Raw genomic sequence first — 70,511 nt, forward strand, 5'->3', positions numbered from 1 at the left:
CAGGGCTGGAAGCCCAGTTCTTGGTGCGCTACCAGCTCCATGACCTCATGTGACCTGCTGACCGGCATGATGGTGATCGCAGTGGCATTGTGAGGACAGTAGTTGATGCTCATGCACTGCTTGCTCTGAGCTAAGTGCTTTTCCCACGTTACCGTATTTACACCTCACACCAATCCCATCGTGAAGGGACTGTTAGCAATCACATTTTGCTAACGAGGGAAGTAATTTGAAGGAACCTGGGAACCTCCCCACTCACTGCGTGGGAGATAATAAGTGCTAGTTCCCCTTTCTGCCTTCTCACAGGTCAAAGCACAGTGCAGGTCGCGGACCACTCCGCATTTTCCAGTGTTGTCCTGGGAGATTCTCAGAGGGGGTGTCTTTCCCCAATAAAAGTGTTTCCCCAGTTTTTCTAAAGGCTCAAAGATTGCTTATTCTATGATGTATTACAGTGTGTGTGTGTGTGTGTGTGTGTGTGTGTGTGTGTGTGTGTAATCCCTCCCACTTTCTTGAAACCATTTTGTCCCGTGCTGGTTGTGGCCATGCATAAGAAACAGCAGGTGGTGCCAGATGACAGATGGTGTGAGAGCCCGTCCTGGTGGGCGGGGGCGCGAGCGAGCAGGCAGGCGGGTAGCAGCCAGGAGCTCATCCCGCTCGCTCTCTCTCGCTCGCAGAAGCTCCCTATCCAGACGCACGCAAGGCGCTGTCCTTTCAGCACCACGAGCCGGGCTGAGGAGGGAGGACTTGGCCACTGTCCTCCTCCTCTTCAAATTGGCTTGACTCTGCTCTGACCACCAAGAGTGCAGCACAGTAAGTAGGCATTTGCTTTTTTGCTGTAACCACTGCTCAGTATCCTTCAACCCTCCACCACCCCTTTCACCCCGCAACAACCCCATTTTTTCTAACAAGGTTCCCTCAGCGGATTGACAAGGGAGGTTCAATTCTGCTGGGCTTGGGGGGGGGCAACATTCGTCTTTCAAGGGAGCTGGAGAGCAATAAATGTCATTTGTTTATTTAGTTGGCAATCTTGCAATACGGGGCTTGCTAACTTTCCATAGATGCAAAAAAAAAAGAAAGAAAAAAAAATGGCCCTCGCTATTGAGGAAATGGAGGCATTCATTCCATGGTTGAATAACAAGATTGGGTTCAAGCCAGTTCGTTTTTTTGTTTTAGGAAATTGTATCTCCTACACAAGCCACATGTTATGTAAAAGGGTACTCTACCCACAGAGACAGGGAATGTATTTGGTGTGCTTTAGGGAGACTGCTGAAGAAAAACCGATGTGACAAAATAGCAGCCCAGGGTGGTACGGTGAAATTTATCATACTGCAGGGTGACCCAGAATAATAGACTTTAATTATGCACTAAGAATAAGCCTTTCCCTAAGATTCTCTGCCTACATTAGCTCTAGTGTCTTGGATAGATATTTTTTTAAGGCTTGTATGTATTTGTGTGTGTGTGTGTGTGTGTGTGTGTGTGTAAGTCTGGGATTTTCTTTGAATTTTCAAATTTGAAGGCTGTTGAGCTCTGTGAGCCGATGGCATATTTTGATGATGAAAGAAGTTTTACTGGATCATGGGAATCTTGCAGGAAGTCTATTGGAAGATCGCGCCTGATCTCGACACTGAAAGCCCCCACACTGTTCTCTTTCTCTGCCCCAGCTCCCACTATCACCAGCATCCCACTGCTTGCCTAGGTCCGGGAAGAAAGGCATCTCAGGATGGTGAAGCTGAACAGTAACCCTGGCGACAAGGCAACCAAGCCGCCTTCAGTGGAGGATGGCTTCCAGACCGTCCCTCTCATCACCCCCTTGGAGGTTAATCACTTACAGCTGCCTGCTCCGGAAAAGGTAACGCAGGTCTCTTGTCCCCATCAGTCCCTGCCCTCCCCCATCTCAGGATCTCAGGAAATAAATCAGCAAGACGTTCCACTCCCAAACCCTTTCATTCCCACAACATCAGCCAAATATGTTCCCTTTCTTGTAGAATGTAGTTAGTTATTCCTTCCACAGACATGACATCACTTGTGTTGTTTCAGAGATCTATGGTAAGTGTTTATTCATATTATATATGAATTTTTGTTTGGGTTCACACATCTTCCTTATTTAAGTTTTATCACAGGAGAAGAATACTAATAAGCCTCTAAACGGTGATAGGAGAAAATCGACTTGATTATTGCAGGGAGGTGTTTCAAAAATTGACTGGTACAGGTTTGAGGACAGGGAGTTGGATGCAGTCCAGCAAGCATTTAGTTAGCACCTGCTAGGGCCCCCGTCCCTGTGCTGTGCTGGAAGTGGGTTAGAAAAAAATGAATTACAGTATCCCTACCCGGCAGACCACTCAATACGTGCATTGCTGTAAACACTCTCCCTGAGTGTTGTAAAGGCTGGCGGAGCCCAGGGGTGGAAACAATTAATTCTGTTGGGGAGGGGCACTGAGAAAACAGGTGAAGTAAGCTGCAGGGGACATTTCAATTTGGCTTTTAAAGGTGAGCACGAGCCTCCCAGGTAGATCATAGGAGGGAAAGGCACTCAAGGCAAAGGGCACGCGTGAGCAGAGCCTGGGAAACCTATGGCACATCTCCCGCCACGGGTGTAGTCCGAGAGGCACGGAGGTGGGCATTTACACAGAGGTGTGTGTGTGAGGGAGGGGGTGCTGTCCCATGGCACAGGTGGGAGATAGATACACTACCGTTTGAGAGCCATCCCAGAGCCCCTGGGGTTCTATAGCAGGAGCTTTGGCACACTGTAAGAGATAGATTTGGAGGCAAATTGTGGAGTTCCCTGGATGAAGAGCGAACAATGGATCATTCTGTCGGTTTGATTCTCTCATTGGCATCTCCGGGAGGGCATTGTGTGTCTTAACCAATTGGCTCTATCCAGTGAACAGAAGAGGAGCCAGAGCTGGATAAAGGGGCTGGCTGATTGGCTGCAGGTTGAGTCATCTGTTTTGAAAGTACAGAGGTTGTCAATATGAGAATGTGCACGGGGGTGGCAGAAACAAAGAAGCCTTGAGCCAACCGAGGAAACCGAGAAGGTCTTGAGAAATACAGTTCGAACCGGCACTTAACACTCAAGTAATGCGGAGGGGAGATATTACCTGGGCAGCTGGTGCAGGGAGAACAGAGGTTCTCAGTGTCTGACCGCATGTTAGGATCACCTGGGGAGCTTTGGCAAACCCTGAAATCTAGGCCGCACCCCAGAACATTTGAATGAGAATCTCTGGAGGTGAGGCCTGGGCATCAGAGTTAATTAAATCTCTCCAGGTGGCTCCTGGGTGCAGCCCAGAGTTGAGAACCACTGTGCTAGATGCGCATTACCCGTGGGAGTCAGGACTGTGCACGCACATTTACTGGTGCAAGGTGCAGGAGCAGAGACGTTTGGTGAGTTGTCAAGCTCACGGGAGTGAGTGGCCATGCTGGAATTTGAGCCCGGATGTAATGAAAGCTGGAGCGAAGGGGAGCTATTCTCTCGAGGGTTTGGGAGGCTGCAGGGAAAATCCTTACTCTTCAGCCAACATCTACAGCTTTAGAGATAGATCTGTGTGTCCCTGAGAGGTGTGCAAGGAAAAGGGACTGTGATGAGGTCACCTCTCCCCCAACCCCCCCAAACCCCCCACACCTGCAAATCAGCCAGAGATACTATGGCCTCTGTCCCCCTTTCTCCCCCCACCCCTTACTTCATCCTCCTGCCTCGAAGGGCTTCCTTCTCGCCTTGAGAGAGGGCATGAAAACCCAGTCCAGTGAACCAAAAAGCTGTCCCAAAGCCTGAAGGACACATTGTGGACATGCATGGAGAGGGAAACCAATGCACCCCAAAAGATACCAATCCCCAAAGGAACACACCCCTACAGGGGCGCATCACAGACTCTTTCTGATGTTCATGGCAAAGTCTTCCTACCACATGGACCTCGGTTTTCTCCTGTGTAAAGTGGGGATGATCATACCTACCTCACATGGTCAGGACACAATTAGAAGTGGCCTCATATGTAAAGTGTCTGGCACAAAACTAACTATAAGGGAATAGTCATGACCATCCATTTTCAAGGGCTTCCTAAATGTTAGATGCTGTTCTAAGCCACATGTAGACACACACACACACACACACACACACACACACACACACACACAATTTCTTTCACCTTTTTAATAGTTAGAAGAACCCTATAAGGAAGTTGCTACTTTAATCCAGATTTTAAAGATGAGACGCAGGTGCTTGAGTGGTCAAGTAACTTTCTAAAGCACATAGTTGGTGAGCACCCTGGCAAGGTCTGGAGAACCTAGCACGCAGGCAGTGCCCCAGAAGCTCCCACCTTGCCAGGGACAGGGAGCCAGCTGGCCGGAGCGTCCACACACTGGGCTTGAGCTGGGGCTCAGCCGCTCACTCCCAGCGCCACTGCCGTGCGTTGCTCTCCTCCCTGAGACCTCTGCCTGCTCTTCTCCGAGTGGGAACTCGAGTGAGCGGTTGTCAGTGCTGGTACTTAGATGTTACCCTCTGTAGTAGAGCAAACAAGCTTCCCCCTTGACATTAGAACGGATGTGTTCAAAGTGAATTCCACTCCAGAAGCCGAATGCATCCTTCAAGTGCTTAGTTATCATCACACGCTCCACTCGCCCTTGTGCTAGCCTAGCTTGGCCAACGGCATGACGCGGATTTCTGCAACTGCCTCGGCCTCCTCCTTGTGTGTAAGGTGGGAAGGACAACCTGGGGACTCGCCCATCCAGGGCACAGGGAAGGCAAGGTGAGTCCTGACACAGTTATCGGCTCTCTGATTGGGTTCCGGTCAGATGGTGAGTGTCTGAAGCTAAAATGGTCATCAGAAAGACGTCTATGGGACCCCAAGGTCCAGTCACAGTTTTTCTTTCTGGAAATGTAAGATACAGAGTGAGCGTGGTTGGTAATGCTGGCAGCCGCTTTAGATTTGTTCACCGAGTACTCTTTGGTGGGGAACATGAATTTCAGCGGAAAACCTTGTGGCAGCGAACGGGAGAGGACAGTGTGCCCGAGTCCGTGCTCTGAGCTGGGAGCGGCTGTGCAGGGCATTGCTTGCCGCTGTTTCCGCCAGTCTTCCCAACAGCTCTACGGGGTGGGTGCTGGTGAACCCATTTCACTGACGGGTAAACTGAGGCTCTGATCAATGGAACGACTCGCCCAAGCTTCAGAGACACATAGGAGGAGCTGGGGCTGGGACCTGGCACACCTGACACCCCAGTTCTCCCTCTGCACCATGCTCCCTTCAATAATGAGAAGGCTCTGCCCCTGGAGAGCACTTCCTCAGACTCCAGACCCTCTTCTCCGGCCACACTCCTCTTCCTCCAGCCTCCTGGGCCTGCAGGTGATGTGTGGGGACAAGTCCCCAGGGAGAACACAGCCCCCAGTGCGCCCCACCCCGTGCGAGGGGATTGGTGCCCGCCTCAGAGCAGGAGGTCACTGGCCTCTCAGGGGTCTCCCCCTCTTCTCTCTGTCACGCCAGCCAGCCCTCCACACTGCGTCTGAGCGACTGCCCCCAGAGTTGCGACCAGGTCCTTCTCCCACGGAAACCCTTTGCCGCCACCACCACAGGGCACAGTCTTCAAATCCTAACCCTGGCTGTCCAGGGCCTTCATCATCTGCCCCACTGGTTTCTGGTCCTGCTGTTAAGTATCCCACAATGCACAGGATGGCTCCCCTAAAGCAGAATTATTCTGCCCACGATGCCAGCAGAGCCCAGGTTGAGAAACCCTGCCCTAGAGTTTCCCACCCTCTCCAGGGTGCTTCATGCTGCCTCCTCCTCGTACCTGTCATCCCATCAGCCCTGAACGCCTTCTCACCCCTTCACCTGTCCTATAAGCCAATGCTCACCTAAACCAGCTTGGATAACAGCTCTCCTGGACACACTCCCTGAGTGTCCATCATCATAGCTGTGCTTCTACTCATCATGGTCAGGCACTCACCTCTCACTCATCCATTCATAGCTGTGCTTCTACTCATCATGGTCAGGCACTCACCTCTCACTCATCCATTCATAGCTGTGCTTCTACTCATCATGGTCAGGCACTCACCTCTCATCCATTCATAGCTGTGCTTCTACTCATCATGGTCAGGCACTCACCTCTCATCCATTCATAGCTGTGCTTCTACTCATCATGGTCAGGCACTCACCTCTCATCCATTCATAGCTGTGCTTCTACTCATCATGGTCAGGCACTCACCTCTCATTCATTCATAGCTGTGGTTCTACTCATCATGGTCAGGCACTCACCTCTCACTCATCCATTCATAGCTGTGCTTCTACTCATCATGGTCAGGCACTCACCTCTCACTCATCCATTCATAGCTGTGGTTCTACTCATCACACCGACAGGCACTCATTTGCTTACTCATTCATCCAGCACATCTAGTGGGGCACCTCCTTTGTGCCAGGCATGTGCCGGGCTATATGTATATAGCCATGAAAAGTCATGGCTTCAGGAAGCTTCCTGTCCAATGCAGGAAAGGGACTTCAAACAAGCCATCACACACCTAGATGCACGTTGTAGGAAGTGCTATAAAAGAGAGAGGAAAGCACTGTCATGTAAGAGAGGATAAGACTTCAGGGGGCCTAATTACCATGGGAGGGTGGTCCGGGAAGGAGCCCTGGCAGAGACCTGGAGGACGGGCTGGGGAGGGATGGGGGGCAGAGGCCCCAGCATGCGGACAGGCATTGAGGAAGCTGGAGGGACAGCCGAGGCCGCTGGCCGGGCATGCTGGGTGTGGGGAGAGAACTGGGAGCTGAGGTGAGGTGGGCCCAGCCCCTGTGGGGCCGGGTGGAGTGTTTTGAAGGGATTCAAAGCAGGAGAGTAGCAGGGCCAGACTTCTACTTGAAGAAGGTTTCTGTGGCTGCCGTGGGCCACCCTGGGGACAGGGGACTCAGGCTTGGTCTCCTGGTCTCCTCTCCTCTGCCCTTCCCACCCATCCTCCTTGAAGCACTGACTCATTTTCCCCAAACATAGGTGATGGGTTTCCTGCAGCTCCCCCACCCGGAACGGTGGGAGAAGAGAGTGGAAGGAGGGGGTCGGCCAGGGGCCACCGCCATGTTCCTGCGGGGAAGACGGTGGTGGGCGCCGGCGCAGTGGGGGCGGGGTGGGGGGCGGGTTTGTGTAGACTCGGTCCCGGGTTGGCTCTGGGGTTTGCCCACTGGGTCTGAGGGCCCCGGCTCTCCTTGGTCTGTATCCTGGCCTGCAGCGGGCAGCGGGGAATTCTGGCTGAGCGAGCCGCTGCCCCTTGCCTAGAGTGAAGCGGGGCATAATTCCTCCGTGTGACAGGTGAGGGGACAGACTAGCGTCTGCGCAGTTGGCTGGCTTCCTCCAGGCCATGGAGCAAGCTCCTGAGATGCTGGAACATCAAATTTCAGGATGTGCTTTTGGAGCCTCATAGCCTTTGGCTTATCTGAGTGACCCCAATAACCCAGGTGTTCCCACAGACCCTCTTTGAGGTCACTACCATTCCCCCATTGTGCAGATACAGAAACAGACTCAGGGATGAACGCTGTCCTAGGACACACCCCAGGAAAACATTGCTGCCAAGGTCTGCACGCAGGTGTGCTGGGAGCGAACGGATGGCGGGTTGGCAGAGAGCAAACCCCAGACAGGCACAGCCCTGCCTTGGCCAAGTCCCAGGCAAATCGTGCATTTGGCAAGCCAACTGGCAGGCTCTAGGCAAATGTTCCTTTCCTTCCTACTGATTACTAAGTCTTTACACATCCTGGCCCACCTCCTGTGGGAGGAGAGGAACGCAGACATTTGCAGATCGATTACTGATGCTTGGCACACTTCATATTTTGCATGGTATACCCTGTGCGCTTTGTAGTCCTAGAGATCTGGGTTCAAATCCCAGCTAAGCTATTTACTTGCTGTGTGGCTTTAGGCAAGTTGCTTAGCATCTCCGAGCTTTGGCTTTTACCAACTCTAATGTGATCAGACCTATCTAATGCGATTACTACAGAGGAAAAGTGTGAAAATTGTCTCAAGGCACCCGGAGAGCGCTCAGTGATATAGTTTCCTTCCCTCGACTGGACATCAAGAGTATATCTCCTAGAGTTGACATTTTGGGAAGCCGGCTGTAGAAGCAAACCGTGCTGAGAAGGATGGGGTTTCCGGGTGGGGCTCGAGGGGAGTGCACCTGGGAGGTTAAGCAAGGGAGAAGCTGCTCTTGTACTGAGTCCCGTGTCCTTGGCCTCTCCTGTGCCTTCACCAGAGGGGCTCTTTTTCTCCCCGAGACACAGGTTCAGAGAAGCATCCGCCCTTCCCCAGGGAGCAGCAGAAATGCCTACCTCTGCAGGTGCCATGCTCACAGAGCCCCCCTTGTTCTGCTTTTTCAAAGACTCTTAAAAGATGGATTGTAAGTCACCCTGAATTGTAGCAAGGCTCTGACTAGGCAACTTCAACAAACAGATATAAGGCCCATTAAACATTCTTTATAACTTAAACACGTCGTTTTAAACCAAGTACAGCTTTCTCCCTATCAGACCGCAAAAGAGTGAGAAGGCCTGGTGGTGCTAACACTAGCAGTGAGCAGATCTTTGTATACTCTTGGTGGTTATGTAATTGGGTACGGTGTTTTTCCAAGGGCGTTTTGACATTGTTTATAAAATTTAAAGTATATATGCCATTTTACTGGTATGCTTCCAACTGGTAGAAAGTTCTGCTATGGGCATCGTTTTGCAAGTACATATAATTGGGAACAACTGGACCGTTCCACGAGAAGGAATGGCTTAAATAAACTCTGGTGCTCAGATGAGGAATACTAAGGATTGTTTCGAGAACGAGGGAGATTGGCTTGTGCTAACACAGCAGACATTTTTTGGTTAAAACAGCTTCAGAGTGTGGTGTGGAGTGATCCCATTGGTGGAAACACGTGTGTACGTATGTTTTATGACTAATTTATAACAACCATTTTGGAAAGTCACACAAGAAGATCAGTAAATGTTTGACGTGTAGGGATGGGGGTGGGTGGGGCCATTAAAAATATTTTGTTCTGTATATGTAATACTTTCTTACCATAAGCATGTATCACATTTTTTTTTCCCCAAAGAAAATTGCCGCGATTTTACAGACGGTAAATTAGTCTAGGAGAGCTTAAGTGAGCTTGCTCGCGTTCACACATGCAGAGACCGCGTGGAGCGAGGCCGTGTCTCTGCATGGAGGGGGGGTCGTGTTGAGCAGTGCTGTTTGAATTCGAACCTTAACTCCACCACCTGCTTGCTGTGTGACCCTAGGCAAGTTTATTAGCCTCTCTGACCCTCCGATTTCTCATGGTTAAAATGGGAACAGTATCTTCCTGTGAGGATTGTTGAAAGGGTGAAATGAGAAAATACATGTCAGATGGTTATCACGGTGTCTGGCACGGAGTAAACGCTTCATGCAAGGTGGTTGTTATTCCTGCTGCTGCTGTTGTTGTTATTATCGTCATCAGCCCAGTCTGCTGATCTTTGCTCCTGGAGAGTGCAGGGGCTGGTCCGGGCTTCAAGGAGCGTGAGAAGTGAAGTGGGCTGAGCCTGTGGACAGTCGATGGCGGGCCCGGTGGCGGAGTTGTGGACACGATTCCAGCCCCGGAGCAAGCCTCTGCTCAGAGCAGGAGCCTGAAGCCCCTAAGGAGGGCCCGTGGAGACACACTCAGTTTGTGCCACACACTGCACACTGCCTCCGAGTTGGAGAGTCACAGACTTACTGGGCTAACTGGGCTGCTTGAGGTCATGCTGGACAGCCTTCCATTCTGCCTCTAGAAAGCAAAGGCCCAGCAAGGGAAACAGACTTGATCCCACAGAGAGTGCCCTGGACTGGGAACCAGCAGGTCCATGCTACACGCCTGCTTCTGACATAGTTTTGCTGTGTGACCTTGTAGCAAATCCCTTTCCCTCTCTGGGCTCCCACTTTCCCATCTGTGAATTGATGGGCTTGGACAACACCTCCACTAGTGTCCTTTGAGCACTGGCATCGTACTCTGTGTCCTGCACCCAACATTGAGCTTCAAGGGCCCAGGGAAAGGCTCAAACCCAAAGCCATGAAGTGTGGGGTGAGAAGTGAGAGTGGCCGACGGCAGAAGGGTCCCAACGTCAGCGTGTCTCCTTAGAGATAAGATTAATTCCTGTGTTCATTCACTTGGCAGCATTTACGGCACCCCCATTGTGTACCGGGTGCCACAGGATCAGAGGGAGGGGGTAATGATACGTGAATGATGGCCTTACTAGGAGGTGGCTTTTGGATCTGAGCCAGACGCCCAAGTCCAAGCCTTGGTTCTGCCTCTTAGTGGTCGTGTGAGGTTGCAGATTCATTTCTGCCCCTCTGTTGATGGGGATAAACACTCCTCCCCCAGAGTGACCGAGAGGATTGGCTGCCATACAGGGGTCAAGCACTGGGTACAGTGCCAGGCACAGAGCGGGCACCCCCTTCTTAAAACCCTGATAGGAAAGGAGCAGGATCATCTTGAGTTGAAATGTTAGCTTAACCACTTACCAGTCATTCGATCACAGGCAAGTGAGGAGGGTAGATTTCCTCGTCTGAGAAATAGGAATGATGATGAATGTAAAGGAGAGACACAAGGATCGGAGGGCATGCTGCAAGGTGAGTCAGGAGACTGCACCGGGCCCCCCCAGCCTGGTGCCCAGCACGCAGTCGGTGCCCTGCCGCGAGCCATTCATTCTCGGCCCTGCTCTGAACTCCGCTCCGCGTGTGCGGCAAGAAGGAACCCAGGGTTGCAGCTTCCACCTATTTTTGGCCTGTGCAAGTCCAGCTCATAAAAATACACCCTTACTCCCTGTGAGCACTTCTGCGCCTTTATTTATTGTTCCTGCCAATCCCGGGCCTCGCCGTGTGGGGACCTCTTCATTATTGATAATCCCGGGAAGTAGTATTTTAAATTTTTATGATCTGTGCTTTGCGCCATCGGAACGTGCACGCATTATCTGGCCTTGCCTGCGGACGAGGGGTCCTTTTGGGGATGAATAATTTATCCCGTTTTCACAAATGCCGTCATTGCACGATTATGTTAAATGATCTTCTGCGTATCAGCCGCCGACAGGACAATGGGAACTGTTTATATAAATATGGAAAGAAAACGGATTTATTTTTTTGCCCAAATCCACAATGATATTTGAAGAATCTGGAGGTTCATTTCTCCGAATACCCCTAAAAGCCCCCTTAGAATAATAAAGAGAGTGGAATGAATTTTTTCTGTCCTCTGTCCCCTTCTGCGCCCGTTTCTGTTATTATTCAAGGAGCTCGGGGCTCTGCTTTGCTCCATTTTTTATTTTTTCAACCGCTTAGAATAGAGCCTTTCTTTGCAAATTTATTTCCTCTCTTCCCTTTCTTTGCTTATGCAAGCTGATTCCTCCAAGGTCCAATTAATAACGATTGGCTAACATTTCTTATGCTTTCTCCTTCATAGCAGTAAGAAAGGGAACTGTTACTGTAGCTCCTTTACTAGAAGGGATATGTTTCTGGCCCCCTTCCATGAGAACGAACACCAAGCCCCAGGACAGGCCTGCTGGCTGGTGGATTCCAGTAGGGCTGGATCCTCCCACTTTGCCATCTCCCCAGGGATGCCCCCTGCAGCAGAGGCTCCTCTTCTGTCTGTGGTGCATATCTGGAAAGCCCCTCTCTGCTTTACAACCCTTCCTCAGCTCCCCACGGCCCTCAAGTTCATCCCCAAGATGCTTGGCCTGCGGTTCAGAGCCTCTGCCCGCCCCTCACGTCCCCTGCCCTGTTCTTAGGCCACTCACTCAAAACCACCTCTTTGCAGCCTCTGGGTGTCTCCTGGGTGTTGGATGGTTTGCACTGCCTGCTTGGTCTTGAGAGGCTCTTTTTCCTCACTTTGGGGAGGCAAGGATGGAAACAAGGAAGCTGGCCAGAGCGAACGTTCCTGCGGAGTGCGTGGTGCCCCGGGCTGGGGCGGGGCAGAGCTGGAACTGGACAAGTGGTCGAGCCAAGAGAAATTTCGAGGAAGCAGGAGCTGGTGATGGGATGGATTGGGGAATGAAGGGAAGGGAAAGGGACGGTCATGGGAGATTTCTGGCTATAATTGGACATAAATGAGGGTGTGGATGGTGCTGGTTTCCTGAGCTGGGGTTTTACATGGGGAAGAAAATGTCGAGGTGCAGGTGGGTCAGTGAAGCCAGGAGCTTTGCCATGGAAATGGTCGATTTAGGTGCGCCGACCCAAGAGCAGCCCTCCAGCAAGGGTGCTCTGAGGCCAGGTGGGGTCTGCACTGGAGACGTAAAGCTGCGAGTTATGGGACACTGATGGACTTGGAGGTGATGGGAATGCAAGCACTCAGGGGGAGAGGGGCTTCTCGGGGAGGGAAGAGTGCCTGTGACCCCGCCCTGGGGAATTCCAACACTGAAAGTCCAAGCAGAAGGCGGGCCGGTCAGTGAGTCGGCAGAGAACCAAGGGAGAGACTGCCGTGGAGCGAGCCCAGGGAGGAGGACGTTTCAGGGAGCGGCACACGAACAAGCCGTCCAGGACGGCTGAGAGGTCGGAGGCTATGAGGCCAAAGGACCATCGCTTGTTCCAGGCCAGTGGACAAAGGCCTGCTATTAGTAGGGAGATGGGGTTCTATCAAGATAACACTTCCATAGGGGCGGAGGTAAAACGTGAAGTCGCAAACTGGGCGGCTTTGGAGAAGATGTGGCTCGGAGGCAGAGAGGAGCAGACCACTGAGGGAGGACTGACACAAGGTCAGGTACCCCACCTGTCCCCTGGCCTACCTGTGTTTGAACTTGGTAGTTTGAGGAATGAGGCTCTGAAGGCAAAAGATCTGTTTTCATTAGAAAGTCACTCAGGGCGTGAGTGACATCTCACTGGGGTGGAGGTCCAAGCAGGATATGGATTTGGAGGGCTCTGACCCCAACTGTGCCTAACCCTGCACCTCCCACGCCATGACAGCAAATGTCAAATGGAATACTTTAAAAAGAAATACTACATAGACTATAAATATCACAGATTATTTATATATTATACACATATAAATTATATAAACAATTATATAAATTATATATGTATACATATTGAACTGGATATAAGTGAAATCATACAGTATACAAGGAAAACTTTTTGAGTGGGATTTCTTTTGTTGGGTGCAATGTCTGAGGCTCACCCATGTGTGTGTAGTATTGCTAGGCGGCGGTTCATGTTATGAATAATCCACAGTTTATCTATTCTTCAGTTCATGGACAGCTCGGTTGTTCTCATTTTGGGGCGATTAGGAGGAAAGTGGCTGTGAAGATTTTTGTGTGTACCTTTTGGTGGACCCATTATATTTTGAGGTGATTTTTATTTGCTGGTGCCAAGAAAAACCTATTGATTTTGTTATGCTTATTTAGTATGTGGCTGTCGTACAATAGCTTTTTGGTTCATTTTTCTTGGAGCACATTGTATCAGATAGAAAGCTTTTCACCTCCAGTAACAGAAAACTCAACCCAGATTGGGTCAAAGCCCAAACAGTCCATATTTGCCCCCGGGACTGCAGTTTGGCGTCAGACAGGTGTGATTCAGAGGATAGGTGTCCTTGGGGCCCGTCTCAGTTCCTCTAAGTTCCTCTTGGCTCTGCCTTTCTTTGTGGGCTGCCTTTGTCCTCATCCTGGCTCCTCGGGGTGCCAACGATTGCTTCAGCAGTTCAGTTCCAGACTCAAGCCCTCACCACAACATTCAGAGGAAAAGCACGCCCATTTGGGGGAGCACCCATGAAAGAGCAAGGAGGCTTTTATTGCCAAGTCCCGAGTCAACACTGCCTCATATCTCATTGGTTCTAACTGGGTAACATGCCCACCTCTGAGCCAATCAAATTTGGGGTCAATAGGATGGTATGCTCTGATTGGTTTAACCTAATTCGGGACCATCCCCATCATCAAGGGAAGGATCAATCCCAACCAACCACAAAGCTACCAGCCTATGAGGCAGGTCTGAGCTCCCAAAAAGAATATGGGAGGAGCTTTTGATTGAAAGCAGAAATGGATGCTACCACAAAATGTTTATTATGACAATTGAAATGATATTGCCAGTAATGATTATTCATTGTCTAGTGCCAACAGCGATACATTTTTAGTTCTGTTTCCCGTCTCAACATGTCAGCTACAGCATAGGGTCTTTTAAATTTCAGTGGAATGACGAACATGGTTTTGAGCTTTTTGAAAAGCTCTGGGAAAGACGTTTATAAAATGAGAGAGGGGGGGGGGGGAGGATTAGGAAGCGGATGCTTTGTAATGTTTGACGTGTGATGTGTAGATGCTGCAGACCAGTGCGCTGGCTGAGGATCTAGGGAGGAAGGTGTCAAGCCACGCGACCATTGGGATGTGCTTGGCAATGTGGGAAGCTGTGTTAATATTCCATCACTGTGGAACAAATGACCAGGAATTAAATGGCCTGAAGCAATACGAGTGTGTTATCTTAGAGTTTTTGTAGGTCAGAGGTCCAGGCACAGCCGCTGGGTTCTGGGGTCGGGGTCTCACAGGTCTGAAACCAGGGTGTCTGCTGGGCTTGGCATCCCCTCCCAACCCATTCAGGTTGTTGGCAGAATTCAGTTACGTGTGGGTGTGGGATTAAAGCCCCCATTTTTCTGAGTGACCCGTTGTTGGCTGAGGTCACTTCCAGCTTCCAGAGGCCACCCTCAGGTACTTGGTGCATGGCCAAATCCCAACATGTCAGCTTCCTTCCTCAAGACCAGCAGGAGACCCTCTTCTCCGGGCTGCCGGGGTGGGGTTGTATACGGCAGGCAGAACGGAATTATAGGAGTGACTATCCCACCCGGGGCCCCGCCCACACTTTCAGGGAGATATTCTACAGACATGCACACCGGGTGGGGGCGGGAACCCGAAGGGCCATCTAGCGGGCTGCCTACCATAAAAGGCCCAGGCACCACGGCTCCCAAGGCTTGTGGCTCACCGGGCACACTGACTTCTTAAATGAGGGTGGTGATTATCGTCCATATTTTGCAGGTGAGGCCCCGAGGCTCAGACAGTTTCCGTGTTCCCCATCACACGGGGACCCTCAGCAGTAGTCACGGGTTATCTGCCAGGGTGCCCTCTCCTGCCACTCTGTCCACGCAGTGGGATGGGGCTCCATAAATGTCCTGGCAGACTGACAACGTGTCTGGACATGAACCACCTTTGCAAAATGTTCAGGCTTTAGAAATAACGTAGATTCAATAGGCCTTTATGTTTTTCTTTGCGAAAGTCCCTAAATCAAATTGGAATTAAGCGCATGTGCAAAGGTTTAGCTACAGGGTGTTCATCAGGATTGTTTGTATGACCCAAACTGTGGAAGCAATCTAACTGTTCAACAGCAGAGATTAATTAGATCGATTGTAGCATATGCATACGCTGAATATTATGCTATGTCAAAAGGCAAAATGCGAGCACATATTGGTCTATGTGGAAAAATCTTAGTATAATGTTGTGTGATGAAAGCAGGTTATAATTCATAAAGTATAAATCCATCATGAAAAGGATATATATGTTTGCATAAATAGCTAGTATATATATAATATCTGCATATCTATACATTTAAAAACACCTGGAAAGGTGTGGCCCAGATTGTCACCTGGGGTTGTCTCTGTTGGAATGGGGAAGTGTTATGGGTAACTTGAATTTTCTGTTTTCTTGTATGTGCTTGAGAGGGTGGTTCTTTATTTTCTGATCTTTACACAATGAATAATTCCAGTTGATAAAATAAACAGGAAGAAAAGTGTTTCAAGTCTCCACGCATGCTAAACACTGGTTAAACATTTCAGGTGATCGTGAAGACAAGAACGGAGTATCAGCCTGAACAGAAGAACAAAGGGAAGTTCCGGGTGCCGAAAATCGCCGAATTTACGGTCAGTGTCTTGATGGTGTAACAGAAAGATGAAGGTAAGGCTGGCCTCAGCCGGCTCAGACACCCCGTAGGAGCAGAACAGGTCCCGCTGGAGAGCTGGAGAACAACACAGGCTATTTCTGGATGATTTCTTGGGGCCACACTGTCTGGGTCACTGAATCTAATCAAATAGCAGAGGCTCTGCCTCTTGAGGACATCTTATGCTCTCTTCTGCTATGGAATGTTTGAACAATTTGATCATCGCTAAACGTATCTCATTTCTCCTTTTATCCTTCTGTCCCCATCCCTCTGCCTTTTCATCCTACTCTCCAGGACACATGATGAAAATGTATAAGGAAACTCATATTTTAGTCAGTAGATGGTTGCAACAAAATACAATAATGGTATTTTGACCACGGCCCGTGGTGGCGCAGTGGATCGAGCGCCGCCCTGGGACGCTGAGGTCGCTGAGGTTTGAAACGCTGGGCTTGCCCCATCAAGGCACATCCAAAGCAACCAATGGGCAGCTAGAGTGAAGCAACTGCTTCTTGTCCCACCACCTCTCTGTAAAATCAATAAATAATATCTTTTATAAAAAGCCCAAACAAACCCAAAAAAGACAAAGGGAAAGAAAGAAAAGCTGACTTCTCAGTGGAAAAACCAAATGGTTGCCTTTCTATTTCTTGGTGGAGGGGTCACTAGGAAAACTGATAAATACATGTCACTGGGACAAGTTGTGTGAAGGAACCATGAAGCATGCTCTCTGAGCGTGGAAGCTCAGGGAAATACCCTGGGGAAGTCACTTAGGACTTTAGGTGGCCGAGGAGACCACGGCTTGTGCAAAGGCCCTGCAGCTGGAGAGAGTCTGGCCCCAGCACTGAATAAGAATGGGGGCAGTGAGGCTGGGCTCCAGGAAGGGCTGGAGGAGCAGGTAGAGAGCGACAGGAGAAGTGGACAGAGGACAGACAATTCCAGGCCTAGGACCCTGTATGGAGGAGTTTGGGTTTTGTGCTAGAAGCATCTGAAAGACTTTTAAAAGGGGAGAGACATGATTGAATTTGTTTTTGGGTTTTTTTTTGGTTTTTCATTTTTCCGCAGCTGGAAATGGGGAGGCAGTCAGACAGACTCCCGCATGCGCCCGACCGGGATCCACCCAGCACGCCCACCAGGGGGCGATGTTCTGCCCCTCTGGGGCGTTGCTCTGTTGCATCCAGAGCCATTCTAGCGCCTGGGGCAGAGGTCACAGAGCCATCCCTAGCGCCTGGGCCATCTTTGCTCCAATGGAGCCTCGGCTGCGGGAGGGGAAGAGGGAGACAGAGAGGAAGGAGAGGGAGAGGGGTGGAGAAGCAGATGGGCGCCTTTCCTGTGTGCCCCGGCCAGGAATCGAACCCGGGACTCCTGCATGCCAGGCCGACGCTCTACCGCTGAGCCAACCGGCCAGGGCCTGAATTTGGGTTTTGACTGAAGGCACTGGCTTCTAAATGGCTGATGGACTGTGGTGGGCAAAAGGGAATGCGGAGACTGTTAGGCTACTGCAGTCATCCAAGTAAAAATCAGCAGTGGCTCAGACAAGGATGCTGAGCAGATAGAGAGACGTGGGCGCACCCAAAAGATATTCAGGAGGCAGAGCCGATGGAGGCAGCAGAACAGTGGGTCCCGTGAACGGACATTGGAGCAGTCTGGCTGGGTTTGAGCCGTTTCCACCTTATACCAGCCACGTGGCGACACATAGGGCATCTGTTTGTCAAACAGAGATATTGTCGTAGGAGGATTGCTGTGAGGATGACGAAGAGAAAACAGGCAAAGCACTTGACTCCGGGCGTGATAAGTGCACAGCTATTGGTGACTGTTTAGTGTCAACTGTGACTGGGGGCTTTGCAAGTGAAAACAGCGCCTGGTTGGTTATCTGGGAAACGGCGTGTGGGTGTGGATAAATATACTGGTCTGTTTCTGTTCCTGTCTTTCTCCGTGTGCTAAATCTGTGTCCCAGCAGCTGGGTGGGAGCCCGGGAGGGAACGTGGCGTCTCCCCCGAGTGGGGGACTTCCCTGGATGCTGACCACTCTGAGAGCAGGGATAGCTCTTCTTCTGGCCGTCCCTTCAGCGTCTGGCACGCAGCATGGGCCCAGCAAATGTGGACTTGGCCTGAAGTGCCCGCAGGTACACGCGAGAACCAGCAGGTAGTGGTGTGTGTGGTGGTGGTGGTGGTGGTGGTGGTGTGTGTGTGGGGTATGCTGGTGTTCTGTACATGCACACCAGGCCAGGAGGTAAAGCTGACCTGTCTGTCCCTGTGGCAGCAGAGGTCTTCAGAAATATGCTCAGATTCATGCTTAACCATGTTTACTGTAGTGTTATTTATAAAACCAAACAATTCTAGATTATCAACCACTCTCTTGTGATTCCGTAACTAGGACTACATCCATAGGACGGACTATTTTAACAGTTTTCTAAGAATCGTTGTTGTTTTTTTTTCCAGAGATTATGAGTTTATGAGATATTTTCTTCTTCTTTTTACTTTCCTGTGCTTTCTCAATTTTATATAAACATGTGCTGTTTCAATAATAAAAAAAGTTAGTTAGTTTTAAAAGCTGTGCTTGTTACCAAGTAGAGTATTACAAGTTTTTGATGAAATCATTCCTAAAAAATTAAAGCAGTCATTTAGTATGATGGTTATGAAGACATGAAATAATTTGGACAAATACTTCACACAGAAGTTTGAGTGAAAAAAGCAGAGGTTACAAATGTATGTATGTCTTCTAAGATCGGAACTACGGAAAATCACAAGTATAGAGAGGAAAAAAGATGTGGAAAGACATGGATCAAATTGTCCCTGCGCTGTGTCACCAGAGGTGGAGTTGGGCCCTGGTTTTGTTTTCCCTTTTGGCAACTTTTGGTGAGGTGGCTATTGTATCATATTTAGTGCCCATGCGCCTCTGAGAAATGGATATAATCCCCCATTTCTTAAAGGGGAGCTGTGGCTCAGAGCGGTGACGGTGACATCACCTGAGGGCCGGGACTGCCCAGGCCTTGGTTCACCACGGGGCCTGGAGTTGGTAACTACTGGTTAGGATGGAAGTGAGTCAACTAAGAGAAAAGGAGCCGTCTGGTCGCGGGGTCGGGGGTCCAGGGCCTGCAGAAGCCCCCACTCGGCTTGACTCAATTAGTCTTGGGGATCGGGAAGGAAGAGCACCGGGTATGGGGGCGGCCCTTTGTCGCCCTTTGTCAGGTGTGGGAGGAGGGCCCTGCCCTTTGCTTATGTGAAGCTGTCAGCATTCATTGTGGGTTGTTTGCTTTCCTAAGGAGAGCTCCCTCTGGACCCCGCAGAGGAGGCACCTGCTGGGGGAGGGGAGAGAGAGGTGAGGGGTTACAGAGGAGGCTGTGGTGGCAATGAGAGTGGTCTGAGGTCTGAGCGGCCAGCTGTGGCAGAGCTTGGGGTCCAGGATAGTGGTTATGGAATGGGACTCATAGGATTTGTTCCTGGCTGGAGAAGGAGGTAGCTGGGGGGGGGGGGGGGCTCCTCAGTGTTTAGCTTGGCTGACGGGGCCAGAGGGATGCCCCCCACTGACGTGGGAGGCTGGGGGAGGTGCACTGAGTGTGAGGTGCCCGGGGAGCACGGGGGTGGGTGGTGGGGGAGTGCGGGGGTGGATGGTGGTCCGACCACCCTTGGAGGTACCTGGTCTGGACTCGGGGTGGGGACTGAGGCTAGAGATCCAGGGCTGGAGGTCAGATATTCCGTCAGTGTCAGAGAGCGTGGTGCTGGCAAACAGGCTGGCTGCCCCTCCAGCGTACTGCTCAGGGCAGAGGTAACCATGGGGACGGCGAAGATGCAGCCGGCCCTCATTTCAATACCTTCACAGAGGTGGAACGCCTTATGACTTCGCATTTCAAAACTGACCCAGAGAGAGCAGCTCCTAGCAATCATGCTGGGAGAGAGAATGAGAGGAGAGAACAGGGCAGGGAGAGATGAACTGAGGAAGACTGCCTGAAAGAAGGATCTGGAAATTTTGTCTTTTCTAAAACCAAGAGGGCTCTTGTAGTCATTGCAAAGGGTCACAGACATGAAAGACTGTTCATCAGGCCTATCTGAGAAGAGAAGGGCATGCAGACGGAAGCCCCTTTATTATTCCTTGGAGTTGGGTTCTTCTAAAGCTGATTTTGCTATGGAGGGTGCTGTGGGAGGGGCTGGTGCTATGGAAGGGGATGATACTATATAGGAGGGGCTGGTGCTGCGGGAGGGGCTAATGCTATGGGCGGGGCCGATGCTGAGGGCGGGGCTGATGCTGTGGGCGGGGCCGATGCTGTGGGAGGGGCTGGTGCTATGGAAGGGGATGATACTATAGGAGGGGCCGATGCTGTGGGCGGGGCCTATGCTGTGGGCGGGGCTGATGCTATGGCGATTGCTGGTGTTATAGAGAACGCCTTGGAACTTGGAAGGGGCTGGTGGCATGGAGGGTGCTGATGCATCTGGCCATGCTCTCAGACCTGTTGTCCCCAGGCTGGTGTGACTAGGAGCTGAGTGTTGCATTTGGAGACCACTTGTGTTAAGATGATGAGGGGTATTCTGGAGAACTCCTGGGCTTTGGGACTAGACACACCTGGGCAACTCAGATTATGTCCTCTTGCTTCATAATCTTGGAAAGGTTCCTTCACTTCTCTGAGCTCCCGATTCCTCATCAATAAACCAGGACACAGTCTTGACATAAGTAGTCTGAGTCTTTGGTGCATGTTAGTCTGGTCATTTTATTTCCTTCCTGTTCAGATCCCTTTTTTTCTCCTGGGTTCTTAGCTTTCTGCCTAATTAGCCAGATTTTGTCTGTTGGTTGAGGCAGACCTGGGCCTCCCTTCCCTGGCTTTTCCCTGGGACTGTGGCTCGGAAAACCTGGAGGACTTGTTCGAAGGGTAGCCAGTTCAATGTCCGAATTCATGGGCGGCCTCTGGCTCTCAATAGTGAACACTAGAACCATTTCTTTGCCTACTGGGTACTAGGCACTATTTTTCGGTAGTCTATTTCTCAACATATCAGCTACTATAACACGAGTAATCCTAGTATCTGTTCAAAATGTTTTTACATCCACTTTTCAGCCTAACAACCACCTTGTGGACTTGGTAATCTTGTTACTATCCCCATTTTACAGATGAGGAAACTGAGGCTTACAGAAAGGCAGTGACTCCCAGAGGCACTGAACCGGGACTTGTCCAAATAAGACAAGAATCGATGACTCTGTGCCTTCATTCCCCACTTTCTCCGCCACACCTCAGGGCCACCCTGCCACGTCCTTGCCAAGCTGTGGCCTGCTACCTTCCTTCGCCCTTCCCGTGTTTGCTTCCGTTTCTTCCTTGTCTTCATTGACGTTCGCTCCAGGCTGGGCTGAGTGCCTGTTGCTGGGAGGAACAAAGATGCACGAGACAAAATCCTTGCCGTCCAGAAGCTCACAAGTGTGTGGATTAGACGAGGATGTCCTGGCCCCCTTCTCGGCGGTACTGTCCCCTCCCTCTAGGGCCGCTTTCTCTGGGCTGTCTCCCCTGGTCCTCTCAGCTGGGGTTGGTGTCCCCTCTGAGCTCTGCAGGTCACATGGGGCCTGATGGCTACTCCCACATTTGCAGCCACCCACCCCAGCCCCCAGCCTCTGATCCGTGGAGGGCAGGGTCACATTTGGCCCATCGCTTGTCCCCAGTCCCCAGCCCAGGGCTGGCTTAGAGCGGGGTGCTGGGGTGTGTCTACAGTGAAGGTCTTTTGGGATAGCCCCCCATGGCCGACGCAGAAATCCACGCTGGTAAACAAACACAGAGCTCTGGCTGCCTCGTTTCAGTACCTTTATTTAAAATCAGGGCCCTAGCTTTGCTCCTTGCCCGTGACACACTCTCATCAATGTCTCCTTCCTGGCGCCGCTGTCCCGTGGAGGTGAGACCCCCATTTTTAGCTTTGCCGTCTGCATCTATCAATTTTACATCAAAGCCCCAGGGGCTGCCTTCCATGGGTTAGGATTCTAATAATTTGCTGATAGCAGCAAATGGAGATGAGCAATTTTACTTTATTATCTGCTGTCTTGGTTTTTATGGCTCTCCTATTTTTAAAAAATTTATTTTGAAGAGCATTTTAGGTGAGTTATTAAAAACACTGCCTGCTGGGGTAGGAGCAGAGTCATTATCCGGCAGGGAAGGCGTGTGCACGTGAGCACGCGGCGGAGAAGGACTGCCATGGTATTTGACGTTCATTATCGCTCGGGTTTTAGTGAAAATCAGAATGAAGATGCTGGCCTGTGCTCGTGGCTGGGTGCTTTCTTTATCCCGGCCTGGTGGAACCGTACTATCAGAGTGACCTTCAAAAATATACATGGCTATTGATCATTGAAAAGCAAGTGTGACTTCACTTAAAAAAAAAAAAAAATATATATATATATATATATATTTTGAACAAAACCAGGTATGGTGCTATGTCAGTAGGAACATGCTTAGAGTTTGGATGAGGGACTGGGTGATTCAGTGACCACTTGACAGCCAAGTGACGAGCTGCTGTCATTGCCAGCTTCCCATTCTTGTGGTTTCAAACACAGGTAAATAAATGCTGTAATAAAGAGAGCCACTTGTTAATCAGTTTAGTGTAGAAGGAGACATGGAGAGTTTAGTGCAGGGGTCCCCAAACTTTTTACACAGGGGGCCAGTTCACTGTCCCTCAGACCGTTGGAGGGCCAGACTATAAAAAAAAACTATGAACAAATCCCTATGCACACTGCACATATCTTATTTTAAAGCAAAAAAACAAAATGAGAACAAATACAATATTTAAAATAAAGAACAAGTAAATTTAAATCAACAAACTGAACAGTATTTCAATGGGAACTATGGTCCTCTCACCGACCACCAATGAAAGAGGTGCCCCTTCCGGAAGTGCGGTGGGGGCCGGATAAATGGCCTCAGGGGGCCGCATGCGGCCCGCGGTAGTAGAGAGGAAGGAGAGTGGGAGGGGTGGAGAAGCAGATGGGCGCTTCTCCTGTGTGCCCTGGCAGGGAATCAAACCCGGGACTCCCGCACGCCAGGCCGATGCTCTACCACTGAGCCAACCGGCCAGGGCCAATAGTTTCATTTCTTGTGAGCTGGTCATCCAGATGGAATGCTCCCAGCTGGGTTGGGTCTCCAGTGGGCAGCCGTGCCTGGCCCAGTGTCAGTGGGTCCTCCAGCTCCACTGACATGGCCCCGGCCCCGGCCCCGGCTCCGGTCCCTTAGTTCTTCCACGCTCACCCTTTCCACGGCGCCAGCTTTTGACTCTCCATCTTCATCCCATCCCTTTCCATCCATTACGAACGAAAACAGGTCGGACCATTAGAGCTCTGTGATGGCTCCCTACTTCCTACGAGCAGTGTGAGGGCCTCGGCCTGGCGCCCAGGCTTTCCCAAAGGTGGCCCTTCCTGCTGGCTCCGGCGCCTCTGCTACCTGGCTGGACAGCTGAAGGTAGCAGTGATTAGGCTTCATAAAAATTTTTTTATTGGCCCACACTAGGCCAATCAAAGGAAGCGGTTCATGGTAAGTGAAACAATATTTTATTTATTTTATTTTATTTATTTTTTTGTATTTTCTGAAGCTGGAAACGGGGAGAGACAATCAGACAGACTCCCGCATGCGCCCGACCGGAATCCACCCGGCACGCCCACCAGGGGGCGATGCTCTGCCCACCAGGGGGCGATGCTCTGCCCCTCCGGGGTGTCGCTTTGTTGCGACCAGAGCCACTCTAGCGCCTGGGGCAGAGGCCAAGGAGCCATCCCCAGCGCCCGGGCCATCTTTGCTCCAATGGAGCCTTGGCTGCGGGAGGGGAAGAGAGAGACAGAGAGGAAGGAGAGGGGGAGGGGTGGAGAAGCAGATGGGCGCTTCTCCTGTGTGCCCTGGCCGGGAATCGAACCCGGGACTTCTGCATGCCAGGCCAATGCTCTACCACTGAGCCAACCGGCCAGGGCTGAAACAATATTTTAAAAGATATTATTTATAATTAATTAGTAAGGATAACTTCCATTTTACTGAGCTCCTGTTATGTGCCAGGTAGGTGGCTAATCGCACTCCATTTTATCTTTACTGTAACTCAGGAAGAAGGCCTGGTCTTTGATGTACAGAGGAGAGGCTGAGGGTCAGAGAGGTTAGCAAAGGTTACTCAAAGTCACAGAGTCAATCACAGGGAACGAGTCAGCTTTTCCTGACCCAGAGGGGCGTGTGTCTCTGTGTGTCTAGGAGTTTGTGTTTGTGTGTGTTCTTTTGTCTGCACCATCTTCCAAATCAGAAAACCCTGCTCATTTGGGAAATTGGCTAAATGAGACTGAATGGAAGAATAGCTGCTAGAATACTAACCTTTTCCTGCCTCTCCTGCTGTTTGCCAAACATTGGACTGATTTTTCTTTGGCTTTCTTCTTTCTTCTCTTTGCATACACTTTTGGCCGAGTCCTGTCACAAAGATTTCCCAAGGGGGAAATGCCATTTTCCTCATGGCTTGTCAGGTGGTCGGCCGCAGGGCCCCATCACACGGCGGGAGGTCTAATCTCCTGACTTCCTCACTCTCTGGGCCTCCATGGCTACAATGCATAATTATATAAAATGTGATTTAAAAAAAAATTCATGATGCTTCAGCTCCTGGAACTGTCAGAGGAAGACAGTTCCTAACAAAGTGGCGGTATGTGCAGCTTGTGGTGTCACCACCGGTGTTCTATAATTATACGAAAACTAGTTGTCATAGCAACTTCCATATAGACCGAGCCTCCTCCTGGAGGTGCTGACAAGCTCCTCAGCTCCGTGAGCAAGTGGAGCGGGTTGGAGAGAATGTGGTTCTCGGAGGGGATTCAGCGCTCACTTGGGTGGTAACCATGAGCTCGTCCTGAGGCTCCAGGACCTGAGCTCAGGTGCATCGTGCACGCTGGTAGACTGGGGCTCGGAGCTGGCTCCAGCATGTACTGCTGTGTGACCTTGGACAGGTCCCCTCCCCTCCAGGAGCATGTGTCCTCGTTTGTGCAATGGGGTGCCCGCGCCCCCCCTTCAGAAGGCTGTTGTGATGATGATGGGTGTGGTGTGCCTTGCAGAGGGCCTGGTACACAGGAGCCCCGTCTGTATCAGATGACTTCCCTTCACCCTCTTCATTGTGAACAAATGGAAAATGGAAAATGCAGAATTAGGAGGGCTGTTATCAAAATCTTTATTATTATCATTAATTTGGACAGTGCCGGTGGCTAGACAGCCAGGTGTGTAAATAGAAATTCTAGCATGAGTCATGCCTATCAGAGCGAGAGAGAGGATGAGAATACATGAATATTTGGCTAGATGAAATGGACTTGAATTAAAATTCTTCCAGTTTTTTTTTCCTTTTATTGCATTTCTCTAAGGCTAAGAAAAAGATCTCTAAAAAAAGAAAAAATACCCCTTGGCCTCTGCCCCAGGTGCTAGAGTGGCTCTGGTTGTGGCAGAGCGACACCCGGAGGGGTAGAGCATCGCCCCCTGGTGGGCGGAGCGTCGCCCCTGGTGGGCGTGCCAGGTGGATCCCAGTCGGGCGCATGCGGGAGTCTGTCTGACTGTCTCTCCCAGTTTCCAGCTTCAGAAAAATACAAAAAAAGAAAAAAATCTCTAAACAGAGTAAGAAAACCTGGTCTCTTGTCTCAGTCACTGGGCCTCAGTTTCCCCACCTGTAAAATAAGGAAGTTGGGTGGGCTGGTCCACCAAGGGCTCTTCTGTTGTTGATGTTTTTTTGACAGTAGTTCTCAACCCCGGGATGATTTTGCTTCCCCAGGGGATATTTGGTACTAATGTCTGGCGACATTTATGGTTGTCAGAACCGATGTGTGTGTGTAGCAGGTGGTGGGGAGGGGGACATGTACAATACAAACTACTGGCATTTAATGGGTGGAGGCCAGAAATGGTATTAAGCATCCTAAGGGACAGGCTGGTCCCCATAACAAAGCAAGATCCTGCCCCAAATGTCAATAGTGTTGAGGCTGAGAAACCTTGGTCTGGGATTAACCATCATGTTTATTGGTCTAAGAACAGAAATCATGCCACCGTCAACCCACCAAGACACGTCAGATTTGTTGGGTGTTCCGTTTATTTTCCTAGCGATCTCCTGGATATTTGATGCCCTAGAAAAATTAGAAGGGTAAAGACAAAAGACTTCTCAGGGGCTGAAAGGGCTTAATAAAAAATGAGATAGTGGTGGGAGGTGGGAATAATACGTTCCTTTGAATTTTCTTTTCTCTTAGTACTGCGTAACTCTAAAAGACCAAATGCGGTTGTTTTAGGGGCAAAGGAAAACATACAGAATGCAATTCTAGGTCCCTAAATGGCTTTGTGATGTTGCCATAGAGGATAGAGATGAGTCTTGTGTGTATTTCAACTGTACCCTGTCTTTCAGCTTCAGCCTAAGATGTTGACATTCCAGGTCACAGCCAATGTGCGTCTCTTCTCAAAGTCATGTGTGACCACTTCTCCTGCTTAAAACCATCTGGGGGCTTCCCTTGGCCTTCAGGGTGAGGGGGTGGGCATGGACTGAACTCCTTGCTCCTTGGTCCGTTGAACCTGGGCCTCTGATCCTGTCTCTTGCTCATCTCTTTTTTTTTTTTTTTTGTATTTTTCCGAAGTCAGAAACGGGGAGGCAGTCAGACAGACTCCCGCATGTGCCCAACCGGGATCCACCCAGCATGCCCACCAGGGGGTGATGCTGTGCCCACCAGGGGGTGATGCTCTGCCCCTCCGGGGCGTCGCTCTGTTGCAACCAGAGCCACTCTAGCACCTGAGGCAGAGGCCACAGAGCCATTCTCAGCGCCCAGGCCAACTTTGCTCCAATGGAGCCTTGGCTGCGGGAGGGGAAGAGAGAGACAGAGAGGAAGGAGAGGGGGAGGGGTGGAGAAGCAAATGGGCGCTTCTCCTGTGTGCCCTGGCCGGGAATCAAACCCGGGACTCCTGCATGCCAGGCCGATGCTCTACCACTGAGCCAATCGGCCAGGGCCTTTGCTCATCTCTTCAACCTCCTCTCCTGCCCAGCTTTGCATGCGTCCTGACAACCTGAATTACTCTCGGAATCCTGGGCACACTGCCCTGTCTTGCCTGCACTCCTTGGCTGAGCGGCTCCCTCTGCCCTGAATGCTTCTCTCTCTCTCTCCTCCATCATGGAGGGCACTCCTCTTCACCTCACAGGCCCCGCCTAATGGTCACCTCCTGGATGCCCCCGTCCTAATCACGAAACGTTTCCCCCTCTGGGACCTTCCTGCCAGGGAGTCTGTCAGCTTGACCTCCATGTAGTTATTTTCTTACCCATATTTCCCAGGGCCCTATGCCAGCCAGGCTCCCGGGGACAGACATGGGCCCGTGCAGTCCTGCAGCCCCTCTGACGATCGGTCCTGGGAGGTCAGTGCCTTTTATATGAAGAGTAATGCAACTCTACATGCAAAATGTCAACAGTATATAGAACAGCACAAACTGGAAATAAGTCACCTTTTCCATCTCTTAATAATCCCTCTCACCCAAAATATCCATTGTCTGTGTGTGCTGTCCACATGTGGCTATGTACATTTCGATTAAGTAGAATGCAACAAAACTCCAAATTGAACTCCTCAGTCACACTAGTTACAGGTCAAGGGCTCAGCAGCGACAGGAGCCCAGTGGGGAGCACACTGGACAGCTCGGGTTTATGGGACATTTCCGTCACTGCAGAGCACTCTATGGCAGTGGTCCCCAACCTTTTTTGGGCCACGGACCGGTTTGATGTCAGAAAATATTTTCACAGACCGGCCTTTAGGGACAGATAAATGTATCACGTGACCAAGACAAGCGTCAAGAGTGAGTCTTAGACGAATGTAACAGAGCGAATCTGGTCATTTTTTAAAAATAAAACATCATTCAGACTTAAATATAAATAAAACAGAAATAATGTAAGTTATTTATTCTTTCTCTGCAGACCGGTACCAAATGGCCCACGGACTGGTACCGGTCCGCGGCCCGGGGCTTAGAGACCACTGCTCTAGGGGACCGTTTACAAACGGCTGCTGGGGTTCTCACCAGAGGCATTTTCTATACATCACCACGTATATATTTGTATATGCATATATATACTTTTGGTGTCCTTGTCCTTTTTTTCACATGGGACCATTTTAGCCACATTCTTCTGTACCTTGCTTTTTTTTAATGATATATCCCAGACAGAGCTCCTTCCGCATCAGCACATTGAGGTCCCTTTTTGTTCTTGTTAATGACGGTGCACTGACGATCTCATCCTCTTGCTCAATCAGTCCCCTATTGTTGTTACAGCTTTCTGTTTTTGCTGCAATGAACTTCCTAGCCTCTCTCTCTCTCTCTCTCTCTTCCTCTCTCTCTCTCTCTCTCTCTCTCTCATGCACACATACACACACACACACACACACGCACACACAGACATCTTTCCTAAATTCATAAATTTTTGTAAGACTGCTCACAAAAATGAGGGGATCAGGGAACGTGCAAATACTCTAGCACTTCCCGTCCCGCCTTTTTCTACAGTGCATTTTCACCAACGGAATTAAAAGTTGGTCTTGCATCTCATTTGCATAATTGAACAACTTCCTTTGACTTGTTTGCTTTTCTGATGTTCTTGTTTAATTAAAAAAAAAATCAGCCCTGGCCGGTTGGCTCAGCGGTAGAGCGTCGGCCTGGCGTGCGGGGGACCTGGGTTCGATTCCTGGCCAAGGCACATAGGAAAAGCGCCCATTTGCTTCTCCACCCCCCCCACCTCCTTCCTCTCTGTCTCTCTCTTCCCCTCCCGCAGCCAAGGCTCCATTGGAGCAAAGATGGCCCGGGTGCTGGGGATGGCTCCTTGGCCTCTGGCCCAGGCGCTAGAGTGGCTCTGGTTGCGGCAGAGTGACGCCCCGGAGGGGCAGAGCATCGCCCCCTGGTGGGCGTGCTGGGTGGATCCCGGTCGGGCACATGCGGGAGTCTGACTGTCTCTCCCCGTTTCCAGCTTCAGAAAAATACAAAAAACCAGGGGCAATGCTCTGCTCACCAGGGGGCGATGCTCTGCCCCTCCAGGGCGTTGCTCTGCCGCGACCAGAGCCACTCTAGCCCCTGGGCCAGAGGCCAAGGAGCCATCCCCAGCTCCCGGGCCATCTTTGCTCCAATGGAGCCTTGGCTGCGGGAGGGGAAGAGAGAGACAGAGAGGAAGGAGGTGGGGGGGGTGGAGAAGCAAATGGGCGCTTCTCCTATGTGCCCTGGCCAGGAATCGAACTCGGGTCCCCCGCACGCCAGGCCGACGCTCTACCGCTGAGCCAACCGGCCAGGGCCTGCTTCTCTTTTTATTGCTTCATATTCATTTTGAAATATCCCCTAATTTTTGTGAGCAGTATATTTCGCAAATAGTATATTTGGCAGGTACGAGAATCTTCATCTCAAAAGCCTCGCTGGAGGGTATGTGAGTCTTCCACTTTAGATAAGATTTTGTCATATTTTCTTTCAAAGTTGACCCACCAATCCTTCCTTCACCATGCCCACGATGTGTTCTTCCCCACGTGGTCAGTTTTAACAATCTTACACAGTTTCTACCAACTTGACGGATAGAAAACGGCGCCCCAGCTGTGTCTAAATTTGCCTGTCTTTCATTACTGGTGAGATCGAGCCTCTCTCAGTGTTGTAATGGACTCTTGACCTCGGCTTCTTTCCCAAAAAACGTTGTTTGGTTGCACCGCTTGTTAATCCTTCCTGTTGATCGGGATGGCCTCTTCCCAAAGCTAGGAACTTAGTCCTTCTCACGTATGTGGTCCTTCCTCAGTTGTCCCCTGTCTTTTGGTTTTGTTTATGGCATAACTTCTTTTCCAACCCTGTGGGATTTCTTACTTTTGCTCTAATCGCTAACTCCAGAAGGTGTAAAGGAAAATACCGATACCCTCAATTTTATAAAAATCAAGGCAGTTTCCCACCCTAAATTCATGTTTTCTTCTGGCACTTTTATGATTTTTATCTTTTTATGTTAAAGTTTGGATCCACCTGGAATTTGTCAGCGTGAGCTGGGAATCCAGATGTATTTCTTGGTGACTGGCCAGTGTCCAGTCAGTCCACCATCATTAGCGAATCTTCTCTCTGACTGGACATGCCACCTTTTTAAGATATTGCATTTCCATATGTATTTGAGTTTACTTCTGGTGCTCTTATGTCTTCCACTGCTCTGACAGTTGTTTGGCATCGTAAATTGAAACAATACCAAATTTTCTCAATTGCATAGTTTTATAATATATCTTAAAAATCTGTGCAAACTGTTGTTCCCCCACTCCCTTTCCTGTTCAGAAACTCCTTACCCATTCTTATCTGTTTGTTTCTCCATATAAATATGTATATATTGTTTAGGTTCCAAAAATCATGCTACTTTTTCATTTGAGTTCCATACATTTATAGATTAATATGAGGAGGAGCTATGCCTTTAAATTTTTGAGTCTATCTAGAAATAATATTTAACTTTACATCTGCTGAAGTCTTATTTCACAGTTCTCAACTGAGCTTTAAAATCATCTTTACAGTTGGTTAGAGCAGTGACCCGAAGTGCAGAGGTTGCTGGTTCAATCCCTGGTCAGGGCACATACAGGAATGGCTTGTTATTTCTGTCTCTGTCTCTGTCTCTGTCTCTCTCTCTCTCTCTTCCTTTCTTGTTGAAATCAATAAATAAAAAAAATTTTTTTTAATTGTCTTTACAGTTGCTATTAAATTTATTTCAAAGTATTTTACCAATTTTTTGTTGACATTATAAAGGGATCCTTTTCTTCTATTATATTTTTAAACCGGTTGTTATTTATACTTAATAAAAATGCTTTTCAATCTTGTTCATTTGCCACCAGTCAGTTACCAACTTTTCTTATTGTTTCTAATAATTGGTTTAAAAATTGGAGTCTTTGGGTTTTCTACATATATCATTGTATCATCTGTCTATAATGCTAATAATGTCGCCTCCCTTTCCTGGTAGGTAGTTTTCTTAAGTTATTTTTTCTTTTCAATTTTCAGACTCCTAATGTCATTTTCTTGTTCGATGGCATTGGGCAGTATTTCCAAGTCTACTGCTTCTAGGATTTTACTATTTACATTTTGATGGATTTTTCCCCCTCATTGCCCTCTCTGCATTTAAGGAGATGACCATACGGTTTAGCTGTTTTGACCTAGCCCTATGATAAATTATACTGATTGATTTTTAAATATTAAACCATTCTTTTTTTTTCTATTTTTTTATTTATTTTTTATTCATTTTTTAGAGAGGAGAGGGAGAGACAGACAGAGAGAGAGAGAGAGAGAGAGAGAGAGAGAGAAAGAAGGGGGAGGAGCTGGAAGCATCAACTCCCATATGTGCCTTGACCAGGCAAGCCCAGGGTTTTGAACTGGCGACCTCAGCATTTCCAGGTCGATGCTTTATCCACTGTGCCACCACAGGTCAGGCAATATTAAACCATTCTTACCTGTCCTCCTTTGCTCATGGCGTAGCACTGAATTCTGTTTGCTAATGTATTATTTTAAATTTTTGCTTTACTAATATTGTGAGGTTTTATGTTGAGTTTTTTTTTTTTTTAATTTCCTGTGCTGTCTTTGTAGGTAATGGTGTTAGTGTTATGCTCCTTTTGTAAAGAGAATATACTACCTTCTTCTTTCTCCATACTCAAGGTAATTTAAGAGTAGAGAAATAAATTATTTCTTCAAGCTTTAAAAAAAAAAACCCCAAAAAACAGAATTAGCCCATAAAGATCATCTGGCTTAGTGATATTTGGAAGGGCGTGGGTAGATTTCAGTAAATATGTGAAGAACAAATAGACAAATTCCACTTGTACCCAGCTACCCACTCAAGCTTTGAAAGGGGACATGTTGATGGATGCAGACCGGTGGTCATTCTCTCCATTGTAACTCCCTTCAGAGATTTTTCCAAGTGGCCCCATTCAGTCAGTCTGTATTTACAGAGTAGCCACCATGTCCCGGGCCTTGGGGTAGGTGGTATGGGTGATTCATGGAGTACTGGGCACGGCCCTCAGCTCATGTTCCCGGAATGCTGGCATGTAATGGAAACCTCCATTGATGTGAACTTAACTGTAAAGCCACATAATTTATCATGGAATATTAATAGGGCCCAGGGCTTTGTATTTACAGTTACCCTTTCGGCCTGCATTAGTCATGACTGGATCGGTAGGACGGCGCTGCAGTCCGGGCTGCTGCCCGCGGAGGCCGGCTGCCGTCTCTGACGCTGGTCAGCAGTCAGGCCCTGGGAGGTGGGCCCTGGGAGGTGGAGCCCGTCCATCCCGCCCCCCTCTCCAGCTCTGCGTGTCATTCACTTCTCCTCACCTCTCTGAGCTGTAGGGTTTTCACCTGAAGATGAAGGTAATAATGTCGTTTTGTGATATTTAGACGAGATAGCGCATCTAAAGCACCAGAATACGGCTGGCGCCCGGTAAACCGAGTTGGTCTCCTTGTTCTGGCCCATCCGCCAGCGCCTAGCTCAGTGCCTCCTCCACCGAGGACGGGGACGCTCACGGAGTACTTACTTACTCAGGCCTGGATTGTTTTCAGAGCCCGCGGCTGGTCTTCCTACCTCCCAACTTCACCCCCCTCCGATTCGATTTCCATCCAAATTGCCAAGTAATTTTTATAAAAACTCAAATGGAAGCACGTCAGTGAACACCAGATGTTGAACACCTGTTAGCTCCCTGATGCTCCCCATACATCTTTCTGTCTCACATCCGTGCTTCGTCCTGAGCTGCCTCTGTTTACCCGCCCAGCCCCCTCTCTCCCCACTTCCCTGCCTTCCCATAGGCGGTGGTCTCTGCCCCGCCGCCCTCCCCTCTCCCCCCCATGGCCTAGGACCCCTCCTCCCCGGTACTGTCTCTGTCTACGTGCTCCTCCCCTTGCCTCGGGGGTCTCTCCTGGGGGCAGAGGCTCCGAATACATCACCTCTGCATCCCGTGTGCCTGGCCCCAGGCCCGCGAAGAACTAGGTGTTCTGCCAGAATCTGTTGTCAGGTACATAATTAGTCTTTGGGTTACATGGTAAAATATGAATGAGTATTTCTCCATTGCAGTTCTCAGAGGAGCCCTGGGGAAACCGTTCTTTTAAACACGAAAATGAGGCTGGGAAAATCAATTGCGCGTCTCAGCTGCAGGAGATGAAGGGAAGGTATGACTTCCCTGAGCCTGCCGGGGCGCAGCAATGTAACGGGGGTTTGCAGGCACCTTTCATTTTTATGTGGGTTTCAAGCGGGGCCTGGGCTGGGAGTCGCCAACCATTCAGCAACTGGCTTGTGAAATGCAGGAGCGACCTGCTTGGAAAGCCTGCAGCCTTTCTCCTTTTCAAGTAACAACGAGCTGGCTGGGCAACCCGACCAGGGATGTTACTGCTACACACCCGGGCGCTCCGAGGCCTCCTTCTGTCAGCGGAGAGGGGAGAAGTCAGAACTAAGACAGGAGGGTGGGTGTTGATGGGGCATCTCCTGGGATCCAGGCACTGTGCTTGGTGCATTTAGCCTCTCTGTTAACCTTCATAACTGCCCGAGGATGGAGACATTATTGTCATCACCCTTTTGTACAGGGGGAAAATCAGAGCGTGAGACAGAGGCGACTTTCCCAAGGCCACACGAGTTCAAAAGGAGCCATTTGTGCATCTTCTGGGCCATCGGTTTGTTCTTTTTTTTTTTTTTAACAGACCAACCATGGGGTTATTTATTTATTTAGTATTTTTCTGAAGTGAGAAGCAGGGAGGCAGAGAGACAGACTCCTGCATGCGCACCACCAGGATCCACCCAGCATGTCCACCAGGGGGCAATGCTCTGCCCATCTGTGGCATTGCTCCGTTGCAACTGGAGCCATTCTAGTGCTTGAGGCGAAGGCCATGGAGCCATCCTCAGCGCCCGGGCCAACTTTGCTCCAATGGAGCCTTGGCTGTGGGAGGGGAAGAGAGAGAGAGAGGAAGAGAGGGGAAAGGGAGGAGAAGCAGATGGGCACTTCTCCTGTGTGCTCTGGCCAGAATCAAACCTGAGACTTCTACACGCCAGGCCGACGCTCTACCACTGAGCTAACCAGCCAGGGCCAAGTTGATTTGTTCTTAACTTCTAGACTCTGTGAATGCTTTAACAGATCTCTTACAAGATCTGGTATAGGCACTGTTACAAGACCTGCCTCCAATTTATAATCATCCTCATTCCTTCCTTTTATTCATTACTAATTTTCTCATCTGTGACATGGGGATATCACAAAGGGTTGTCATGAAGGCATAATAGGGAGACCCCCTGGCGTGCTCAGGGCAGGACTTGGTGGGCCGTGAGTTCTCCATGAATGTCAGTGATTACTGAATCATGGAACCTGGACGTGGCCTTCGGTCATTTCTAGAAAAAACACAATAAGTGAAACTAGTTAGGTGGCACTTACTGACTTAGCACACATTTATTGAGCACCGATCACAGCCGAGCCCTGGCCAGATGGACGCAGGGGCTACCAAGATGGATCCTTCAGGCAGGACCGTCCAGGAACAAATAGCTCAGTCCAAACTCGGGTCTCACCCCGACAAGCGCCAAACCTGCTTGCTCAGTTGGCGTGTCGTGGTTTCCTCCCTCGAGCCTGCCGCTGAGAAGATTCTACCTTCCTTTATTTTCCATGCCCAGGAAGAGGCCCTGACCCAACCTCACCCTCCACCCGGGGTTTTTCCCAAAACCCTGCAGAGAGCAGCTTCTCACACAGGAAAGAACGCCAGCCCTTCTCTCTGGGTCACAATGCCCAGCACATGGTGCCTGCTGGGCCGCTGGGAAGGAGGGTCTGGAGGTCACAGTGGAATAAGCACACAAGCCTGGACCCAGCTTGCAGCCGCTGTGAGAACTCGGTTGAGGGGAGGTGCCTTCATCAGCTTCTAAGCCCTTGCTTTAGTGTTCTGGTCTCTGTGGCCTCGCACGCCACGCCGGCTGTGAGTGCAACCCTGTGAATCTGCTGGGTGACCCTTCACAGAGTCAGGGCGGCTCATGAGGGACGGCGCTTCCTTTCTGTGGAGCCAGGGGGAGTGGGCGGACGGCGGGGCCTCCGGATTCCTGCTCCAGTGAAACCAGGGGAAAGTTAATTACGGCTGTGACTCAGCAGACCGTTTTTGATGAAATTAAGAGGTCTAGCCGGGCAGGCACATCCTGCTATTTTAGTGACAGGAAGTCAGGCAAGTGGCTCTACAGGCAACAGCTTAAGGGATGTATTTCAATAATAATGGCAGTAAGGGTATCCAGCATTCTGGGAGCTTTGTCTCCAGTGTCTGTGGGACTCCCCCCAATGTGCCTGGTAGGTGGATGTGATGATTGATTCCACATTTGCAGACAAGGAGACTGAGGCTCAGAGAGGGGTTGCCATTTGCCGAGGTCACACCGCCAGTCTGATATTAGAGCCGGGCTCCTCCCACCCGCCACGGGTTCACTTTTAAATCCCTCTACCCAGTCTCTGAATAACCCAGAGTGAATGGCCACACATACCTCAAATCCTCGGAAGCCTTTCTTTTTCTTAATAAATTAATACCATAGTCAAGGAAGCAGTAAACAGATTTCATGGCCTATCTGCTCAAAGCTCATTTGCCTGCATGTCAGGACAGATTTGCAGCTACCGTCAGTCCCTGTGAAAAGAGCAGGGCCATGCGACATCTTAATTTACTGGGTTGCACTTTGTGCAAAACCGCCCTGGTAAGATTTGCAAGGGCCTTCTTGTCTGGACCATTTTTTTTTTTTTTTTACAAAATGCTGGTGATTGACAGGGTGGAGGTGGGAGATGCCGGCCTCTCCTTGCCCCACAGCCAGAGCAGGAGGAAGGCCCAGGTGTACTGAATAAATGTTAGAAGGAAGAGGCTCAACCTGGCCTGGCTGTGTGACCCTGGGGAGTCCCCGCAGTGAGACTGGGAGGAGCACATTACCATCAAACCGCTGTTGCAGGGTCAGCCACGCCGTGCAGGTACAGCCTGGTTGGTGCCTGGCTGGTGGCAGATGCTCAGTAAATGCTGGGCCCTTGCTCTCCACGCCCCCCACATATCCTCGTCTGCGGGAGAGAGCGCTGGGCCTCTTCGGGGCTGTTTCATGGACATGTGATCCTGACCCTTTAATTCCTGAGAGCTGGCTCTCCATTCGGCCCCAGACCAGTCACACTTCCCGACTCACCTTGGGCCTCATCCCTTCCCTTCCAGAACACCTCCCTTTACTGCTATCTGATCCTGAAACAAGGACTTGCTGAAACCTTGCGTCCTATAGAATAGGGTTAAAAAAGATCAACTTTACAGGATTGTTGAAAGGTTTAAAATGAAAGCATAGATTTGTATCTGCTGCCCCCAATTTAAAAAAAAATGGGAAGTTTCATTTACAGTTTAGGGATCTCTGTGTTTTCTTGAAAAAGCAGATCAGACCAGCCATTATATGGGCCTCAGTCTTGTCCTGGACAACCATTGCCCGAGGCCGATGGGGCAAGTTCCCTGCAGGCCCCTCCAGTGTCCGGTGTCCGACAGGCTCCTGTCCTCACACCTGGACTTCCCCGCTGGTTTCCGTCACTGTCTGCTCAGTGCTCACACCTGAAGTGGCCAGAAAAGGTTGGCTCCTTCCCGCCTGACAGGCTGTTTAGCTCAAGGTGCCCACGTTCAGATCTCCATTCTTCACTTGTCTTGGGTTTATCGGCTTGTGAAGACCCTGTGAAGGGAGGCCTCCGTTTCTCCGTCCCGTAAGAGGCTCGCCGTCAAAGGTCTTCATATCCTCTGGTTCACGTTGATCGATGGTTTGAACTTTCCAAATGAAAAATGCTTCAGGAAGACCCGAGATTGATCTCTTTTCATAAGCCAGGCCCCCCCCCATCCCCGGACCCTCATTTCTTCCTTTAAACGATTATGCCAATAGTAAATTAAACTGCGAAATGAGTGAGTGCTCTGAAGCGTTCCAATTTCCATTGTGCCTTTTCTCTTTTAAGGGTTCCGCAGCTATGAACGCGCCCCTGGCTCTGGCTGGGGGTCCCACTCCCGCACCTCTTTCCTGTGGGGAGTTCCCCTCTGGGTTCTGAGACTCCCGGATGATCGCCCCTGGAGAATCTGAGGCCGCAGATGCTTTTTTTTCTTTTTCCTCTCAAAAGGCCACTTTACTTAGTGGAATTCACTGGGGCCCCAGAGACGGGGTTCTTTAATGGTTTTGGGGGGGAGCTTCCATGAGGAGCTGACCCAACAGCATGATAACAAGCTTTTCAGTTTGGGGACAGGGCGAATCTTTGCGTTGCTAACAGCACTGTGTGTGTGTGTGTGGGGCGGCTATTCCTGGGATGTGGTGGGAGCGCGGAGTGTATGCAGTCTATGGGGTCACACCTGAGTCCTTATCCTGCTTCTCTGTTCTCCATTATCTGAGATTCCTCAGGCAAGGGATTTTTTTTTAAATTTTTTTTATTTTTCTGAAGTTGGAAACGGGAAGACAGTCAGACAGACTCCGGCATGCGCCCGACCAGGATTCACCCGGCATGCCCACCAGGGGGCGATGCTCTGCCCATCTGGGGCGTTGCTTTGTTGCAACCAGAGCCATCCTAGCGCCTGAGGCAGAGGCCATGGAGCCATCCTCAGCACCCAGGCCAACTTTGCTCCAATGGAGCCTTGGCTGTGGGAGGGGAAGAGAGAGACAGAGAGGAAGGAGAGGGGGAGGGGTGGAGAAGCAGATGGGCGCTTCTCCTGTGTGCCCTGGCCGGGAATCGAACCCGGGACTCCTGCACGCCAGGCCGATACTCTACCACTGAGCCAACCGGCCAGGGCCGGCAAGGGATTTCTTTGGGTCTTAAGCTCTTCATTTGTAAAATGGGAAAGATGAGAAGCCCTGCCTTTAGAGAGGGCCTGTGTTAAAAATCACTCATAAGAAATAAAGTTAAGACAGCCACCCCTGTGTTGAAGAATTCTTAACATCCATCCTGGGCTTTTGCAATGGAATCACCTTGGATACGGGAACATGGCCCATCAGCCAAGCCAACTCCCTCTCTAGGAACTGAGCCCAGCGGAGGAATTAAACGGAGCCGGTCATAAACTAAACAGATGCTCACGCTGCAGGTCTGTCCTGCCCTTTCTGCCCTCAAGATGACATCACGGCCCTGGCCGGTTGGCTCAGCGGTAGAGCGTCGGCCTAGCGTGCGGAGGACCCGGGTTCGATTCCTGGCCAGGGCACATAGGAGAAGCGCCCATTTGCTTCTCCACCCCTCCGCCGCGCCTTCCTCTCTGTCTCTCTCTTCCCCTCCCGCAGCCAAGGCTCCATTGGAGCAGAGATGGCCCGGGCGCTGGGGATGGCTCTGTGGCCTCTGCCCCAGGCGCTAGAGTGGCTCTGGTCGCAACATGGTGACACCCAGGAGGGTCGCAACATGGCGACGCCCAGGATGGGCAGAGCATCGCCCCCTGGTGGGCAGAGCGTCGCCCCCTGGTGGGCGTGCCGGGTGGATCCCGGTCGGGCGCATGCGGGAGTCTGTCTGACTGTCTCTCCCTGTTTCCAGCTTCAGAAAAATGCAAAAAAAAAAAAAAAAAAAAAAAAAATGACATCACGGTGGAAGTTGTCCCGATGCATTTACTTACTGACGCGCCTGCTTCAGACCAAAGCCGGGCCGGTGACCTGTATGACCTCCTGTCGCCTTTCAGCCCCGCTTCCATTTTCTAGATGGGAACCCAGTAGAGACTGAGGGCCCAGGGTTTTACAGAGGCACCCCTGCCTAGGGCCAGGCTTTGTACCCAAGTGCCTGACTTCCACGAGGAGGGCAGCTGCTAGGCGTAAACCACGTTGCTGGCACAGTCGTGGGCACGGCAAGCCCCTCGCCCTAGTTCTGGGCATGGCAGGAGCCCTCTGATATAGCCCAGCTCCCAGACACCAGCCAGGGGCTGACCTCGCAAGCAGCCCTGTCCGAGGGCGGCAGCTCAGGCCTGCTCTTCCAAGTCTTTCCTGTGAGAAGTCCTCCAAGACTCCTCCCCGGCGAGGTGTGCGTGTGTGTGCACGTGTGTGTGGTGTGGGGCGGGAGGGGTGAGGACGCAGAAGGCTGGGTGGGGACCCTCCGGGTAGGGACCCACCCCCTCCCCTTCCCCCTCTCTACCCCTCCCCCTCCCTCACAAAGGGAGTGTACTGAGAGCGGCCACCATGCAGGACCACAGGCGTGGCCAGCTGGGCAGAGGGCACGGCCGCGTGCTGGCGCGGTGCTGACAGGTGTGATTTCTCGCCCGGGCAGGGGTTATGGGATGGCGTGGTGTGGTGCAGCTCCTCTGGCTCAGAAAGCCTCACTGCATGCCACCCGCGGGGACTGGGAGAAGAGGATTTCTAATTTTCCAAACCAATTTTGCTGACCTGATTTCCTTTTATTTATTTATTTTTATTATCAACTCTTCTGCCAGGAACGGGGATTGAGGAATGAGAGTAGCTTTAATGGAACGCGCTATTTGGGCTGCAGGGCTGGCGTCGCCATGGAGACAGGGATGCAGGCTGCATCCAGACGCAGTGGGCGGGGACGCAGTTGAGACAGCTGTGTGGTGCCTCTCTGATGGAGGCTGGGATATGCATGGTCCACCCTCGGGGCTGGGGAGTGACCGGCGCTGCTCTGGGGCCCGACTCTGGACCTGGCTGAAGCAACAGAGGAGAGTCATCCAGAGCATCCACTGAGATGCTCTTCGTGGCAGGCCCAGGCCAGGAGCTGGGCAGGAACTAGGCACCATCCCTGCCCTCGAGTCTGGTGGGGCGAGCTGAGGGGCGAAGAAGGCATGACAGCACGAAGTGATTGGTGACCATGGCCAGGGCCGTGCCCTGGGAGCCCAAGAGGGGCCTGTTGTGCCTGTGAGAGGTGCCCTCCTTGCAGAAGGCAGTGAGAGGCGTGCAGAGAGCCCAGAACTTTCAGAAACTGGCCTGTAGCCTGTGTGTCTGTCTGTGTGTTACACGTCTGTGTGTATGTCTCTGTGCCTGTGTGTGGGGGTGAGGGTGGGGGTGGGGGTCCCTAGGGCAGTGGCTCTTGGTGGTGTGGGACAGGTGCGCAGAGGCCAGCTGATGAAAGCAGTGGAGTGCAAAGGAAACAACAGGCGTTTGGACCCATTTAGACCTGGCGCCTAAGTCTTGCTGCACTCCCGACGGGCTAGAAAATCCTTCCGGTCGACCCGGGCTCTGCGGTTCCCGGCTCGTCATCGGAAAGGCAACAGCCCCCCGCTTGAGAGGTAGATCGGGGCTCGGCCTGTGGGAGTTCATCTGTGTGCAGCGCCGACAGCCGGGGGTGTGAGCGCCGGGCCTTCCTCTCTCTCTTCAGGAGCTGGCAGAGGATTCTGGCCTCTGTCCTGACCTAACCTCAGGCTTCTCTAGCATTCCAATCTTCTCGACCTGTGGGGACACACTGGGTCCTGGGTGCTGTGACAGACAGAGGACAGTGTCTCTGGGTGTCGGCTCGGGATTTTACGTCTGCTCTCTCTCCTCAGATGGTCCCGAGGCTCAGTGAGGCCGCAGGCCCACATGTCAGGACATGAAGTCAGCCCCACCGTGGGTGACACGGGAGTTTGGGCCCCATCGTGCACTGTTCCAACGAGTGACTTGGTGACTTAGAAAGATCCCTTTGGTGGCCGGGGGGCTGATGGATAGGGAGGGGGCAGGCAGGAGAGACCAAGGAGGAGATGGCCCCTGTCAGAGGCACTTTTCTGCCCCATCCACACTAATCACCAGAAAACCCTTTAAACAGTAGGACTCGCAGGCCCACGAGAGCCCAAAGACAGAGGGCAAAGCCTTGGTCTGGGGTGCCTGTCGGTAGCTCGGGTGGGACCAATCACAGCTGATGGTGACACGGTGTTACTCCTGCTGGTCCTTGTGCTGAGGAATCACCCGAAACGAATTCAGCTCCCGTGATGCACAATTATAATGATAACCGCGATGGCAGCAACAAGCATTAGTTTTGTCACTTGTGTGTTGACACGGTGACCATCATGGTTGCACCTCGTGAGTTTTGTGTGGACTCGTGTCATGGTGCAGAGTCATTCTGCAGGTGGTGAAGCTGAGGTCTCTCTCGGCTCTGGGGTGGTCCCCTCTGGGTACGTGAGTGTATTCTGCGTGACCACAGTAGGCTGGATGGACCACAGACGGGCAAATCGAGGAGGCGCAGAAGAAACGGAGATTTCTTCCGGGGTGTGTGTGGATAGCAAGCCTGTAACCTTGGACTTGAGATGGTGGCAGAATCATTATGGGTGTTCTTGCTCTGGACTTCCATTTTGTTTTCATGATCATGGGGCGATGAACTTGTAACAAAAATAAACGTGACGTAGGTATAGATGTATCGGCAGTATGCCACACGGTGGGGCGGCGGGACTTCGGACCCGAGCTAAAAGCCTCACCTGCCCCTCACGTGAAATTCATTCATCCCCTCAGCCTCTGAAAGACTGTGTGTAAAATGGGCACCCTGGCAGCGCCCACCCCGCGGGGTGGCGAGGACACACAGTGCTGGGACACAGCAGGTCTGCGCTCCAGGGATGCTGAGGTCATGACCAGGGGCCAGGCCAGGCCCGAGGGCTCCCTGCCCCTGCCCCGCCGCATTCTGCCTCACGAGAGCCAGCGTGAGGAAGTCATCCGTGTCACCCCCAGCTAGAGCAGTAAGCTGAGGACTCGCCGAGTGCCAGCGGCTCACCCAGGGTCACACAGCAAGTGGCAGCGGCTTACCCAGGGTCACACAGCAAGTGGCAGCGGCTTACCCAGGGTCACACAGCAAGTGGCAGCGGCTTACCCAGGGTCACACAGCAAGTGCCAGCGGCTTACCCAGGGTCACACAGCAAGTGGCAGCGGCTTACCCAGGGTCACACAGCAAGTGGCAGGGCTGGGCTTTCCGTCTGGGCCAGTTGGCTCGGAAGGTTCTGCTCCATTTCGCGCTGGGTGCTAGGGAGAGGGCAGGGAAGCCAGGGGTCACCGGGGCAGGGTTCACGGAGCCTGATGTCCCCTCGCACTTCCACGCGGGCCCTACACTCAGGATCTCTGGGGGCACTTCCCACGCGGGCCCTACACTCGGGATCTCTGGGGGCACTTCCCACGCGGGCCCTACACTCGAGATCTCTGGGGGCACTTCCCACGCGGGCCCTACACTCGGGATCTCTGGGGGCACTTCCCACGCGGGCCCTACACTCGGGATCTCTGGGGGCACTTCCCACGCGGGCCCTACACTCGGGATCTCTGGGGGCACTTCCCACCGGGCCCTACACTCAGGATCTCTGGGGGCCGGGCCAGGAGCAGGGCGTGGCGTGGCTCAGTTCTGTATCTGCGGGTTCCGGCTGCCACATCCGAAAGCTGAATGTCCCTGGGGCAGCTCTGTTGTTATCTCCCCACTAGGTTCAGTCTCCTGACGTGAGTGGGTCTGCCGCTTTTATAAAAGGGGCGGTTTATTGGGCCCCGTGGTGCCGAGATGCATGGTATGTGAATGTCAGGAGGTTCACGCTCCCTGACTTCCCAAGGGTCCCGGGTCAGCTCGGTCCTGGCTTGGCTGACGGCAGGAGGGTTTTGTTGTCCCCCTGCCTCTTCCTAACTCCCGGGGTCTCCATTTCCGCAGTGACATGCCCTCCAAGAATAAGTGTACGGTGAGCCCTGTCGAGCTTCATTGCCCCGTTGCAGGCAAGTACAGCCGCAGGACCGAGAAACATTGGTCAGAATGTTGGCTAAGGCGGTGCTGAAGACTGAGGGCTTTCATGTCGGACGTCCCAGAGTTCCCAGCAGACTCTGCTGCTCCAGTAGCCGCGTGTCCTCAGACACATTACTCTGTGCCCCCGTGCCTGTGTTTGCACAGCTGTAAAGGGGGGTAATAACTGGGCGGTGGCATCGGCATTGACCCCTTAGGATTCTCCTTCCCTCCTTCTGTCCTTTCCTCCCTCCCTCCCTTCCTCCCTCCCCCCCTCCCTCCATCCCTCCGTCCCTCCTTCCCTCCCTCTCCCCCTCCCTCCCTCCGTCCCTCTGTCCCTCCGTCCCTCCCTCCCTCCCTCCCTCCGTCCCTCCGTCCCTCCCTCTCCCCCTCCCTCCCTCCCTCCATCCCTCCCTCCCTCCATCCCTCCGTCCCTCCTTCCCTCCCTTTCCCCCTCCCTCCCTCCGTCCCTCCGTCCCTCCCTCCCTCCCTCCCTCCGTCCCTCCTTCCCTCCCTCTCCCCCTCCCTCCCTCTGTCCCTCCCTCCCTCCCTCCCTCCGTCCCTCCCTCCCTCCGTCCCTCCCTCCCTCCCCCCATCCCTCCTTCCTTCCTTTCCTCCCTCCCTCCATCCCTCCCTCGTCCTTTGTTTTCTAAAGGCATCTGTGGTGCTCTGAGAGCACTGTGGTGAGTCAGACCCCGCCCTCTGAGACGGGGGGGGGGGGCGGCTAACTCGGCTGTCAGGATTGGAAGAGCCCCCCACCCCCATAGGGGAACCTGTCACATGGACAGGCCTGCTGGGGTCTGTTCCACCTCCCAACCTGCTGCTGACTGGGGACACTCCAGTCCCGCTGGGGTCACCCACACTGGGAGGTCTTGTGCTGCTCCCAAGCCTGGGAGCAGGAGATGGGATAGGGACCCCCAGGGTTGATTTTATTATTCTTCTGAACCGAAAAAAAAAAGCCTTCTCCCCATGAGAGGAATTCTGCCATATTTCCAGGCCAACTGACTCAAAGGGCCACCAACTTTTAAAAATAACCTTAAAAAAAAGTACCGTTGCTATAACTCTAGAGGTGCAGTGTCTTGGCAGTGAGTTCCGCCGCCCTTTGTAGGAGGAGCTGGGCCCCTTTGTAGGAGGAGCTGGGCCGGGCCAGCGCTAGCCTGGACGCCTCTGCAATCAGCTGCTCACTCCCCTCCGATAAACCCTCCTGCCCCCCACCCCCATCCCCGCCAGTTTGTTTGGTGTTGTCTTATTTTTTCTACACTTGTTCGTATTTTAGTTCATAGTTAGGAGCTGGCTTTCACCCTGGGCAACTTGGGGACCACTAGATGCTCTGGAGCAGAGAAGGGACTTGCCTTGACTTAGATTCTGAAAGGGCCTCTCCGGTTGCAGTTGTGTGAATATGCCGTAGGGGGTTGAGGAGGCTGCTGGTTGGAAGGCTCCTTTGATACTTCAGGTGAGAAGGGACGATGGCTTGGGCCAGCATAGAGGCCACCGAGTGAGAGGAAGCGGGCGGATGACAGCTCTATCTGAAGGCAGAAACGATAGCGTCTGCTGGCAGACTGAACGTGTAATGTGAGAAAAACAGAGTCAAGGAAGACTTGGAGGTTTCGGCCTGAGTGACTGCAAAGGGGAAACGGACGTTTCCTGAGGCGGGGAAACCACAGAGGGGGCAGGTGTGTGTGTGTGTGGGGGGGGGAGGAGGCAGCAGGAGTTTGGGTTAGGAATGTGGCTTCGATGTCCACTTGCAGGTCAAATATACAGTTGATCCCTGAGACTGGAATGGGGTCCTCGTGTCAGGGTGGTGGTGGTGGAATGACCGCCTCCTCATTCCCAGACAATTAACAGGAAACGGAAATGGGGGGAGGGATCGCACATGGGCCCACGAAGGAGCTTCAGAAAGCATCCAGCAGAAGGGGGAACCTGAGGCCCAAAGAGCACGAGTGGTTTGCTCAAGGCCACTGCAGGTTAGTGACAGAGCCAAGAGGGAGCCAGTTCTTTGGGGCCGTGCAAGTGGACTGGGTGACTCTCAGTTTTGTGTCCCCCCAGGTCACCATCCTTGTCAGCCTGGCCCTCGCGTTCCTTGCCTGCATCGTGTTCCTGGTGGTTTACAAAGCCTTCACCTATGACCACAGCTGCCCGGAGGGGTTTGTCTATAAGGTAAGGGCCTCCTGGCCGGTGAGTGGCCCCAGGTGACTGTCACCTTCAATGAGAGGATTTACCAATGTCTTTGTCTCCTTCTCATTGGCGTCCAGACTCTCAGTATGGCAACCTCCCTGCAGACTGTTTAAAGTGTAGTATGTGTCCAACCGGGAGTTGCCAATTTTGCAGGAAGGACTTAGTCTCCAGTGGGGAGTAGGGCCTCTCCCCTGGGAGGGTGCTCTGCAGAGGCCCCACCCCAGAGGGACTGCACATCTGTGGGAGGGGGGACTCACTCTCCTTCAGGAGACACTGTTCTGTCTTTGGAAAGCTCTCTCAAGGCAAGGAGCACACTGATTTGATGGCTGACACCTTCTCCCCATGGGGACCCCGCAGAGATGTGGATAGGGGGAGTTTCTGAGGGTGTGTCGCCTCAGTCCTGCAGCCTTGCTCGAACTGCACACCTTCCCTTGAAAAACTGAACCAGCTGCATGACCTCGGGGCGTCTCCTTGCCCTTCTGACCCTCAGTGTTCTTACCTGCGGAATGGGCTCAGATAATGCCTGCCCCCACGATTTCGTGAGGCCCTTGAGGGAGAGAACTCAAGGAAAACCAGTTTGCCCAGGGCCTTCTAGATAACGGGCTCTCGGCCTATGTTAGCTGCAACAAAAACAGATTTGGGTCTGAAGCAGGGGACGTCACTCTTCATAAAGTACCCTTCATGGAGAGCCCATGTTACACGGTTCCATCATCATCCCCACCACGGAGCTGCACGCCCGTTCCGAAAAGGAGGGGTGTTTTTTTTTTGCCCCCATTTTGTATCTGAGGAAATGGCAATGAAGAGAGCCTGGTGAACAGTGTTTTCCGAGATGTCACCTAACATTCCAAATGTGGGACGGTCCCCTTGAAAGCACACGTCCTCCGGGTCTGCCAGGTGACTTCTGAAGGAACTGTTCTTAGCACAAAGCCGAGGTTCTAGGAGATTGGTGACAACCATCACAGGGGACACTTAAATAAACTGGGATGTGTCCACACAGTGGGCTCTGTGTACCTGTGACAATAAGGTAGAACGGTGTCCAGACACGGACAAGAGAGCCCCTCCAGCATAAAAGTGGACAAAAGGCGCTGCCCTGGGTGAGGAAGGGGGCGGGGCAGCGGATCTGCTTACATTTGCAGAAAGAGGTTCTGTTTGTAAAAAGAAGTTCCATAGGAATAAACTATTAAGCGAAGAAAAACGGCTTCTCAGGGTGGGGGGCTTAGAACGCAGGGCACAGGGACGCGGAGCCAGGCCATTCAGCACGCGTCTGGCTGTGTATTTGTCCTTGACGTATTTAAACATCTATAAATAAGATGCCTTCCTTAAAAACGAAAAGCAAGCTAAACAAAGAACCCAGCTCTATCAGTGGCCCAGGGAAGAGCTGGGTGACGGGGACTCAGCTGGGGGGAGAGGCTCTGGTGGCCACCAACAGTGTCCACTATGGTCACACCGTCAGTAAGCAGAGGAGGCTGCCCTTGAATTTATATCAACATCAGGTTGATTTCCCCGCCTGCAGTGAGTTCCGGCTTTGACTGTGGCGATAGCGGTGACGCGACAGAAGCCCGGGCCAGGTGCTGTCACCTGCGCCCCGGGCCACGGCCTCCTGCTGGGGTGGCTGTGTTGCAGGGCTGCAGGGCGGGTAGGAAGCCATCTGGGAGCTGCCCCTGACTCTTGTCTCTCTCGTCCCCAGCACAAGCGCTGTATCCCGGCCTCCCTGGATGCTTACTACTCATCCCAGGACCCCAACTCCAGAAGCCGCTTCTACACCGTCATCAGCCACTACAGCGTGGCCAAGCAGAGCACCGCCCGGGCCATCGGGCCGTGGCTGTCGGCGGCCGCCGTCATCCATGAGCCCAAGCCACCCAAGACCCAAGGCCATTAGAGGCCCACTGTAGCCGAAATGGGGGGCAGAGGGGGGCCCCCTGCTGGCTGAGTTACAAGCTCCAGTTATAAGGCGACACTGTACTCCTGGGAGGTGGGGGGTGGGGGGCCGGGTGGGTGGGGGGACTCACCTGAACAATCGTGCACTGGAGTTGTCCCAATCGATATTTCTTTTCGTCTTTGGTATTGTTGATTCGTCCCCAAGTCAGACTCATGTACAAAGGCATGTTTTGTGTTGACTGTTCCCATGTAAGATATTTTCAAAGCCGCTGCTTATTATTTGTTAGGAAACATTAAAAGCAGAAAAGGAAAAAAAACAGAGAACACGAACAAAAAGAAAATAAAAAGGATGGAACTGGCTGCATGTGGAAGACGTGGACGGGCAGTCAGGACCCTCTGGGCTGCTTGGATGAGAAGCTGTAGGTTCCTTGTGGGCTCCCGAGGGCACGGAGCCTGCAGCCATGCCGGCGGGGCCCCTGGCTGGCCGCGGGTCCGCGGGACGGGAACAAGGGAAGGTAGGGAGGACCGCATGGGAGAGAAGGGCTGACTTTGACATTGGTAAGCCCAGGAAGCACACAGCTCACAGTGCACAGCACCCAGCGGGAGGGGGTGTTTTGCGAGGTTAGCACAAATTTGTATGCAAGGGCTTCGGAGGGGGGCTTGGGCTGACCCCTGCCACCTGGGGATGGATGTGGGGTCGGCACACACCGAGAAACAGGCGGGCTCTGTCTTTTTCTTGTGTTTCTGTGTAGATCTGGACATGGCCCACGTGTCTGAGATGGCGGTGTGGAAGGGCAGAGCAGGGAGGCCAGGCAGCAGAAAGGAGGGGGGCGGGACTGGCGTGTGACATTTGGCTACGCCATTAGCACAGGCATCCGACTTTTAAATTTCTGCTTGGTTGTTTGTTTTCCAAAGTGCTAACAACTATGAGAAGAACAATAAAGGTCGAAACCAGGACCCTCAGGTGACAGCCAGGGAGACTTTAAGATGGGGACTATCACAAAGCCAAACCATTTCTAAAGGAAGCTGAAAACACAGCTGTCTTTTGCCCAACTCGTTGTGTTGACAAGGGGATATTTGTCCAAATGGTTCTAGAAGCTCTTGACAAGGGGGCAGCAGCCGGCCTTGGTCAGGAATCCCACTGCCCTGAGCCACATGGGGCCCGCCCACGACGCTCTCCCGCAGACACTGTGGGGAGAGGCCCACTCCGTGGGGTGTTGGCTCCGGGCCCAATGGGGCTGGACCCGGCTGGAGGGTTGGCGATGAGGCGTGGCACCGTTTCCCCGCGAAGTTCGGACGGGCTGATTAAAGGGCGTCTTCTGTGGCTTGCCATGTTGCCGAAACCACTGTCCGCAGCAGCTGGGTCGTAGGTCTAGCACAGCTCCGATTGTCCTGCCAAACGCCTCCCGCCACCCCTCTCTGCCCCCTCACCTCACGTCACCTGTAAAGTCATTTGTCATCGAAAGCAGAATAACAAATCGTCCCTAGCCAAAACGCTGAGCGCTTTATAATTTCGTGGTGTATTTTTGTCAGTAGGTAGCAGAGGCTGAAGTATTTTTTTGGGTGTAATTCTTGAACTTTTCTGACAGTAGACAAATAAAGATAGATGTGTCTCAGAGTCACGGCCTTCCTTTGTAACTTGATCTTCCGCTCGGTGGGCCGGCAGGGAAGAGGCTGGGGGGCAGGGGTCCCCGAGGCCAGATGGGCTTGGGGGTGGGGCAGAGTGTCCTGCGGGGCTAGGGCTGCACTTGGCCAGTGAGAGGACCTCCAGCCTGAGGCAGCTGCGGCCTGAATTAACGCTGAGGTCAGAAGCAAAGACCAAGAGATGCGTCCCGGCTCCTTGCCTTGCAGCCTGCTGCCCTTCGCCCTGTGAGCACCTGCTGAACCGCAACGCCTCCTGAGGACCAGGCTGGCTGGGCACGGGGCACCCAGCCATGAGTGACGCATGCTCACTGCCCTGACATCTGGGGGTGGGGTCAAACGTGGAAAGCAGACGTGCAGAGGAAGAGTCTGGGTGCCACTGGCCTAATACGACTGGCCGTTAAGCCAACAGCTCAAGGAGGAAGGTGACGGGCCATGAGGGGCCCTCTTCATGGTTAGCTCATTTAAACCCCATCGTCTTGGAAGGTAAGGGCTGACCCCCATGTGGCGGATGAAGAGCTGCCCGTGGGCGGTAGCAGATGAGCTGGGATTCAGACCCAGGTGTGTGGGCCTCCTTTGTCCCCTCCACCGCTTTGGTAAGGCCCCGAGCAAGGCTGTCAAGGTGGCGGTTCCTTCCTCAGCAAGCCCGGCCCCAGTTATCCTGAAAGTGAGCTCGCTTACCCCCAGGCCGCACTCGGAAGGCACGGTTCATCTCCGGGATAGCAACGCTTCAGTGCCCCTCGCTGGGTCCCATCTGCTAAGTGCCTTGTGTTTTAGTTCACACGCCTTCTGCGACCAGGTGCCCCCGTCACCCCCACTGTGGCCGCCAGGTCTTCTTCATCAGCCCCGTTAGGAGATGAAGGAAGGGGGCCCCGGGGCAGAGCAGCGGCTGGCGCCCGCCCACGCGGGAAGCGAGCAGCCGAGCTGTGATTCCGACCCGCAGGTTCTGCGCCAGCGTCTTCAGCGCTGTGTCGTTCAGCATTGACTGCTCATCTCCGCCGTCTGCCTGCCGGCTGCTCGTTTGTGTTCACGTTTCCCCTCTGACTCAGAATGCGGCCACTTGAGGGAGGAACTGGGACGCCTGGGCCGCGCTGGAGGCTGAAACTCTTTCCCCACATGGCTGGTGGAAAGAAGGAAGAAAGCATGGCTTCTGCCCTTTGGGGCTGCCCAGGCGATGAGCAGGAGCATGAGGCCAGCCTCCTGCACCCATACAACCCTGGCCTCCAGCCTCTCATGGGGCACGGGGCACTGGACGAGCCACGCCACGGGTGGGGGTCTGGGCTGGCACTCAACTCGCAGAGCAGCTTGGCCCATGTGGTCCACGCATCAGCACCCACTATTTATTTCAATTACACAAAGTCAACTAAAGACTTACTGAGCACCTGTTCAAACATTCTGTCACAAATGGATTTGCTACTCCACTGCCTCAAAAAATAAGCCAAGGCTATGTGGGCGTGCGGCCCGGGGAGTGGAGAGAGTGTAAGGGATACAAGATGGGCCGTAGGGAGGGACCCTGGGCCCGTGCGCTGTTCCTGGCGGGGCCAGAATTTTCTCATCAGCAAACAGGAGGGCGCCTAACTGCTCCCATGAGCACCCGAGCACTGGGAGATTAGCTCTGGAACAGATAACTGTGGAGGGTTGGGTCAGGGAAAAGCCGCCCCGGTGTGTGGAGGATGGGGTTTCTCGGAGTGCTTCTGGGAGGCAGAGAGGGTTCGGGGAGCTGGAAACAACGACAAAACATCACCTTGGTTCACAGAACAAGCTCCGTTTATGGCTTTTGCACACTTTCTTAATCTCGTCAGCACTCAAGTGTGCAGGAAACCTGGTGGGTCACTGTGGGTATCAGCCAGGAACCCGGGGAGGAACTGGCCTCAGAGCTGGGCGGGAAGAATTCAGGAGGGTGGAGGGAAGACAGACGGAGTCCCCCTCCCAGGCCCCGGGAACAGCATCGCAGAGGGGTTGGGAGAGATGCTTTTGGCTGTCTCCCCTGTAACATGCTGGGCACAGAGATGAAAGAGGCACAGGAAGCAGCCCACACTCCCCTGGGGCTCCCAGTCCCGGCTGGGCAGGAGCGGGTGGGGCACAAACAGCCAGACAGTTGGGGGGAGGCAGTGATGGCACCCTGGGGTGATCCCAACAATGGTCAGGTCAGAAGATATTTCGGGAGACAGGTATTTATCTGGACAATTCGAAGACCACCTGTCGGAACTGCTGTTGGTCAATGTGCTCTAATCCAATTGGGGAGTCACGTAGAAAAAGGAGAAGAAAGAAACCCCCAATAATTTTTCCAAGATGCACACAACACCATCTCTTTAAAAAAAAAAAAAAAAAAAAAGAAAGAAAGAAAGAGAAACCGCTCTTGAACAGCTGCTGGAAAAGGATCGGTTTCCATGGCAACATCAATGCCATTCCCCTGTAGATCAGGCTGAGTCTGGCGCAGCGGGGTGTTTATCTGATTGTGCCCTTTGCTCAGAAACGATGTGTTTCTGAGGGCCCAGACCCAAAGCTCATGATCGAAGTTGCTCCCCCAAAATGGCCACCCCCTCTCCGGACACCCTTGGTCTCCCTCTCAACTCTCTTAGTCTTCAGTCTCTCTTGGTCTGCCTTTATTTTTGTCTCGACCTCTGTTTCCTCCCAAGGGGATGATGAACAGAGGATGTGGACCGACTTGACGTCATTTACAGTTGAGTGTGAGGTCCCCGGTGAGCGCGGTGCTGGGCACAGGGCACAGAGGCGAGCGCAGGGTCCCACGGCAGAGCCAGGCCTCTAGGCTCGGGCCCTTCTGGGTCCTTGCCCTTGGCCAGCTCCTCTCTCTAAGCTTCATTGTCCCCATCTTCAAAATGGGAATAATAATTATACCTATCTTTTTTTTTTTTTGCAAAAATTTGATAAAGTAATTTTAAAGACTTAACCTGTAGGAGGTACCCAAGAAATTGTATCTTGAACAATAAGCCTCTTACTCAGCCTCAGTGTTTTTTTTTTTTCATTTGTATGCTGGTGTTATTTATAAATGACACATCCCCCTCATTGGGTTGCCACGGCTTAAATGAAGGCAGTGGCTGTGACGTTCCCAGAACGCGCTCTCCCAGGACCTAGAGCGCTCACGCACTATCCCTGCCTGCCAGGCGTCCCTGACAGCATCACCTCAGACCCCCTGACGCAGAGCCACATGCGCTCCGTGTTCCTCAGGATACTGTCAATTTTCAATTGCTAAAGTTAGTTACACAAACATATCTTTTTTTTTTTTGTATTTTTCTGAAGCTGGAAACGGGGAGAGACAGTCAGACAGACTCCCGCATGCGCCCTACCGGGATCCACCCAGCACGCCCACCAGGGGCGATGCTCTGCCCACCAGGGGGTGATGCTCTGCCCCTCCGGGGCGTCGCTCTGCCTCGACCAGAGCCACTCTAGCGCCTGGGGCAGAGGCTGAGGAGCCATCCCCAGCGCCCGGGCCATCTTTGCTCCAATGGAGCCTTGGCTGCGGGAGGGGAAGAGAGAGACAGAGAGGAAGGAGGGGGGGGGGTTGGAGAAGCAAATGGGCGCTTCTCCTATGTGCCCTGGCCGGGAATCGAACCCGGGTCCCCTGCACGCCAGGCCAACGCTCTACCGCTGAGCCAACCGGCCAGGTCCCAAACATATCATTTTTTTAAAAAAATTAATTTTAATGGGGTGACATTGATAAATCAGGGTACCTATGTTCAGAGAAAACATCTCTACGTTATTTCGACATTTGATTATGCTGCATTCCCATCATTTTTAATGATAACATTAAAGTATTCCTTCAGGGTCTCCCTCACATTTCCTGAAAGAATTTTGATCTCTTTGTGGGCATTAACAAACAAACAAACCAAAACTGAAATTTTTTGTTTTTTTAATTCAGATTTTATTCAGATTCTACCAGCTTTAAGAGTGGCAAAGAGGCACCTGCCCCTCTCGGAGCATCACAGCAGCGGGTGTGGGACATCGACCCGTCCTGTCCCTGGTGAGATCAGCCTGGATGTGACTATACTTCCCCTGTGTAATTAGTACAAACTTGGGGAAGTCATCTTAAGCATATACAACCATCCCCTTTCTCCTTAAACTCTCGCACACTAATTTCAGTAGCCAAACTAACGGTACTTTTCTTTTTTCTTTTTAATTGGGTTGTTGTATTTCTTACTGAATTTTTTAAATTTATTTTTTAGTTTTTTTCAATTACAGTTGCCTTTCCATATTATTTTGTATTAGCTTCAGGTGTGCAACATAGTAGTTAGACAAGCCTATACTTTATAAAGCGGTCCCCCTGATGTTTCCAGGGCCCACCTGGCACCATACCTAGTTATTACAGTATTATTGACTGTATTCCCTGGGCTGTACTTCGCATCCTGTGACTATTTTGCAACTACTAATCTGTACGCCTTAATCCCTTCACTTTTTGCACCCAGCCCACTAGCCCCTGTCCCCTTTCCCAACCATTAGCCTTTTCTCTGTGTCTGTGAGTCTGTTTGTTTTGTTTTTGTTTCTGTTGTTCTTTAGATTCCACATATAAGTGACGTAAGTGACCTCGTATGGTACTTGTGTTTCTCCTCTGACCAGGAGCCTGGAGCAAGGGGCTGGGGGAATCCTAGTGAGGCGGAGGCACCAGTCAGGCTCCCAGGAAGCGGGGTGGGGGAAATGACCTCTGCCCCAGGCCACACACCTCAGTCACTGACATCCCCTGAGTCTGCCTCGACCTCTACACCCCCTGCCCCAACACCTGACTGCGCAAGGCAGGAGCTCCGCGGGGCGGGGCCCAGGGAGTCCTGAGGGCGGGGCTCCTGCTTTCCACCAGGTTGATCCAATAAGGAGCGGAGTGCTCCGCCTAAGAAACAGGGTGTCTAGGAACTCAGCACAGGGGTCCCAGCCGCTGTCTCTTCAGCTCTCTTCCCAGAACCACAGACCCCAGATTCTCCTCCCAGGACTCCAGTTGGCTCCGCCCTCCTTCTGCTGGAGCCCAGGGTGGGTGGTGCCAATGAGATTTTGTGCGTTGGCCCTTTAAGAGGGTGCCTGTGCCGCTAGCCGTCTCTCCCTGGTGGACAGAAACCCCGTTGCTTTTCACAGGTAAGTATTATGTGGGTACCTCTTCCAGGCTCTGGTGTTCTGGGCTGGGGAGCCCGGCTTGGGGTTCAGACCCCACACTTCTTAGGGGAACCTTTGCAGCTGAGGTCTCTCCCTCTGGAACCTCAGCCCCCGCCCGTGGGGGCGGGGCCAGACTTTCTGGCATGTCTGCCCTCTCTACTAGTCTCAATGTGGCTTCTTCTGTGCACCCTTGGTTATAATAAGACTTCCCGAATTCAGCTAGTCTTCAGTTGGCTATTCAGGGCAAGTGTTGTATATTTTAGTTGTAATTCCAGTATTGTTCTAGGAGGAGGTAAGGGTAGCTTTCACCTACTCTGCTGCCATCTTGGGTCCTCACCCTAGGAATAACTTTCTATTTCCTCCATTTCTTCCACATTTATTCATGGGAATTCTTCTATAAGGAAGAGTTGTCCTTTCCCCCATTTATTTGCTTATTCAGCCATTTATATATATTAGATATTGATTCATTCTTTGGGCTATAAGGAAATACTATCATTATTTTGTCACTCACGCTGTTTCAGCTTTTGTCACTGGGAACACTTGCAGGTGAGCGCCTGCGTTCTTCGCATTCTTTCCATCTCCTCCCCTCCTTTGGGCACTTCCTTATTTCCTGGCGTTACCAGGTAATCCAAGCTCATCTTGCATGTTCCCTTCCCCAGGCCTGAAATCAACCATGGCTCCAAGGAGCTCTGGTGCCTTTTATTGAGGGTTGTGTTTAGAAACCAAGATCTGGATGTTAGGTCTGCTCTTTGCTACAGGAAGTCATTGCTCCCAGGCCTCTCACTGAGTCAAGCTAGATTATGGGGGTGTACTGAACCATGCACACCTCTCTCTCTCTCTCCCTTCTATCTGTCTGTCTGTCTATCTATCTATCTTCCTACCTACCTATCTATCTATCTTTATAGATCTCTATCTCAAAATCAAACAAACACTGGTTTATTTTGCTATCCCAATCTCCAATGCAAAACCAGATGGTTCATATGTTTTTTTTGTTTTGTTTTGTTTTGTTTTTTGTATTTTTCTGAAGTTGGAAATGGGGAGAGACAGTCAGACAGACTCCCGCATGCGCCCGACCGGGATCCACCCGGCACGCCCACCAGGGGCTACACTCTGCCCATCAGGGGGCGATGCTCTGCCCCTCTGGGGCGTCGCTCTGCCACGACCAGAGCCACTCTAGCACCTGGGGCAGAGGCCAAGGAGCCATCCCCAGCGCCCGGGCCATCTTCGCTCCAATGGAGCCTCGGCTGCGGGAGGGGAAGAGAGAGACAGAGAGGAAGGAGGGGGTGGGGGTGGAGAAGCAAATGGACGCTTCTCCTATGTGCCCTGGCCGGGAATCGAACCCGGGTCCCACGCATGCCAGGCCCACACTCTACCGCTGAGGCAACCGGCCAGGGCCAGATGGTTCATATGTTTACATAATATTCATCTCTAGTAGGATGTGAAGTTGTTTCAGATACCTACGTATGACTTAGTTTATAATTGTTTATCCACTCAGTAGAATATGTGTTAGGCATTATTATTATTATTATTATTACTTCTGTTTATAGAGGAGGAAGTGGAGGCCCAGTGAAGCCAAGTGCTGGGCTTTGAGCCAGCCTGGCTGCTTCGTTGCCAGAGCAGGGGCCTTTGCTCTCTCATGAAATTCCTTTAGACACCCCCCCACCCCCCACCCCCGCCATCCTCCCTCCTCCCCACAATCCTCCGCCACCTGGCTCAGAAGCCCCCTTGGCCCCTCTCCTCCAGGAAGACAGCATCCCCTGATGTCTCTAGCGGGTGGCTTCCCCCCCTGCAGCTTTAAACAAACACATCTGATTAGGAGGATGTGCCTCTTTCTATTGGCAATTTATCCTCTTCTATGCAAATTGTCCTAGGAATGTAAAAAAATAAAACAAACAACCATAATTAGGAGCAGTGTGCTCTTGAAAGAGGAAATGAAGGCGTTGTTAGCAAGTCAGCGCTGTCCAGAGTCCTGGGCTTGGAGTCAGACAGACCCGGGTCCGAATCCCAGCTCCACCGCTCGCTGCCCCGGGAGTCGGGGCAGGCCATATCACCTCTCTGAGCCTCCTTGCCCCCCCCCCCCCCCCCCGTCTGTGTAGTGAGGATGCTAATCCCAGCCTCACAGGGTTGCTGGGGAGGTCATCTGAGAAAGTACACAAATGTTTTACAAGCTCCAGAAGCAGGAAAGTACCTAAAGTTGCAGAAAGACACACCAGCAGTCCGTGCGGCCACTCACAGACTCTAGAATATGTGGTCATATTGTTGGAAACTCGGACTTACCCAGGTCTGTTAGACTCTGTTGTGGGTTGAAATATGCCCCCCCCCCTGCAAATAGATATGCTAAAGTGTAACCCCCACTACCTCAGACTATGACCTCATTAGGAAATGAGATCTGTACACAGATACTCAAGTTAGAATGAGGTTGTTGGAGTGGGTGGTCCTCATCCACTGTCACTGGTGTCCCTTTCAAAAGGGAAGATTTAGACACAGAAACAGAGGCATGAGGCGAACACCTGTCAACGCAGAGGATTGGAGTGAAGTGTCTACACCCTGAGGCCTGGAGACAGCAGCAAGCCTCCTGCAGCCAGAGACGCCCGGAACCGATGCCGCCCAGCCTTCCGGAGGGACCGTCCTCTTGCTCTCGGGCTCCCAGCCTCCAGGGGCTGCGGGACAATCCGTTCCGTCTCGTTAAAGCCACCGAGTCTGCTGTACCCGTTGTGGCAGGTCGGCAGACCACTGCAGACCCCGAAGGCGGTGCTCTGTGTCCGAGCTGCGTGCGGCAGCTCTTTGTTGTGTGGTCGTTCCAGCAAAGAAGTATGAGTCTGAGCGAGTCGACATAACTCAGGCTTCACCTGCTGGCTCTCTTCTCAGAATCAGCGAGCTGGTGACCGCTAAAATGCAGACTCCGCCTTCAAGGCTAGAGAGACAGATGCCAAACACAGGTGGCTCTTAAAGCGATGCTTTCGTTCTTTGAACTGTCCCACAACCTTCCAGGCAGCACCCACGCTGCCCGGACCAGCTGCTGAGGACTTAGAGATGGGAGGACCTGGTCCTGCCCTTAGGGAGCCACAGGCTGACCCCTCAGGAGACAGGACCCAGAGTGACAGGCAGCTCGCAGGGGACTGTTGGAGGGAGGGTGGTACCCCATGGCCTGTGGGGCCAGGGGTTTCACAGTGTGATGACAGGGAGGACAATCCACAGATAATGACAAGCGGTATCCTGCCAACAGTGACAGCCATCACAACAGCCCCACCATGAACTGGCCAGCGGGAAAAAAACCCCCAAAAACCAGGAGAGAAACTTCATGTGGACTGATGAGCTGGAAGACAGAGAGAGAGACAGACAGACCCTCTCTCCATGTGTTTGCTGCTGGTTCTCTGAAGCCTTCAGAATCATGAGTTAGATAAAGTAGCCCCAGCCACTTGGGCTCGAAGTCAGCAGAGCAAGTTGGCATCCAATTGCATCTGGATGCCAAAGAACACAGAGGAAATCTCAAGTCATGACCGCACTTTCTCCAGCGGGAGAAGGGGCGCTTTAATTAGCTGTTCTTGAACCCTCTCTGCTCAGTAGCCCGGATGCAACCCGGTGGAGCTGGGCTCGGGCCAGCCAGCCCCGCGGCCAAACCACTCTCCCTCTGCATCTTCTAGGCGCGTGGACGGCATGGCTGCTGGGGTGGACGCCTCCTCGTCGGGGAGAGCACTGCCCTCCCAGTGACCGTGATGATGGCAACAGGCTTTAGCCTCGGCTTTACTGAAAAGCAACAAGCAGAGCTTTGTGCTGGGGTCTTGGGCCTGCCAAAGCCTTCCTGCCAGTCTGGGAAGAAAGCCCCTTTCAACAGAAGCCTGCAAAATATGGCCGATTTTGTTCCCCTCTTAATATGTCTCTCTCCCATCCGGGCCCATCAGACAGCTTTATTGTGGCTGAGCGAATCCCTTGCAAATAAATTTTCCTTTCCCCAAAGCAAAAGGACAGCTTTATTGTTTTTGGCCCTTAATGCAATGAGATGGGGAGAATTCAATTCCGCCAGCGTCCCCACTGAGAAGAGCCCTGTATTTATCGGGATGAAATGCCTTGAGAAGCTGAGTGTAGATAAAGGGTGATAGCCCAAGGCAGGGGCGTTTGAGCAACCTTACTCAGTGTCCCCTTAAAACAATAACCATTTAGAGCAGTGGTCCCCAACCCCCCGGGCCGTGGATCGGTACCGGTCTGTGGGCCATTTGGTAGCAGTCTGCAGAGAAAGAAAAAATAATAACTTATAATACATTATTTTTGTTTTATTTATATTTAAGTCTGAACGATGTTTTATTTTTAAAAAATGACCAGATTCCCTCTGTTACATCCGTCTAAGACTCACTCTTGACGCTTGTCTCGATCACATGATACATTTATCGGTCCCACCCTAAAGGCCAGTCCGTGAAAATGTTTTCTGACATTAAACCGGTCCGTGGCCCAAAAAAGGTTGGAGACCACTGGTCTAGAAAGCTTTGTTTGCCTTTGCATGTTTTTAGGTTGGTACATAGATTCTTTTAAATCATGAGTTTGAAAGGTTGTAGGAGGTGGAATTTACTTTTTGTATGTTAAGTATTTGCTTTATATAAATATTATATACATATATACACACGTGTGTGTATGTGTGTGTGTGTGTGTATGTATGTATGTGTATATATATATATATATATATATATATATATATATATATAAAATCCTTGAAGCTCGTTCAATTTTGAAAAATGTCTGCCCCTTGCCTAAATGGCAAGACCATTTATTTAAACCACCAGACAAATCAAACTGTTAGAAAATATCTGACTTTCTTAGTTCAAATAAATTTGAGCTTGAGGCAACTATACCATTTCTGAATTCTAATTCTAAGACAGATAGATAAGCAGATAGATAGATAGATAGATAGACAGACAGACAGTCTTGGCTGTACCAGTCACTACCATGTGGTCCAGACAAGTCATTTTACCCATCTGAGCCTCATTTTCTGTAAATGACAGTAAGTCATACCTCCGTCACAGCGTTGCTGGAAAAGTAAACGAAAACATTTAGGTCAAGTTTCTGGCACATGGGGGCACTCCGTAAATAATCAACTACTAACTGTCATTGTCATCGTCCCTTCTGTCCTGGCACCTAGGACAGTGCATCGTTGTGGTCCACCTCCTCGTCCGGACTCTGACCTCCACGAGAGGGAGGTGCCTGGGTCTCCTCCCCTGGGTTCGGTGCCCAGAGCAGGGGTGGGCAAGCTCCGGCCCACCTGCTGTTTCTGTCAGTACACTTGTCCTGGCTCACAGCCTCCCCTCACTTCTTCCTGGATTGTCTGTGCTGCTGAGCAGGGTGGAGTAGTTGGGACAGAAACCAAAGCAGCCCACAAAGCCTGAAACATTTGCTGTCTTTCCATCTGTGGGAAAGGTTGACTGACATCTGGCCACGTCGAACACCTAATAGATAGATGCTCATAGATAAATACACTTCTTTGGAGAATACACGAATGCATGGATGAATAAATGAATGAACGAATGAATGGGTGCAATTAGAACAGCATCCTACAGACTTAAGCACCGTGAGCTGCGGTCATGGGTTCGCACAACTGGAATTTTCCTCTTGGGTTTTTTTTTTTTTTTTCCCCACCCTGACTAGTCGGTTCTCTCTCTTGAGCTATCTGGTATTTAAAGCTGACATCCTGGTTATTAACTTCATCTGGATGTGGCTGGCTGTGTGGGCGGTGAAGCCCTGGAGAGAGGAAATGAGAGGGAGCCTAAGCAGGGGGGAGGCGCTGCTGCCTGCCCCCTTACCCCTCCGTGCCACTCTGCGTGGCTCTCGTTAGATCCGGCCCCGATGGGTGCGGCAGCCCAGCCCACCGCGCGGCAGGCAGCACGCGGCAGGCACTCAGTAGGTTTTGCAGAAGGAAATGAGACAGCTCAATGTGGAGCTTTCATTGAGAAGAGAACAGGAGTGGAACCCAGGGACGGAGTTTTATCCAGCTGGGTGCCGACGAGGGGGGTCGTTGACCTCTCTGCTCTAGCGAGAACAAGAACTCCTGTCCTGCTTCCCTCCCAGGAGTGTAGAGAGCAAGGAAGGACTCGGTGGGCCCCGGAAAGGAAGACAGCTCCTTTACAGAGCGGCTGCGCACCGAGGAGAATGTTTCAGATACTTTCACCAACGTTCACAACAAACCACTGAGGTAGAGGCGACCGGATGGGAAACTGAGGCCTGGGAACCTGGTCTGGCGGTCTCTTCATGTCTCTTTGAGCTTTAATGATCAGGGCTTCTCCCAGGGAAGAAGGGGGAAAGGGGTGACTTCCTCAGGTGTAAGCGGTGAAGGTGTCACCCAGACACTGAGCAAGAACGTATGAGAGAGGCTGACAGTTGACTAAGAGCGCACACACAGTTCATCATCTTAATTCAATGACATCCTATCAAGATGTCAGACAGACATGCTAGTGAGCATTTCATACCAGATGGGTACTCTGGGACTGGCTTTTGACAGGCATGGTTTTGCTAACCTTGCATTCTATTCCCCTTCTACAGATGGGGACACTGAGGCTCTGAAGTGTAGAGTGACTTGCCACAGGTCACAGAGCAGGTCAGGGCAGGGCTGAGATGGGAGCTCGCGTCCGGGCGGCACAGGCCACTAAGCTAACTGCTTTTCTTCCTGCGGCTTCTTTGTTGTTGAGAAAAGTTTTGCTTTATTTTCCTTCCAAAAAAAAGGGGTGTGTGTGTCCCCACTTAGCGGTTGGAGGGAAGGATGATTGATGACGATAATTGTAATATCGTACGAGTCGAGTTTTGGCTGCGAAGTCCTACACCACAAACAGCTCAGGCAGCCCTATTCTTTGGAAAGAGCTGTTAATTAGGTTCTTATAATTACACACCCTGTTTCCGTGGAGAGACAGAAAAAGCACAGGTGTCCTGTATCGATTAGAGTTCCTTACCAATTGTCAGAAATGACTGTTTTTAACCGGCTCCGGGAAAACGCAAGACGAGATAATGTGCCTTCGGGGGCTGGAGCCCATGGAGCGTATGGCCAGTGACTTTGCATTTAAACGGTTTTTTTGTTCGTTCTTTTGTCCGTTTACTTTTTTTTTTTTTTTTTTGTATTTTTCTGAAGCTGGAAACGGGGAGAGACAGTCAGACAGACTCCCGCATGTGCCCGACCGGGATCCACCCAGCACGCCCACCAGGGGGCGATGCTCTGCCCACCAGGGGGCGATGCTCTGCCCCTCTGGGGCGTCGCTCTGTTGCCTGTGGCAGAGGCCAAGGAGCCATCCCCAGCGCCCGGACCATCTTTGCTCCAATGGAGCCTTGGCTGTGGGAGTGGAAGAGAGAGACAGAGAGGAAGGAGAGGGGGAGGGGTGGAGAAGCAGATAGGCGCTTCTCCTGTGTGCCCTGGCTGGGAATCGAACCTGGGACTTCTGCACACCAGGCCGACGCTTTACCACTGAGCCAACCGGCCAGGGCTGTCCGTTTACTTTTAATGACTCTATAACCGACATACAACGAGGCTGAGGCAGGGCTCAGTTCTAGATTGGAGGGCACTGAATGCAGCTGGTGCACACGGCAAGCGGTTGGCTGGTAGCTCTCCGGCCGTGCACTGGGCGGCGGATTCCTCCTTCTTCAGGTGACAGATCTTCGTGTGGAGCACCCTCCCTCGTTCACAGAGTTCAGAGTGCAACCCGGGGCTCAGCCAGCTGGCCTTCTGAGCTCTTCTGTTGATCCAGGTGATCTGGGCGAATGAACTGAGGTCTGGAAGCGTCAGGTTCCTCACGCACACAGTGGGTGTGGAAATCACACCTGTGCAATAGATAGAAAGGCCGTGCGGGTTTATTGAAGAGAAGCCGTGGGTTCCTGGTACACCGTAAATGCTCAGCCATGTTAGCTACTGTCACGATTATCACGGTTTGTCATGGTTTATGAAATTATAATCACATTCTTGAAACTGTGAAGATAAACACAGGCGTGTTAATTACCGATGTCTCTGAGGATTTCACCATCGGCGCCTCCTTGCTGGGGGCCCGGCCCATGCCTCCCTCAGTGTCCTTATTCTGCCCTAGAGTCTTGATGCCTGGCCTTTGTCTGCGTGTCTGTTTTCTCCTGGGCCAGAGGGCCCACGGCTCTTCCAGCATCTCCTGTCTTGGTGACAGTCCTGTGGCAGGAGACTTGTGGATTTGGGAGACACTGTGCAACCCAGCTGGCAGGGAGGTGGTTAACAAGATGTCTGTATCAACAAAGTCCCCTTGAGCTTCTGCCCTGAGCAGAGCTTGGGTTTTGCGAAACATGGTCTGTGAGGCTAAGCTCTCCTTGCGGGGACCCCGCCGTGCGCCCCTTGTTTCTCCTGCACCGCGCTCTGGGTTGGACCTAGCTTCCCCCTGTGCTGCTGACTCAACCACACCGTGAGGGTGACCCACCATCTAGCTTGCCTGGGACTGAGGCGTCCCTGGGGCTCGTGGCACCTCTTCTCCCTCATCCTGGTGTGACAGGGACACCCCTCCTGGACCCCTTCCTGGGGCATGTCCTCCACCCCTTTTTCTCCTCCTGTTTCTCTCTTTCCTGTCCCTCACCAGCCCCAAGAGACACAACCCTAAAGAACAGCCGGCCTGGGGCCTCTCCTGATATTAGGTCACCCCTACCGACCTGCGCCCTGGTCCAGCCCATGCGTCTCATACCGTTTCATCCTCACAGCACCCTGTGAGAGGGGGGCTGTCACTATTGCACCCTCTAGATGTAGGAAGATACATCTAGGAAGCCGGCCATCCAGCCTTGGGCACGCAGCGGGGGTGAACACAGACGTGGAATCCAAATGTGTCCTGCTCTCAGCTCACACCTGCCTTCTTGCCAGAGCGCCCTGCCTCCTGGTTGGGAGGGAATGTGTGTTTGGGGGGGGGGGGTTTGACAGTGGGAGCTGCCAGGAATCGGGATTCAAAGAGCAGCAGCCACGGTGCCTCTCATGCTCCGGTCCTCCCACCGTATGTCCTCCGCACCACACTTAATTATTCCCTGATTGGCATAAAACTCAAAACGCAAGTCTAGCACATCGTGAAGCATTTTTACCTGCACCATTTCATTTATGCGTTTAAGAACCCTCACAACCACCACAGAAGGAGGACGTTAGAAAGCAAAGTCTCCAGCTACCGAAGCCAAGCTCCGCCAAGCTCAGTAGCGGTCCTCATGCCACCAACGGCAGCAGCCAGCGTTGGACTCTGTCCCCTGGGCCTGGAGTAAAAAAAACGGCCTCGATGGGTCATCCATCGCCGGCAGATGTTCCCGTTTAGGTCCTCATGCAAATGACCAAGGCTCCCCAGGCAGCGGGCAATGGTCCGGGCACTGCAAGAGGGGAGCGCGCTTATAGCCATTTCACAGATGAGGAGACTGAGGCCCAGGGGCATTAGCTCTCGTCCCCACAGACTCCCAGGTTGCATGCACAAGGCCCGCTTTTCTTCCTTTCTGCTTTCCACGCTGCCGGCCGCCTTGCTCAGAGCTCTGGCCTCAGTGCCCAGTGAGCCAGTTAACCGGGTGCCGTGAGCCTGTCCCATCTGGGGGCTGTGTTTGGCTGTGCCCTGTGACAAAATCCTCCTAAATGTCTGCAGGGATGCAGATCCTGGCCGCTCCGGCGGCTGGCAGAAGCTCTTCTCCTTAAAGCCTTGGGGGAGCCGGATCAACTGTGGCTTTTTCCCGGAGACATCCCGTATGGTGTTGAAGCAGAACCCTGGGAAAGAGACCTGCCGGGCAGCGGGCGCTTGGCGGAACATTAGGAATTCTCCTTGAGTCTGGTTGTGGAAAGGAGCTATAGGAAATCTTTAGTCTGATGAGCCCTCGGCCAAGGTGTGCAGGGGAATTGATGAGATCAAGCTCTCAGAAAAATGCTAATTCCAGGACCGCTGTCCCAGAAGTCACCCGCGGCGCTGGCTGCAGCCTGGCTTGTCCTTGACGTGGGGATTTGGGGGTGACATTATTCAGGGAATGGAAACTAAGGCCTGGAGGAGAAAAATGGCCAAGGCCCACAAGGTAGATGGTTCAAGAATTGTTGGAAACCTATGGGGGCGGGGCCGGGGGTGGGGGGGAGGGGGAGAAATGATGAGACTCACCCACCGACCAGGAAGGAGAAAGGTGGTCTGTGCACGACCTTGGGGAGTTACAAATCAGAAGGGCCTGTCCGCAACGGAGATCTTTTTTAAGTTTTCAAGTATTTTTTTTTTTTCAGAGACAGAGAGAGTCAGAGAGAGGGATAGATAGGGACAGACAGACAGGAACAGAGAGAGATGAGAAGCATCAATCATCAGTTTTTCCTTGCAACACCTTAGTTGTTCATTGATTGCTTTCTCATATGTGCCTTGACCGTGGGCCTTCAGCAGACCGAGTAACCCCTTGCTCGAGCCAGCGACCTTGGGTCCAAGCTGGTGAGCTTTTTGCTCAAACCAGATGAGCCCGCGCTCAAGCTGGCGACCTCGGGGTCTCAAACCTGGGTCCTCCACATCCCAGTCTGACGCTCTATCCACTGCGCCACCGCCTGCCTGGTCAGGCTCAAGTATTTTTTTAATAATGTAAGAAAATGCTTGTGATGTAATATTAAGAGGAGCTTGGATAAATAGTTACACAGTATTTGTAGGTCTGGACTCCTACGCAAGGATACCCACCTGTGTGTATCTGTGTGTCTATCTATAAAGAGACTGCAAAGAAATCCAAGTTTGCTCTCCATCCCCTTGGGTCCTCCGGGCCATGGAGTCCTGTTGCTAGAGCGGCCCGCTGCTCCCTCCCTCAGGTGCAAACACAGCTGCCCACCTGAGCATAGGCGGCTCCCAGGTATTTACCATCCTGTTTAGACAGAGGTCATGTCTCTTACGTTCACCTAGGGATGGTTCTCGGCTGCCTGCCCGTTGGCAGAGAGAGATGAACGAGGTACACAGCCCTGTCCGCACAGAGGGTTGTCAGACGGGACCCGGTAAGGGGTGTCCGGCCTCCTGGGAGCTGGGGTGCGGGCCGGAAAGAAGGAAACTCCCGGAGGGGTACCAGGCCTGAGCCCCACCATTGCCTGACCCGTCGCCACTCGACTGTTTTTGTGTGTTTGCTTGCTGTTATTTTTGTTCTCTGAGTTTTATTTTCTCTCTGTTTTGTGATTACTTACCTATTTTATTATTTTTTTCAGTTACAGTTAACGTTCTATAGTAGATTAGTTTCAGGTGCGCCGCCCAGTGGTTAGATACTTATGTAACTTACTAAGCCACCCCTGCCGGCTCCCGTGAGGCAAAGTTATTACAGTGTTGTTGACTCTATTCCCTATGCTGTGCTTTCTGTCCCTGTGGCTATTTTGTGAACTACCAACTTGTACTTCCTGCTCCCTCCCCCTGTCGCATCAGGTGTTTGGTGGACAGAGAGCATTTGGATTGGAGAAAGCTGACCATCCTGAGAAGGTCTCTGTGCTCGGCTCATGTGGGCGCCTGGGGTTGAAGCCAGAAAGGTAAGGAGGGGGTCCTGAAGGGCTTCCTGTGCATCTTAAGAAATGTAAACAGGCCCTGGCCGGTTGGCTCAGGGGTAGAGCATCAGCCTGGAGTGCAGGAGTCCCAGGTTCGATTCCCGGCCAGGGCACACAGGAGAAGCGCCCATCTGCTTCTCCACCCCTCCCCCCCTCCTTCCTCTCTGTCTCTCTCTTCTCCTCCCGCAGCCAAGGCTCCATTGGAGCAAGGCTGGCCCTGGCGCTGAGGATGGCTTCGTGGCCTCTGTCTCAGGCGCTAAAGTGACTCTGGTCGCAATAGAGTGACGCCCCGGATGAGCAGAGCATCGCCCCCTGGTGGGCGTGCCAGGTAGATCCCGGTGGGGCGCATGCGGGAGTCTGTCTGACTGCCTCCCCGTTTCCAGCTTCGGAAAAAAAAAAAAGAAAAAAAAAAAAAAAAGGACTGTAAACAACATCCTGGACGATGACTTTCACCAGGGCATAGGAGCTCTGGTTTGCACTTTGAAATACAGTTGTCCGCCCCTGGACTGGATGAGGAAAAACTCTGAAGGCTGTTACAGTATGGCAACAGAATGGGTGGCTGACATCTCATGTTTGTGTATTCATGAGCAGCCTTGTCTACGCGACTGTAACTTCTGTGAGAGAAGGACTATGGGTGTTTTAGTTCATTTCTCTTACCCAGCACGCAGAAGAGTACCCCCGGGCACATGGCAGGCCATGAACAGATGTTTGCACAATGGGGATCTTAACTGGGGGGCGGGGGGGGGGGGGTTCCAGGCCCTCTGGGGACGCAGCAGCTCAGGACCGGGCAGGGCCGAGGAGGCTGCCCCTTGTCTCAGTATTCGCGTCACCAGGAGAGAGTGAAATTGACCTCACTTGGTGGACTTAAATACAGGTCAGGTGGGGACTTCTGACCTCACCCAGAGACTATGTACAGAGTGTCTACCGGGGCCAGGAGCGCTTCCAGGTGCGGGAGATAGGACAAACCATGAACAAGATCGACTCCCCGCTGGTCCTCATTCTCGTGGGAAACGCACGGTGTATGAATGAAAATGATTACGACCTGGAAGTGTCCAGGGAACGATGATGAAGGGTGGACACTCGGAGGTGCCCACGTGCCTTCTTGCTTCTTGTAGGGGGCAGGGGGGATTGTTGGCTGGTGTTGCGCACACCGCGGATAGGGGAACGTTGAATATTAAGATTATGAGGAGACAGTGGACATCTTTGCCGTTTATCTCCCCATCTGGGATTACGGCATGTTTCACTGTTGCTAACACTCTTTTCATCAAGTGTAATGATTTTCTCCTGGTAGGTCTTGCCCTGACCTTACTAGATTCATTCCTGCCTACGGCCTGCATGTTTCTTGTTGTTGTTCGGGATGGGAATTTGAATTACATTTTAGAGTTGATGAGTATGTCATGAAGGAATTTATTAATTTTAAGGGTCCTGTGGATATCTACCTACTCCTCCCTTTACGGGGGTCTCTGATGAGCGTTGTTACTTTGTTAGCTGATATTCTAGGGTAGGCAATCTAGGAAGACAATATGATAATATTGCCTACAATTTTTGTTTGTTTGTTTTGGAATTTTAATCCTTGATTATTCTTTTTTTCCCCCCTTGCTTTATTGTATCAGCAGGGACATTGAGTGAAGTGTTGGGTGGCAGGGTGGTAACAGAGAGCATCCTGACTGGTTCAGGTCCCAAGAGGGAATGGCTTTATACTTCACCAGCGAGTCTCCTGTCTGTTCAACATCAGCTATGAGGTGGTGACTTTATTTCAGCAGACACAGGTGTTTAATTCTATCGCGTGCTCTTGAAGTCCCAATTGAAACCATCACACTGTTTCCTTATTTGTTAAACTGGTGAACTCTATTCATATATTATCCTGATATCGAATAGTCAACACTCTTTATTATTCTGTTTGAATTGCTAACGTTTTGTTCAGCGTGTTTTATAGCTGTGTTTCTGAGGGAAGATGGCCTACTATTTCTCTTTTTAATTTTGATGTCAGGGTTATGCTCACAGACTAAGGAGAGATGATTTCCTCTTGTTTTATGGTCTGAAACTGTTTATATATCAGAGACGATGCATCCTTTTTTTTTTTTTTTAATTTGGTGGCACTTGCCATAAAGCACTAAAGTTTATTTCCTTTTTAAGGGATAGGTCTTTGATTACCTTTTCTATTTCTTCTATGTTTATTGGTTTATATAGCTTGTCTCCCTCTTTTTAAATCAATTTGAGTAATTTATATTTTCCTGAGGAGTCATCCATTTCATCTAAACGCTGACCTTATCGACATTAAGTTGTACCTAGCGCTCCTACGTTTTAAATATCACTCTTATTTATAATTCCTTGCCTTTTTTATTTCCAAAGTTGGTTGTTTTTTTTTTTATCTTCTCTCTCTGGGTTTCTTGATAACGGTTGCCAAAAGATTGTCTACGCTATTGGTCTTTTCAAAGGACCCTCTTTGGTTACATTGATCAGATTTACTGATTTTGTTTTGTTTGTATTCTATTTTATTAATTTCTGCTGTCCTCTTACTTAATTGCTCCTTTTAGTTGAGTGAGTTGTTGTGTTCTTTTCTGCTTTGTTTAGATTCACGCTAACTCCTTTTCTTGTCAAGCTTTGTGGTTTTCTAATAAATGCATTTAAGACCATATATTTTTCTCTGAGTGAGCCGACCAGCGGGAGATGTTCATGATGTTTAAACAAGATGAAATGCCGCTAAGCCACAGGCACACCTGGACGCCCATGTTCTGAGCCCGGTCACTGGGACAACATTGGATCAGACTTGTTTACATCATGCAAATCAGGTTCCAGCAATTCCAGAGAGATTTTCAAACAGGAAAGTCGCTCATCCCAGCTACATCTTGTATATTTAGCATAAAACAACTTCTAGTCCCTCTTACATGCTCCGTTCACCAGAGTGTGTGTGTACATGCCGTTCGACCATTTAACGATCCCTAAGCATCTGCTGCGTGATCAAATTGCGGTCGTGAACCAGGCGTAGTTTCTGTCTTCAAAGTGTTCACAATCTGGTGTGTGTGTGTGTGTGTGTGGCGGGCGCCGATGGATGTATAAATGGGCAATTTTAGTAAATGAACTAAGTGCTGTGAGTCTAAGTGTTGAAGGGCTGAGGGGAAGGATGCACACAGTTTGCATGCAGGTGACTGGGAGTGGAAATGCGGTGAGATCTCACAGGGGAGCTGGCGCAGGCTGAGGCCGGATGTCCAGTCGGGAGTTTATGTGGCTCCGAAGGAAGGGGACTGTCCCGCCTGAGCAACTGACATAAAGGAAAAGAGATAAGGAAGAGCAGGGACCATTTGGTTCAGCATGCGGAGCTCAGACTGGCTGGAGTGATAAGCTCATTTCTGGGGATGGGGCGTGGTCAGTACCTGAGGGTCAATGGTAAACCACCCAGGGGGGCTCCAGAGGCCCGTGCTAAGGCATGTGGACTCCACTGAGTGCTTTCTAGGCAGAGATGTAGCCTCGGGCAAGGGGGGAGGGGTGGAGACAGAAGTTAGGGAGACCAAGGGAGGAGGCTCAAGTCATCCTGCTGGAAGAGGGCATGAAAGTAGATTCTGGAGACACCCGGGACCCTGGGCTGCACAGCACACCTGGGGGCGGAGAGCGCAGAAGGCGCCCAGCATCCCTTCCGGCCTCCCCCAGGTGCCTGGCTCCTGCATCCGCTGCTGGTGGCCTGATCACCGCCGTGTCCCAGGAGAGGCGAGTTGGCGGCACCTCTAGCGCTGAGCAGGGCTGTGACATAGGCTCCCATCCTCGCCCCTCCCCGTACTGGTTCTGTGACCTGAAATGGGCCGTTCACCTCTCTTGGGCTCAGTTTGCTCATCTGTAAAACGGGCCGTTGGGAGGGTTCAGTGTGATGGTGAGCACGTAAAGTCCTTACTGTCTTCCTGAAACATCAATATAGGTGTTCCAGTTCCCCGGCTAGGCATCAAGACTGATTTCATTAGCTTTGATTTTTTTTCCCTTAGAAAAGAAAAGCCTCGGTTGGTGTGATGTACTGAAATGGTTTATGCGTTTTTATTTAAGAGGAAAGGAGGAGAAAGCCTGCTGCAAAAAGGGGGTTCCGTCCCGCGGTGATGCCCTCTTAGCGGCTGCCGCCGCCGCCTGACACGGCCTCCATTGTTCACCGCCTCCCCCCTCGCAGCCGGATGACATTCCGCAAGGTGGCGCAGGAGAGCTTCAGGTTGCCATGGCAACCGGGCACCAGCACAGTTGAAGGCTTGTAGATTTATTCCCCATTGCTCAGGGAGCAGGGCTGGCTGCAGACTGGGGTGGGGCATTGGATGCGCTGCTTGGGGTCGTGCAGCGGCTCTGTCAGAGGCAAAGGACGGTCTGGGAAGCGGGTGCTATTGTCTGGGAGGCCCCGGGGCCCTCCTGGAGCAGTCTCTGTGCCCTTTCCTCTGAATCACATCCAAACCCAAGTATAACCAGGAGATGGGGGGAGCAGGGAGGGAGTTCTGTCTACAGCCTTGGACTGCCTGCACCCCCACCCTGCGTCCTGAGTGCCCAGTGCTCTGTGGGGACCCTGCCAGGGGCTTCTCTGAGATGCCAACGTCCCCCCCCCCCACCTCCGATTAGCCCCTTACCACCCAAGCTTCTTCACCGGTAACAAAGCCCTTTCAGATGGGTAGCTCATCAGCTCCTGCAGCAGCCCCGCAAAGAGAGGCCTGGGTCTGTGCCCATCGCACAGATGCAGACGTGGAGGCTCAGAGGGGCCGGACCTGGGAGAGCAGAGGTGAAACTCTGTTGTGAGGCTTGTCACACAGGATCTGTCCTTCTCCAGGGCAGAGAGCAGGGGCCTACAGCAGAGGGGGGGGGGCACGTGGGGTGGTAACTGGCTAACGCAGAGCGAGCCTGCACAGTGAGAGAGGCTTAGCAGCAGGCAAAGTGCCCCGAGTCAAACCAAGGGCTCCCAGGGGGAATGAGGTAGAGCCTGGGACCTTCCTCCACCTGAAATGGGCAACTGTGATTGCGCTTGAAGGACACCAGCCGTGTACCAGGAAGCCTCCGCACCTTACCTTGCAGGGGGTGCTCACCCACCCGGCAGTGTGGGAACTGAGACCGAGAGGGAAGCAATGGCCTCCAGGAGCCAAGAGCAACTCCAACCACCAGCCAGCAAGAAAAGGGGGACCTCAGTCCTGCAGTCACAAGGAAGTAAATCTTGCTAACTGCAAGCCTCTGATAAGACCCCCAGCTGACGCTTTGAATTTAGCCTTGTGAGACCCTGCGTGGGAGACCCAGCTAGGCTGGGCCCAGGCTCTGCCCCAGAGGACTGGGGGCGTACGTACAGTCACGCAGCAGTGACTGCTAATACAGTGATGGGAACTGCCCCCTAAGGTTTTTACGAGGAATCCTCTGTATACCCAGTGCCTCACTGATACAGAGAAATTGTTATGAAAGACTGCCTATGTACGTGATGTGTGTGTGTGTGTCTATATACTGCCAATAGCTGCTGAGAAGAAAAGTATAGCAGGAAAAGGGGTGGTGGGGCGTTCTCGGGAGTGCCTGTGTGCTGTATGAGTGTGTGTGGGTGTCTGTGAGTGTGTGTGAAAGGAAGAGGGTGTGCATTTTAAAATAGGATGGCCAAGGGGGGTTTAACTGTGAACAGAGCATTGGAGTCAAGCCCTGATGGAGGAGGAGGAGGAGGAGGAGGAGGAGGAAGAGGAGGAAGAGGAGGAGGAGGAGGAAGAGGAGGAGGAGGAAGAGGAAGAGGAGGAAGAGGAGGAGGAAGAGGAGGAAGAGGAGGCAGCGGAGGAAGAGGAGGAGGGGGGAGGAGGAGGCAGCGGAGGAAGAGGAGGAGGAGGAGGGGGAAGAAGAAAGGCAGGAGGAAAGGTGGGAAGGGTAGGAGAAGGAGGTGGAGGAGGAAGAAGATTTGTGGTTTTGGGCAGAG

General features: G+C 51.9%; 1 protein-coding gene across 2 annotated transcripts; it reads left to right on the forward strand.

Moving 5' to 3' along the window:
- Positions 1 to 653: 653 nt before the first annotated feature.
- NSG2 (neuronal vesicle trafficking associated 2) lies at positions 654 to 46,499 on the forward strand. Of its 2 annotated transcripts, none has more exons than XM_066277620.1 (5): positions 654 to 807; positions 1,659 to 1,846; positions 15,737 to 15,820; positions 44,407 to 44,517; positions 46,223 to 46,499. In XM_066277620.1, exons 2-5 carry the CDS (start codon positions 1,718 to 1,720, stop codon positions 46,412 to 46,414), a joined length of 516 nt encoding a protein of 171 aa, XP_066133717.1. In that variant the 5' UTR covers positions 654 to 807; positions 1,659 to 1,717; the 3' UTR covers positions 46,415 to 46,499. The 2 variants fall into 2 exon arrangements, with proteins under 2 accessions (XP_066133717.1, XP_066133718.1); XM_066277621.1 differs by having other exon boundaries at positions 1,694 to 1,846.
- Positions 46,500 to 70,511: the final 24,012 nt, after the last annotated feature.

This window comes from Saccopteryx bilineata, chromosome 4, assembly GCF_036850765.1.
Source record: "Saccopteryx bilineata isolate mSacBil1 chromosome 4, mSacBil1_pri_phased_curated, whole genome shotgun sequence".
NCBI classification, from domain to species: domain Eukaryota; kingdom Metazoa; phylum Chordata; class Mammalia; order Chiroptera; family Emballonuridae; genus Saccopteryx; species Saccopteryx bilineata.

Coding starts and splice junctions, on each gene's coding strand:
- NSG2 (XM_066277620.1), top strand. CDS start 1,718: ATGGTGAAGCTGAACAGTAACCCTGGCGACAAGGCAACCAAGCCGCCT. Junction 1,847..15,736: donor AGCTGCCTGCTCCGGAAAAG/GTAACGCAGGTC, acceptor TAAACATTTCAG/GTGATCGTGAAGACAAGAAC. Junction 15,821..44,406: donor CGAAAATCGCCGAATTTACG/GTCAGTGTCTTG, acceptor GTGTCCCCCCAG/GTCACCATCCTTGTCAGCCT.